General features: G+C 40.7%; 1 protein-coding gene across 1 annotated transcript in view; it reads right to left on the reverse strand.

The window, feature by feature from the left end:
- Positions 1-70,016: 70,016 nt before the first annotated feature.
- SPTSSA (serine palmitoyltransferase small subunit A) overlaps positions 70,017-72,089 on the reverse strand; it is a 4,787-nt gene continuing 2,714 nt past the window's right edge. The window contains exon 2 of the mRNA XM_015632306.3: positions 70,017-71,846. Coding sequence (XP_015487792.1) covers positions 71,743-71,846 — 104 coding nt within the window. The 3' untranslated portion in view covers positions 70,017-71,742. The remainder of the gene's footprint in view (positions 71,847-72,089) is intronic.

A 72,089-nucleotide genomic window follows, 5' to 3' on the forward strand; every position in this document is an offset into this window, starting at 1 on the left:
CAATGTCTGATGGAAATAATAAGTTGACTTGGCTTAAAAAAAATATTAGGCAGTTCTGTTGTACTACTGTGAGCTCTAGTAGTCTGCATCAGTGAATATCCTTACAGAACTGTTAGTTAACAGCCCCTCCTCCTCCAAAAAAAGCCATTATTGGCTATTCTGATCTGTATCTGTGAACAACGTAGAGCCCAAGTGTATTTTCTTTTTTATTACCAAATAGTCTTCTCCAGTAATTTGCTGGGCACTAAGCCAGGTTCTGTTATTTGGTCTTTCCTTCCAACTTTTTTGGCTTTGTCAGGAAAATAAGCCACTTTCTCTTTCCTAGGGTATATTTCCAAAAAAAAGGGTTTTGCAGGTTTGTTATTTATGTTTCTGGAGAAAAAAAAAAATTCTAAGAGATTGCTAATTAAAAATAAAATAAACTCTTTGATAATTTGTCAGTGTCAATAACCTTCAACCTAGACTATGTGGATAACACTGGTTTCTATTGCACAGGATGAAGAATACAACAAATGGGGACAAAAATATCTGTCTTACACAGAATTGTTAAACTTCATAGAAATTGTTGAAATCTGTAAATTATTTGTAGTATATAAAATAAATTGGTATTCTTTAACACCAAACAGGATAAACTGCAATTCTATTCAAATTATTCTTCTGCTTTTTCTTTTTGACAGTAGAAACCAGGAATTTTCTTTCCATTTGAGTGTAATATTATATTTGGTGCATTTATTCTGTTTTCTTCAAACAGAAGTGGTGATGTGTGCTGACAAGAAAACAGACCTTATATTACCATATATTTATACCCTGTAGAAAGAATGATGGTGCATTAATAGGTTTATTAAAGAAGACTGCTGTCCTTTGGGCACATAAAAGGACAAGGCATCAACCAGCTTCACAATTATCAACCCACTACCTATTTGTTTACCCAGTTAAACATACTGAAAATTAATCAAAGAGAAGAGACTGGGGAAAGAGGAGAGTTTAAAACAGCAGCAGTTAGCAAGTACATCATTGGAGAGCTGAGAGATTTGCACATCTTGGACAAGATACTAAGGTTCTGAAGTGTTTTCACTATTTTAATATGGACTAATTGTCTTGCAATATTTCATTGCAAGGTTGTGTTAAAGCTTTGTTTAAGAATTATCTTAGCATAACTCTGACCGAGGGAGAAAAAGGAGCACTGCTATTGCTGTTGGTACAAGAGCAAACCAAGTCAGTCATTCAAAGGAACTGTGCTAATGATACAAAACTTGTGCTTTGTACTGTTTTGTGTATTTTATACCTGCTTTCATCTCCTTACCACCTAATACAAGATTATTACTAAAGAACACTTTAAAGAAAAATTAGATTAAAATTTCCCAATTTCCTAGTCATATGATTACAGATAAAAGTGAGGCTACCAGGAAACACTGCTTTATTATAAATATGAAGGGAAAACCAGTAAGTACTAAAATACCTCAAATACCAGACCTTAAATGAATCACTTCTCAATGGCCTGAAATAGCAGAAAGAGCCTCAGAGGAGGCAGAATAAGGAGAAAAATGCCTCTGTGTAGTCAGCAATATACACTGAACACAGTTTAGCACAGGTAAGATAAAAATGCTATTATCACATTTAATAAGTGTGAGTAAATAGGGTTTCTTGAGAGATATATAAATATTTTCTCATTACAATGAGCATGTGTTCACATGCAGGTATATTTAAATATGATATAATGTACTGGTATAAAGAAAATTGGGAATTGAAATCGTAGTGTGTTTATGTCTCCATAAAAGCCTGCCTAATAACTCCAGGTCAGCGAGCCCTCAGCAATAGATGGCCTAGCTCCAAGCTGTAAGCAAAGCAATATGGTTTTATCCAAAAAAAAAAAACCACAAAAAAATTGCACCATTAATATTGGCTTTATAAATAAAGGAGATGATAGCCTGGATGCTTAGAAGTCATTTCTCTCCACATAAGAGGGTAAGATCTTCCTGGTATTTCTACATGTAAATTCTGAGCCTTAACCTCTCTGGGAGAGATAAATGTGATATCAGACTCTAGAGCATTACATATTCTCTCTGTCTCTGTCCCTTTCTCTCTGTATATATTAATTTTATAGATCTTTTTATTGTCTCAGCTATACTAGTTGCGTGAGAAGCAGAACAATAGGCCAAGTACTTCCATTTCACACATGCCACCTCCATAATTCAACAAAGAATAGTAAAGAAGATCTATAAACTTGTTATAAATCAGTGCCCTAAACTAAATTAACCATTGAAATAGATTACCATAAAAATAATGTCATAAAAATATTCTTCACCTTTCTAGTCCATGCATGTATGTGTGTATGTGTGTGTGTGCCCGCACTTGGGCCGCTATCCCAGCACCAAGAGCCGTGGTCATGCTAGCCATGTGGCAAGATGCCTTGCAGAAGACAGCAGGCAGGCCTGTGAGGATGAACTTTAATATCCCTGTGTCTGGGAAAGTAACTCATAACTAGATCTCCTAACTACATAACTCACCTTTAGCAGTAGTGAGTCAGCCCCGCTCTCTTATTAGCAGTGAAGCTCTAGTCTTTTTGGCTCTGTTTCTGAGGCACTGTTGGAAAAAAAGATAAAACCAATCAAGTCTCAGGCAAAAGGATATGGCAATTTATGATATGCAGCTTTTACAAGTCTAGGTCCTGCTCTGCTGTCCCTACACACCCACTCCCCCAGTATCTGACCTTTATATACATTAAGCTCCATGAGAAAGGAGTGTGTAAATATATGGAGAGTAGAGAGAGACAACTGGATGAAGTTCATATCTGTACTGTTAAGGCAGTGGTTCAAGAGCTGGTAGGAGTTCTTCTGATCAGCTGACAATCACTCTGTAAGAAGACACTAGAACAGCAGAGCCCAAGGTGCTGCTCTCCTTACCCACCTCCAGCAGTGTTTTCTCCTGCACTCACATATTGCTCTCATTTAATTCACAGTCATCACGTGGGAGCACACCTGCATTACCCGGTTGTCATCTAATGTCAGCCATCAAAATGGCTTTTCAAAACCCTGAAGTGCCACAGGCACAACAACAACAATCCCTGAGAAGCAGTGGCACCAAGGCAAGAGTAACTCAGCCCTTATACTGGCCTGCCATTCCTGATAGACTTTCTCAATCTGTATTTTGACAAGATGATTCTCTCAACAAAACTGAGCTGTGAAACCTTCCAGAAAGGAAATTCAGGTGCTTGAAACAGTAGAATTGTGCATCAGCCACTTAGCACAACCAGGTTCTCATCAGCACTGGGAAGTATTGCCTTTGGTAAAAAATGGGAATGGAGCACAAAGAACAACTATGTCAAGCCAATGAAATGGGTTAAAACTCTAGAAAACTGCTCTCTTTCCTGCTAGTGAGATGGAGAAGAGAATGTGGAGAGCAACAACCACCTCATGAATAAGAAAGAGAAAGTCTAGGGAAAACATGTAAAGTCTGAACTGAAGGAGAGGGAGTTTTGATATGTGAGAGAACTGAAAACAGCTGTTTGGGAGGTATCAGTCATTGTCCAAGCCCACTTTAAATGGCTGGTCAAGACTCCAGGAAGAGCCTGTGAGGTATTTCCTAACTGGGGATTTTAGGGGATTAATTGGACAGGAAACATGGATCACACTGAGAAAATGGATTTATCAATTTCTGCTCACTGGGTTCACATGTATAGCGCCTGAGTTTTCCACAACCAAATGCTGGTACACTGTGTGTTCAAGTCTTTATTTTGTTCTGATATAAGACATACTGTTGCACTAAAAAGTCAAGCAGATCACTGTCAACTAAAGTTTCCTTCACTTGAAATGAGCTCTGTCTTTATCTCAATAGAGCAAACAACAGTCTGTCATTATTTGGGCTAGGGCTGAGAGAGTAGGTGCTGAACTAGGATGGAAGTAAATTAAAGCAGCCATACAGAGCTGTAACATGGATTTTCTAATGTAATTGGCACAGAAGTTAATCCAAACTGTGCAGCAATTCCCTTTCTCATACACTGTGGGAAGCAATGGGGTTCAAAGCATCATTGCCCCTGAAGAGGAAGGACTGTACATTTTGTTTTTAAATGCCTCAGTCTTGCAGATAAGATAAACTCATCCTTCAAGATAGAACAGTCTTCATGCCATTCCAAATAATCATTGTTAGAAATGCACTGAACTGCTGGGCCAGTTAATAATGACATCACATTTTATTTATATGGTTCCCATCTGCTAAAGCCTTCTAGGCAGCTCACAATGGGTTTGATTTTTGGCCAGAATTTAGCATAGCTTCTGTTTATATGGATGCAAATAACAGCAGTTGGATGGCTGTGTGCATAAACAGGTCTGACTACTAATCTTTGTGGCCATGATGCATGGTTTTATTCTTTCATGCAAAAACAAAATGTCCATCTGAAAAATTCCTCTGACAAAGAATACAAAGTGTGAAAAATAACTAAGTTTTTTCTGAGTTTGAACTGTTTCAAGGAATCCAGCACTGGCCTTGGCAGCCCCTCGAAGGGGGTATCGCCATGAAAGGGGCATCACCACTATGCCCACTGCTTTGCAAGGACCCTGGACTTCACACTCCCCAGGGCACGGCTCACCCCTGCAAAGAAGAAAGAACTAGATGTTCATTTCCTCCTCCCATCACCTCCTCTCTCACTTGCCACATCATTTTCCCCACTGTCAGCCAGACCAAACTCCCTTTCTCATCCAACTCTGCAGGCACCTCTCTGCCAATGTCCTTCCCCTTTTCCTTGCCTTCTTTCTGAGCTTTGTTTCAGCTGTTTTCATGCTCCTCACAGCCTGTTTTCTGACTCAGGGTACTGACTTCTCCAATGGCCCCTTGCTACAGCACCCAGTGCTGCCTCTGCCATGTGCACTGATCTCCAAGCCCGTGCTTGGCACTGCCTCCCATGTGTCCTTCACCAACACTTTTCAGCTGCTCTCTTAGATGTCTGAGTAGGACAGATTTCACCTTTTTGCCTTTCATGCTGAAAAAGACGGAAATATGAATACCCTGTCGAGTTCAGTGCTTACTGTCTGGAGTGCTTCTATCAACTTGATGGCAGTGAGCGCAGTGCCTGGCAGTGCTCACCGAGCTGGGCCTTTGGATAATGGGGATATTTATAGTATGTGCATTGCTTATGTACCAATAGCTGCCAAAGTAGTAAACAAACAAATGTTCTCTATAAAACAATGAGAAAGTAGGATCATAATCTTTGATCGATGAATGAAGATGACAGGTTTAAAAAGGCTTCCTCGCTCTTTTATGCAGATTGCTTTTCCAACTGCCTGAATCTCAGCCAGCATGAGGAAGCTGAAAGTCTGGAAATGGATTGGGAAGAGCAATTCCACACTGCAATCCACCCACTGTTGGAGAAGGATGTGAATGTGTGTCTAGCACTAACCCTAGAGGGCAAGAGGACAGTCTCTCCAGGTGCCCAGAGGGACAGCCCAGAGCCACACTGCAAGAAATGCACCATGCAAGCTTTTCCTGCAGGAAAAGGATATGGACAGGGCATAGCCAAAAGTTTGTCAGGCCTTTTGAGACAGATCTGCTGCTCAGCAGGGGCTTCCCAGACTGGTGGAGACCTCAGTGGGTGTAAGAACAATTTTCTGCAGAAGCTGTTCTGAAGGGCATTTCACTGAGGCTTGCAACCTGAATCTACTCTGCGAGGACAAGTCTAGGCATGGTTCATCCAACAAGTCCCCCAACAGGATGCATTAGAGAAACTTGTTAAAACAAAGATCCATATATTGCTCTGGATCTAAGCTCTAAATTAGTGTCAAATCTGCCTGCAAACTCTAAATTTGCATTTGTATTTCCCTCCATATACCTACATTAAAATAAAGATATGCTCAGGGCAACTTCATATATGTTTGAATTCAGACAAAACCTAACCAATCTGCGAGTCTGAGCATGGCTCCATACACCTTCCTGGAAGTCCAGAAATTTAAAATCCGTGATCTTGACCAAGATATCGAATAACTGATTAAATTCTATTTAGATGTTTGTTTAGTCACTACCTCAGCAAATTGCAGTATGTGTGGTTTAAAAAGTAGCTTAACAAAAAATGTGGGACACTTGTACCACACTATAATCCAAGACAGTTCATGGTGGTTTTGAACCATTACATGTGAATGGCCTGGCTTCCAGATTGGCATGCAGTAATAACTACAAGTTACATCAGTGGGTGTTCCTATCTTTGAAAACCAGGCCATTGGAGACATTCACCTTGAAATCATATTAAAAATATGAAAATATTAGTGGGGATCCACTAAAATAGTATTATTATGAAAGATCTGTATTACCCAAATAAGAACTATTATTTGTTGATTGAAATACAGAATAAAATTAATGTTGATGACTCAACTAATAACTTCGTATTTAAACAACAAGTTTCAAGCAAAGGCTCCTCAGGCATTATGGAGATGGGAAGCATAAACATGCCATTACAATTTTAGGTAGGCAGAATGCAATTATCCAAATTGGATTCTGGCCAGAACAATGGGCACTTACCCCCTCCTATTCTTGTTTTTAAAAAAGCTCCCTGACAAAAGCGACAACAGCTGTTACGAGAGAGGAATCCATCAGTTGCTCACACCACCCACATCCTTGATTTAAACATCCTAAATTTCTACCACAGACAAACAGCAGAGAGGAAGAAACTGGCTCATCACCTACACATGGAAAGTTGCCTGGTAATATTCTTCTTCCTCTTGGACTTTATGTAGGAAAAATACAAATTTCTTGCTTGCACTTGAACTTCTTTAATTTTTCCTGGAAGATGGGGGTCCAGAGCAGCTCTGAGTGGGGTGAACCTGCTGGGAAGATATTACCCTGTTGGGCCAGACTTACTGACATGCAGGGGAAAAATGGGTGTCTCCTCAACCATCCCATACCCCTGCCACTCTCTTGTATGCATAGCACTGGTAACACACCTGCTGCTGCATCTTCCCCACCTCTCTTTGCACTCTAAGGCACTAGGATCTTTCCTGATAAATGGGCTTTGCATATACAGATGGTAATTTTCTTCGTGCCCACTGAGTTGAGCACGAAGACCACAGCTTACAGGAATTCTCCCTGTGCCAAGATGGGACTGCAGAGCCATGATCCCCTCTAAAACCTATTCCACAACTTTACTATCCCAAAATAAATAACCTCAAAAGACAAGCCTTTTCCCTACAGCTTCTCCTTAAATTACAGGGCATTATGTAGTCTCTCCAGGATTCAAGTATCATCTCAATCACAGAACAACCTCTAATGGCCATTTAGGATTCACAAAAGCCGTTTCAGTGGAGCACTCAAGCCTGACTCCAGATGATCAGAAACTGCAGATCAGGAAAGCACTTACATCCTGGAAAAATGATAGAACTGAGGTGCACGTCCAAATCCCGCCCTGGATAGAGAGGAGGTTATTCACACTTTAAAATGTTTTTTGTTTCTGGGGCTCAAGATTCCCAGAAGAAATGCACTGGACCAGTATTGAACCCTGCCAAAAAAAAACCCCCAACATTATCTCTGTCCCTTTCCTCCTGAAATGCCTCCAGAGCTGTTAGCAGACCAAGGCTATTCTAGAACTAAAAAGGGAAATTTATTCAACAAGCACTATAGCAGGTGGCAGCTGCTAAACAATCTGCCACCAATCAGCAGTTTATGAAAGAGAGTAAAGAATCCAATAATAACTTACAGTTGGGGAGGGAGACACCAAGCCTGCAGTTATTGAGGGAAGCTCATAACAACACAGAGTCAACTCTTCAGCAAAATTATTTCTCCTAAAATCTGCTTAATTGCTGAAGCTGGCACTCCCTAGCTCCTGTAGTCAGGACAGCCACAGCTGACCCACCATAATGTAAGCTGTAGGTTAGAGCTGGGGGGCTTCTCAGGAGGGCCAAATTGGTAAATATTGAGCCTGGTGGAAAACCCAAATAATTTTATCTCTGTTCTTTTGACCATTTCCTTCTCCTGGAGAAAGTCTATCCTTATGCAAGAGCTCTGGATTTTTAAGACATCCAGCCCTTTCCAAGATACAAGTATGCAGATCAGTCAATGGCCAAACGATTTTTATCCAATTCCTTCGTGGTGCCAGTCTGGTGAGGTGGAGCTCAGGCTGTACAAAGTATGAGGAGGATGGTGAAGGTGCTGTGCCAGGGCACCTGAGCCCATCTGCAGGTTCCTATTCCACTTCATCTCCAGTGAAATAAGTTTGCTGTGGTTACTCAGAACTCAAAATCCTGCAGGTATGAAATCACGCAAAATAGATCTGAGCTCAGCTTCTGAGGACTAAGACAACTCCATCCAGCCTCATAGTAAATCTATTTTTTTCCAGTTATATTACAGCACCATCTACAGGCCTCTCTTGATGGAAATCTTGCTTCAGACAGGTTGTTTCTCTATCTGTGTATAAATATTTTGTGGTTAGCAGTATGTCTAGTGCAGTGACAGACTGCACAGTCCAGCTTAGTGTAAATGGGGAAAAATGCCATTAGACTGGGCTGAGAAAATAGTTGGGTGAAAGATGACAGACAGGTTTGCTTCTTCAATTAGTACGTTAATTACTGAGTGACCTTGGATTTCAATAGCTTGACTCAAAAACACAGTGTAGGGGTCCATCAATTCATTTTTACTTTAAACATTCAACTAAAAATGCATTTAGTTATACAGTTCTGTTTAGAACACTGAATCAGAACTGCAAGAGATAAAAAGTAAAAATGCAGAAATCAGATTTCAGCTAAAGATGGAACAATAGATTTTTACTGCTATAATATAGGATGAAAATTCTACTGTCCATGTAGGACCACATATGTGAATGTAGTAAGAAAAGTGGATCCACCAGGATCCATTATTCTTAGCTGTTTGACACAGGCAGAACTCTCTGCAAGACATCTGGCTCGTGGCTTTCTGGAGACTATTATTTGCTAAATTACATGAAAGAATGAAAGGAACTTAATTGCTGCTATGCATTTATAAGATCCTGGGAAAAGCATTGGTTCCATGTGAATGGGATGTGATGAAGCAAACCTACAGGACAGCAACTATTTGTTGTAAAACAGCATCTCTTCTTATCTGCCATAAGAAAGTGATTCTGTCTTCATCTGAAGCATCAAGCTACAAACACACTGTAGACTGATAATTTCTGGCACCAAATGCAGTCACTTGAAATCCACAAGAAAGATCCAAACAAGTAAGAGCTAAATGGGAACCGAAAACTCCAAAGACTGGGGTGGGGGGAGAAGGGGGAAAGGCTGGGAAAACTTTGCTTTCCTCCTGATGTTATTTGGCTCTTGAGAGGGGAAATGGTATTTCAAGATGTTCTCTGCAGCTAGGAGAGAAATGGGCTTTCCTTTTTTGATAGGAAATTTAAGAAAAATCACATGTATAGAAAACCTAAAGCTTTTGGACAGAATATTAACTATCACAAGGTTCATGATAATATCACAAGTGCTGGCAGCACTTTGTGAATCAGCACACAAAGCCTACTGGAAATTTTTCAGTTTTTGAATCTCTGCCATGAAAATAATTTAGTTCTAATATGGATGTCATGTGGGGACCACATGCATAAATGCCTTTTAAATTACATTCTCCCTCTCATTCCAAAATGGAGAAAAGGTAAATGGTCAGGGGGATATGCACATGTCACAGTTACCACCTGTGCAAGGATTTTGTTATCTAAAATGAGGTTGTCTTGAATACTACACATCTTATGGAATTAAAAGTCATGAAGTTGCTGTCTTATTGATGTGTAACAGCACAGAGTGCACACCAACCGCTTTGGATTAATTGCACATATAAAAACAGATTTCTTTTTTAAAAGCCTGCACACAGAGAAGAATCATTAATTTCACTTGAAGTGATTCCCAAACAGGATACGGAGCCTCTAACAGCCCTTTGGGTTGAGCCAATTGTTTTGTGCAGGTGTTTAATCCAAGTGCTCAACCGCACGTAGGGAACAGTCGTTCTGCAAGCACCGGGTGGAGTGGGAGCTGCATGCTGGTGTCACATAACTGCAAGGGGTTGATTCCTCAAAATCAGCAGAAACCTCAGGAAGCTGCTAATTCTTGTAAATAAGAGCTTGGCTTTTATGGAGCAAAATGGAGCAGAAAACACTGAAGTACACGAGAACCAAATCCCTTCTGCAAAAGCCTCTTTTATTATACTAGTGAAGCACTAAAACCTGCCATAAACAAGCTGATTGCTCATTTCAGCCTCTCTCTCTGCAGTCAGGAAAAGCAACAGCAACCACAGACTGAGTTGAACGGCTGGAATAGGAAACATCTCTTGAAGGTCAACGTTCCTTGTATTTTTAGGTTTCATTAGAATTTCCTCATTCACACGGACTTGAAAACAATATATACACATATAGGATAAAAGCTGAGCTGCAATTGTTGTACGTACAACACATCCCACCCTTTTCCCTCTCTTTGTAGCATTGCAGTTTGATAGCAGAAAGCAGGCTGCAGAAAGATTGGATGGCTCTGAGGTGACGGAAGGGGAGAGGTTCCAAGGCATCATGAAGAATTTTTGAACCTACCACATCTGACTGTGAGGAGTCTGATGAAAAGAGAGGCTCCCTTAAAAGCCAGTATGGTATCTAGTGAAACCGATTGCAAGCCCACCTCTGACTTGCAGGAAAGCAGCCCTGCTGCAGGAACCAGGTTGAGTCATTGGCAGTGTCCTGGGAGGATGAAAAGAAAGGAGGGGAGGAGAAAGTCAAGGAGGATGCAGGAAGGCTGCACCCCACAGCCTTGCACAATCAAAATATGTTTCCAAAGGGACAGTGACTGCAAAGCTCTGTGCAAGGCTGTCTGTAGAGACTGAGTCACAGTCTCAAACCTCTTGGGATGTTTTGTCCCAGTCTCTTTCTCAGAGGCCACTTGCCACAGCTCTTCCTTCTCTGACTCAAGTAGGTCCTCAAAGTGATTCCCATTCAACACATCTGAAATTAACTCCAGGCAGTATCAGTTTAGAAGCTTCTAGAGATGTGGAATCAAGGAAAAGAAATAAAAAAGCAGAAAACTATGAAACGGGTGTGAAGGTTACACATGACACTGTGATCAAAACCCAGAAAGCCCAGGAGTTCAGCCCTTAAAAATGGAACGTGGTCCCACAAGAATCTGCACTCCAGCCTGTGCTGGTCCAGAGCTAGCAACAGATTTCACTCAACCCTATGTAAAGATCTGTGCTGCTTTAAGTATTGTCAGGCCGAATACACCAAGTTACTGAAGCAGCTGAAGCGCAGGAGCTAAGCCATGGCAGCTGTGTGACTCACAACGCCCGGCGTGCCCGCGACACCGAGACACGGTGAGCGCTTCCCAGCTCGGGCTGCCCCAGCCCTGCCCACACAAACTGCAAAACAACTTCTTCCACCAAATGGGATCGGTGCTATGGGCAGGCTGGAAGGGAGCACACGAGCTCAGACTGGGTTTCACCAATGAAATGTAGCTGGCACAAAGCAAGTGCATTGACTAATGAATTATTCCAAGATAATTAACAGTCTGAGGGAGACATTTGCAACAGTTTAATGCTTACTGTCAAAGGAAGCCAGCACCAAGCTCAACACTGCTTCACCAACTCACAAAGGGAAACAAAACAAAAATACAAGGGAATAAAACATCAATGAAAAAAATATGGCATCTGAGAGCTATTAATTATAAAGGTGCACATGTTGGAGTAACAAGTATGCCAACAGAGTTTTATTAGTAGACAAGAGATCTGGATTTGGTAGCTTTGTAAAAGAGGCAGCACCCAGTGGACCCAACACTGGGCTGGTGCAAACAGCATTTGACTGAAGACCATGCAGACCTGACTTTGGCACTGTCTGCATCACCCAGCTCCCTGGAAAAACTGCCTGCAAGGTGCACAGGGAGCTGTGGGCTTCTGTGCTTTTCACACACTGGGTGGTTGCATGCCTGGTGTTTGATATACATTTGCATCTTTCAAGCCCTAAAACGTGTTTGTTTTTCAGTCTGAGTACTGGCTGGAAGTGTAACACTCAGCCCAGTAAGGTGCTGGGCAGCTGAAGCCCCAGGCACAGGCAGAGTGGCAGCTGGCACACACTGCCTCTGCAGGGAAGACACCCACAGGAGATTAGTAGTTTACGCACATATAACAGGGATAAATAAATGGCAAATAATCTGATATCAATCTTACAATGTGGGTTTTTTTTAACTATGCTCGAGGCAACTTAACTCAAATGCTTCTGTGCTGTCATTATGCACAGAGCCAACATGAGCTCCCACTTATTAAAGCATATTTAGCACCCGTACTCTGAAGCTCTCAGATCAATGGAGTCCACAGTCTTAATCTCACATTGCTCTTGCTAACAATGTGGTTACTGTAATGTTGGCCCTGATTCTCAAAGGAAAGAGGATATTAGAGCAGAAACCTCTGGTAATGAAATCTTGTGTAATGAAAGAGTGTTTACAGTGAAATGTTCACATGTTGCCAGCAAATCAGAGCCTTACAAGGTGATTTCTGAAAGCCTCTGTCATTATACAAGTGCCACAAAGTGCAGTTGGGTGGCAGGCAGGTTATTTAACATTTATTGTTACCACATAACACACTACAACTCTGCAAGCAAAAAGGATGTGAGGGATAGCAGTAATATTTCACAAAATACACACAACATAATTAAGAACCACAGGCTTTGAACATTTATAAGTGCTTTCAGTATATGTTACTCCTTATTAAAAACAAACTGCATGCAGCTCAAGAGAAAGTCCTGTAGATAGCAAGAACCTGTAGAGAGCAAGAAACCACAAGGGATAAATCTTTCCAGTGGATACTAAAAGAGTGCAGCAGCCATACAATGAGGAAGGAACATGACAAGGAGAAAGCCTGTGTGCTATGGAAGTGCCACCCTGTGGGACAAGGTGTTTCAGCCTACCTCGTAACTGGTGACAGGTGAATCTGAGCAATCTTCTTGTCACCAGTGGTATGAAAAGACTGGAATCCTTACGGTGTTCTAAGTGTGGACAAAGGCTGTGCATCTGCAAATCCTCTGTATGCGATGATATCTCAGTGCAGAAAGGTTCTCCGTGTTGTGAAGGGTTGCAGGATTAGGCCCTCAAGGTAAGAATTCAAGCAAAGGGGAGCAGAGTTACTTGCATGCACAGGTGTTTTCCCTTGTGTCAAGAAACGTAGCTAAGACATTCGCTTTTGGCTTGTCCTCTGCGTTGAAGCTTAGTGACTAAAACCATCTTCACCTCTTGCAGATCTAATGTCCATCCTAACATTCACCAGGAATTTGGCAACCCTCCTTCTGCTACAAAAATAGTAAAACTTTCATATTTGAAACATCCTTTCAGGATGTTCTCAGAAATATCACCTTTGAGACAGATGCACCCATGTAATCATCAACAAGTGGATCATCTACCTTTTACGGTATCCCACATTAGTTACTCTCTCTGCAACCAGAAGGTTCATAAAAAGACACTGGTGTTTGGCTCCTTGTTACCAATTTAATTTCAGAGGTGGTGTAGGGGTTAATAGATCAGGTGCTAAGAAAGCCAGGAAGCCAGATGTCTCCTCTGCATGAACAAGCTTGCTAGAAATATGTCTGTCTGCTTGGCCAGCTCTGCCAAGATCAGCTTCCACTGAGATCACTCTTTCAGGATAGCACAGGTGCAGCCTGTGAATCCAGTATATTCATCAGCAGAGCCTGAAAACTCTATTACAAATTGGAGCTCATTTGATCTAGACACCATGTTGATACATTAGAGGCAGGTCCTAACGTGGGATATTCAGTGTCTGAACAAATAAGGCAGATAAAGACTTGGAGGGAAAGAGACAACACAACTCCCCCATGATCATAAAATAAAGGAAGAACCAGGAAAAGAAGTGCCGTAGTCTACTCCATCTGCTGTGCTGTGCAAGGACCTTTTATTTTCTGTTCATTACTTGTTAATTATTTCTGAATGCTGGAGAAGGCAAAAAGCTAAAGACAAACAAGCCCCCACGGAGTTGGAAAATATCCCTGCTGTAATGCAGACTCAAATTAGTTGAGTTTGCAGCCAAAAGCATTCCCAGGAGAAGGAGTAGCGCTTTCTTCCACAAGAAAAAGGCCAGTTGGTTTCTGAAGCCATGGACGTATAAACAGAGACAAAGCTTGAAACAGAAACTTGGAGAAAACTGCATCATGGAAGCTGCACACACACGAGCAGGCTGTGGCTTTCAGAGGATGGGAATGTGCACTAGCAGGCTGCCATGTGCAAGCACATGATGATGGGACACAAATGTGCCACAGTAAACCTGACTCCATAGGGCTGCCCCAGTCCTGCACTCAGCTGAGCTTCACAGGTTTTAAACATGAGGTGGCCTGGCCACTCTAATCCTGTGTCCCTGTAAGCTAAACAGCAGATATAAAAAACCATCTTGGTGCCACTGAAATCCCACTTTTCTGTACTGAGGAGCAAGTGTCTGGTGGGCTGGGTGACCACTTTGGTGGACAACTTGAAATTATTTGAAAATTGAAGTGTGGGAATGTACATATTATCAAAGGTACTCTGGCTCAACACAGATGCTGTACATGCTTATGCAATTTGCACAGTAAACTCACCTCAGACACCAAGCTCCAGGAAGTATCTTCCATTTTGAGGTTTTATGTCTCCTCAAGTCAAAAGTCAATAAAAATTAAAATATGACAGCTGTATAGAATTTTATAGCAACAGCCTCAAAATTGTGATTTACAGAAACGGTTTTTTCTTTGTTGTAGACAAAATATGAGGGGCAATCCCTTGTGAGTAAAGACATATCCTTCAGTAAAGACATTTAAAAACCTGATAATGATAAAGGGCAAGGTTTAATTTTTCAGTACTTGCAGTACCTGTACCAGTGCAGATATCGTTTATGGCTTTGCTCGACATTTAATCTTTCCCTTTTTTCCCCCCTAAAAAAAAATTCTCAGATAAATTTCTAACATATATCCAGAGATATTTTAATATAAAGTTTCGGGTTTTTTTAAAGCTCTTGTATGAACTAATTTCCAAGTATAAGAGAACTGAGCAACAGTTTTCTTCGTCAGAGTTAACAGTAATGTTGTGTTGAGCAGTAGAGCCCAACTTTCCCACTGTTTGCAGCATTTATTACTATAGTGCTTAAATGAACAATCTGAAGCTGCCTGCTTTCACTTCTTGCCTGAGCTCTGCCCTTTCCATGGTGAATTCTGTTTTGACTGGGCAATGGGGACTGATAGCCACTCTTCACCCGTGGGCCCCTGACTTGGTGAGCGCAGCAGCGGAGGAAGAGTGCAGGCAGACATGAACACCACTGCCAGCGGTGCATCCTCAGGACAGCAGGGATCTGATGGGGCTGGGGCAGGCAGCTGCTGGATCCCCAACCACCACCTCTGCTCCTGGGGGAATTAAAAGTTCCTAGTGTGGAACTTTAACAAGTGGCATTAATTCCACTTCACTTGACAACCAGCAATTGAATTACCCCTCTAAAAGAGTGTCTAATCTTTGAGCCCATTTAAAACCTTGTTCTCTAGTCACATTAAAAAAATAAGAGCTGTACAAAATTAGGAGCTGTACAAAACAAGAAGTCTATTTTATTTCCTGCCTGAAAGGTCCACAGGTTACTCAAAAGAAGCTACAGCACTGCTGTATCATCATGAGCACTTTCATCTCCCATTGGCTTCAAAAAGCTCTGTGAACTCTTAGCAGCTACTAAAAACCAAGTCAAATATAAACAGATAACCTAAATTACATGCACATTTCCTTTCTCATTCATCTTTCTCTACCCTACAGAAATGCTGACTTTCTTAATGATGTTTTAGACATATTGGGAAAGTGTATAGCCCATTACATAGCCATAAATACAACTATGGAATTACACTAGTTTTCTGATTGTCTAAAGAATTAGTAGCGACATGAATGCCCCAGCTTGCAAAATCAATCTGCATATTCAACTTAGATGTTTATCCATCAAAACATTTTAATTTCCAGTTCAAATCATTATCATGAGTTGTGTTCTGATCTTCTTGCCAGAGATGTAACTCAAGTAACAAAGATCAGAGAAAAAGCTAAAAAGGAAATCAGTGAAAGTTCTGTGATGAGAAGGTCAAAATATTGTTCAGATTTGAAAGAGAGGCAGTGGTGGTGTCTATGCCAAAAGAGAGTCTGTATTACTCACTGCTGTTCCCCAGCTGGGTAGCTTCGCCATCATATTCTGCTGGGTTTCAGCTATACTTGTGTGGATGTTGATCCACAGATAAAGGACCATAACAGAGGGAGTCATCTTCATAAACGTGCTCCTACACCACTGATTTGATTGCAGAGCTAAAATAGTTATTATGTTACCACTAATCCTCTCTTTTCTGGTCAGCTTTTACATGTTATGGCTGAGACCGAAGTTATTTCTTTTTAGTGGTACTTCACACAGGTCTCTTGTTCACATAGATCCAGGCAAAGTTCAACTCAGGCATGCTTTAGAAATGCCACCACAGCTTCACAGAGCACAGATGACAGACGTGCAAATTCATGGCCACTGTAAGGCACGGACAGTCAAAGCGGCAGTGGAGAGCTTCCGCTGGTAAAACACGTGGAAATTTCATAATAAATTTCAAATAACATTCAGAAAGGTTTAACATACTCACTGCAGATGACAAGGATCCTGAATAATTGCTCCAGGGAGCATGTGCAGTATACAGCTATTTCAGTGTAGTAAATCAGGTGATTTGGTTTGAATGCATGTCTCGGTGTCATCACTCCTGCATTGATCCTGCTGCCAGACCCCAGAAAAGTGTCTACCAACAGCCTCAAGAAGACAGGGAGGGACTGGTTGGTCCTGGCCACCAGTGGGGTGGCAAGTTTACCTCTCCACAGCAATGCCTGTGTATGAAAGAGAATGTGAAGTAAGCAGGTTTTTTGCAGGCATAAATACGCATTTAATCTGTCTGCCTCTAAACATGCACTGTCCAGAACTGCAATTAATTTACAGATCAGTCTGTCACATCCAGACAATCCAGACTCCATCTAGCTCCCTCTCTAATGTTTTCTTACAGATCTTTGATATGAACATGATCTGTGGATGGAGGTACAAAGAAATAAAATGGATAGGAATAAGATTTGAAGTCCATCAGCAATTTGATTCAGCTTGTAACTATGAACATTAATGGCTAGGGTAATATCCCTGGTTTTAAACAGTTTCTGGTATGGAAAATTGGGAAACCACAGTAACTGGAATCAACCTGATGAATTTAGTGTTTTGGAGGGGGATTTATGTAACTTATGTAAGTTCTGTTGCTTTCCTTGGATCAGCTCTAGTGTGGGGCAACTCTAACATCCGGTAAAAAATTTTGATGTGTCCTTGGTATAATGTTATCCAGCCATACTTTTTTAAATTTATTGGTAAATTCTGTGCAGAAAACAAAAAGTCTTGAATTTGTTTCAGCAGACATTCTGATAAATGTCTCATAAAATTTATAGCTTTCCTCCATTTTGTCCTATCCATTACCTTTTGCCCTGCAGTTCTGTTTGAGGGTTGCTTTCTTGGTTGGTTTAAAGGGTTTTTTGAGAAGGGGAGACAATGAAATTTTTTTTAAGGTATAATTGCACCTGCTGCATTTTCAGTATGCCTTTACAGGTAGACTAATCTAAATCCTCCTTACTTGTCATTTTCCTAGGTTACAGTCATGTTTCTTGCAAAATGAGATGTGTTTTCAGTTCACAGGATCCAGATATGATTTACAGAATTTCCAAAGGTTCTCAATGTTGATCTGGTTTCCTTTAAAAATGACTTTCCACTTGCCAGCAGTGTGGAGAGGACAAAATAGCACAAAGCACTTTTGAACCTACCCTTAGCACCCTAAACAGAAATACTTTATAAATTATTATTCTTCTGTTTTCTTCCATAACTTCTTTACTCACTCTTATTCTACTATTTATCTGTGGTTATCACATGGATCTCATACCTTCAGAAATGGGTCTCTTTTCTCAAATCTAGACACTGTTATTTGACCTAATGCAAAATTTGTTTTCTTTTCCTTTCCTTCACATTTCTTGTCTTTCAATGAGCTTCACTATTAATAACTTTTCTAGCCTTGCCATACAAGGGTTATTCCCTCTGAAGGCACATTGGTAACTTTGATAAAAGCACACTTCCCCATGTATTTTGTGATCTCAGCTCCCAAAATCTCTAGGAACTTGCCAGCAAATGATGTCCAATTTACTAGCCCATTATTTCCTATTACCATACTGCTTCTTTCAGAGACTAAGATAATGTTAGTTTTCTTTGTGTCCATTTACACCACTCTGCCGCCTTATAGAACTATTAAATACTCATTATTCATTCATTCTGTATTCTCCTACAGTGAAAAAACTCATCACATTCCTATCCCTCCTGCTTGCCGAAGACCAGCCAGCAAGCAACTCATCTGAGACCACAAGTGCTAAAATTTATAGATGAGGCCACTTTTTTTGTCATTTCCCAAAATAACACAAGTTTTCTCAGAATTGCATTTAAATTAAATAATAGCTTTTTAGAAACACACACTCTAGATTTTAAGAATTACCACTGCTGAGAAACCCACTGCAACCTATATGAATTTGATTTGAATTTGGCTAACTTAAATTTTGTCTTGTAACAAAACTACAAACAAGCCAACCCTAAACTTTCCTTCAATGCAGATAACCAGATGCTTGCATCTGGAGTTCATTGATGAGCCTATTTATGTTGTTATAACCATTTTGGGTGATAGACCTCAGCAGGGGACAGGTTCTCCATCACATGTGGTCTGGCAGAGGGACAGTGCCACCAGCCTGGTCCCACCCTGCCTTCCGCAGTGTGAGCACTGCTCTGTGCCATGGTGTTGCTTTAGGGCCTCATGTTACCCAGACATATTACCCATGTGTTTGTGTAACTGCTGAGGTTTTGCCAGCAACCTGAGACAACAGAAAGTGAACTAAAAAAATCAATCAACTCAACATCCAAATCTTCTTTCTCAGTTTTTCTTTTAACTTTCTGCTCTAGGTTTCCGCAGTTCAGTAAAATCCTCATTTTTAGCAGCAAGAAGCTACATTTTTCATGAAAGGAAGTTTCAGCATCTGTGGATGCTAATCTATAATGCAATTGGTCATTTTTAGTGATTCTTTCTGACTCTCCCTTGCTCTAGCCAGTGTAAACTTTTACCTTTTACACAAATGGGTGTAGGATCAGAATCCCCCTTACATAGCATTAGTCCAGCAGTCTCAAACCCCACTTGTGTGACAGTTTTATTTAAAACAGTGGCATACAGTTCTAATACTCAGGAATAGATAACTATATCTTGGCATTTCTACCCAATATTTATAAAAACCTTCCAGGTCAGTATAACTAGGTTTAAAAATATCTTAAATGGCAAGACTTACTGGATTCCTATGGTCCTATTTTTGCCAGACCTGAAGCTCTGCATAAAAAGTTTCAGGACCACATATAACAATTCACACACATAATCATGCAAGCTAGACCTGTAGATAAAAGTGTTTATTTAGAAGGGAGGAGGCTAGGGGTCAGAGGCAGGAGTGAGAACGTAATAAACACTGAGTAAAAAGAAGCCTTTGATACAACATTAATTTTCAAAAGGCAGACTGAAGTGGTTCTGCTCCTTGTGGCATAGGAAAAGTGCAGGAACCTCTCTGGCCAGACACATGTTTAGAGGTAATGCCACTAAAAGGGGGAGGAAAAAACCCAGAGCTAATTTGCAGTTTTGGCTTTAAAACACCCTTTTCAAGAGTGTATGGGAAGTGCAAAGCAGACCTCAGCCCCTCACCTGCCCTCTCCTGCTCTGTAAGGCATAAGGAAATGAATCACATTTGCAGGAAAGCAATGTGGCTGATGTGGCCTTTAACAAAACACATTTCTGGGTGCCTTGCTCCCCCAGCTCAGCTCTCAGCCTCTCCCAACAGGGTCAGAAGCCACCTGTGATGCTGTAGCTGCTGGTGATATCACCCATGTGGCAGAGGCTGCACATTAGGACAAGGAATCCACAGCCACTCCCATTTCACAACTCTTGGCCACAGACTCTTTTCCTGGGTCGGGCCCTTGAATAAATTGGCTGTTACTGTCTTGATGAGCAAACACAAAATATTCCTGAGCCTGTAGACCCACCCTGAGAATTTTTTCCCTTTTACTGTAATCAGATTTTTCCACAGGCAGACAAGCCTGGGAAGGTCTTCTTGGAAATCCCTCCCCAGAACATTTCTTTGGAGCCAACCTGATGACAAAAGAGCGAGTAGCTCATTAGCTATGAGGAAAACTCCAGTGGCCTTGCACATGCCCCTTGCCAGGAGATGGGAAGGCAGGGGACCAGGACTTCCAGGAGCTGTGTGCCTTTGCATGGGCCAGCAGTGCCTGGTGGGCTGGCCTGGGCTCAGGAGGAGGCTGGTGTGGGCTTCCTTGACTGGCAGGATCTGGCCAAACAACAGTGGTTTGACAGAGCTTAAGCCATGAATCATTTCCAAACACATGAACAGGCCTGTCAGTCCTAAGTCTCTCCTGAAACTCTGTGTTTCCCAAACAAAGGCAAAAAACGGTGAAATGAAGCAAATCTCTCCTGGGCTAAACTACAGACTATGTCCAACCCTTCCCCACTTGTATTAACCCTAGCAAGTCTAGGTGATACTCTTTGTATCCAAAAGAGCATAAAGCAATATTAATTTAACCATTATTTTTGATTTATAATTTATGACAAATCCTTTACTGAACTTAAATACTTTATGCAAAGAGAGATGCTTGCACATGGGCTTTTGGTGCACACACCTTTTGGGGATTTAATTAGAGGCTGGTTTGCTAAGTTGCACACCTAGTAGGAAGCCTGGCTCTTACTCATCTTTCTCCTAAAGTAAACCAAAGTAACGGGCCTCGTGCAATCAGCAGCAATGGGTCTGATCCTTAAAAACAACATTTGAGGAAGCAGGTGTCTTCCAGCAAGCCTCGCGCTCCGCAGATGGGCTGGGCAATTAAGTGCTGTGGGAAGAGCTGCATGGCGCTGCAGAAGCCATACCAACAGCTTGCTAATGGCACTGTTCTCATGAGAAAAGCAGGGTCATTATTAAGTGGATGGAAACTGTTGGTTGTAAAAGGCATTTATACAAACGTAAACCCTTCTTTACTGCTACATTAAATTTATCACAATGCAAAGAACTGTCAGTAAGAGGGTGTTCAGTCTTCCCCATCTACCACAAGCCCATATAAAGCAGATAACTTCATCACTGGTGTCTTAATCCAAAACTGTATGTTCAAAAGTTGATCAAAATACTAATCCTCCCTTAATCCTTTGCATTCCTGGTAGAATCCCTTTCATTCCTGTTCAAGGTAAAGTTAGTTACTGATTTCATAACACACTGGGAGCAATGCTTATATAGGGTACTTAACACCTTTCCTTATAAAAGAGAGGGACAGAAAGAGAGAGAGAAATCGTTCTTCATGAATGAATTTGCATGCAGCTATTACAGCAGATCTATGACATTTGGTTTGAAGAAAAATGCCTTTACTTTCTTTCATAAAATTTCACTTGTGCTTTTCTTGGCTAGCAGCTGAGAAGAGAAACCTCTCTTCTCTGGCTTCCATTTTCTGGGGAATAGCAGCTCCACAAGCCAATCCATAAACAACAAGCAATTTTTTGCTGGAAATCCGAGCAATTTCTGCAGCACTTGGAAAAGCAGAATGGAGAAAAAGAGGCTGACTGTTACCCAGCTACAAGGTCTGTACAGCTTAACACCCCACCAACACCCAGGGACAGCAGAAGCACTCCCAGAAATATGAAAAATTAAAAAAAGAAAAATAAAAAATAAAAAAGTCTGCCATAATCTTTCCTCACTCTGCTGAACATCACCAAGACCCAACAAGTAACTTTTACAGTCCTATCCATCACTGGGATAACAGGATCTCCTGCTATCATTAGTTTCCAGTTCAAGTGGTAGTAGTCTCTGCTGAAATGCTTAAGGAAATGGATGAAAATCCTATAGGTGACAGGGAAAAGGCAATTCATAGCATCAAACAGTACTCAGTTCAACTGTTTTTATTTAAGGAAGTCCTTGTTTAAAACCAATGTTTTGCTTTTTAAAGAGATGTTCTGGTTTTAAAACAATGTTTTCCAATTCAAGCACTATGAAATATCATTTCTTCCAGAAATACACCCCCACATGGCACACTTAAGGGACATGGTCTTGGACTAGCATTTCTCCACAGAAACCTGTCTCAGTCAATGTACAGATTGAAAAATTAAAATCAGAGCAGCAACTAAAGCCTTCTTCAATGAAGCTGACTGGGTTTTGAGTGTAAAATTAGTCGTGATGCATAATTAAGAAAAAAAATCAAAACACCCAGCTGTTTTTTACAAAGGAAGTCAATTTCATTTAGTTATTTGTAAAAATATTTTCCCCAAAAAGAAATTAACAGGTGGATACAGACTGACCTTGAAGTGTTACACCATTATCTTTTGTGATATCCAGCAGAAAAAAAAAACCCACAAATTATTTTATAGGCACCTGGCTAATTATGCCTTACAAATTAAATCCTCATTTATCTATATGCACCTAACAGTACCTATTCATCGCTTTCACTTAAAAACACATTGCCCTTCTTTCTAGCCTTGTTAATTTCCAGATGCTAATTAAATTTAAACTCATAAGTGTATCTGTTTAGCATGCATGACTAGATCATCCCTCAATATCCATTATCCATTGTACATTCCAACATGTTTACCTACTGCTTTTGTTTTGGTTTGTTTTGTTTGGATCCATTTCCATCAGTTTAAAGGAGAGAGCTTATGAATTTAAGTTTCCTATTTTGATGCTGGGTGGCTGGATTCTCAGGCTTAGTGCTTTTGTAAACACCTTTGTCTCAACCTACTGTGAGGCAGACGTATTTTCAGGTTATAGCATCAGAATATGATTAATATAAGAGCAGAATGGAAAAAAAATGGAAAAAAATGAGAAAAAATGGAAAAAAATGGAAAAGTGTTTCCATCCCTCTGCAAAGCTGCATATGGAGCATTTCAGCAAAGACAGAAATTCTTTTTTTTCCCCAATCCTGCCCTGCCCATTGCAAAGTCTGGCTAAAATACGTTTTTTGTATTCCCTGCTCCACTCAGTGCAAGCAGCACAGCCCAAACTCATGAGGAAGGGCCTGGGACTGTCACAATGGAAAACAGCACCTGAGTTCCAGCCTGATTCCTCTCACAGTTTGCAGGATCTGGCCAGGAGGATGACCTGGCAGCACAGCCGAGCACTTCCCTGGTGACCTGACAAGCAGGTACGTGACTGCCTTCAACTTCTGTACCTGACCAAGCACAGAGCCTCGGAGAGAAATCCAAATGGAGAAAACCTGAAAGGTCTCTAGAGCCCTTTCTAGAGTCTCACTGCATCTGTCCAGACTCGCAGCACTGGGCAGCAGCACCCTGGCTGTCCCTGCAACTGGTTCACAGACTTCCCCAGCCACCATCTGGCTCTCAGGGGAGGGACAACAAAAGACAGCTATTTCTTCTTTGTTTCTGAGCCTTCTGTACCAGCTCCATGGTCTCAAAGCCTGGCCTACTCCATACTCTCCATTTTTGTCTGTTTTGCACTTTTTTGGCATCAACTAATGCCATCAGCTTTGGTCTGCAACTTAGTGACTGGAATTTATTGTCACGAAGGACACTCATTCTATAAAAAATCCTATGATTTCATCAAAAGTCTCTATTTCAAAATAGGATTAAAAATCTGCTTTTTAGCAGTGGAGAGCACTTTGGGAAAAAAGAAAAATCTGCAAGTTTTGTTCCTCTTCTGTCTCCCTTACTTATATTTCCTTACTGAATTACATCAGCCAGGGAGGCGTTCAACCCACTTTGTCATTTCACAGTGCAGACTGCATATCAACATAGCCTTCCCTGCCCTTCACTGAAATTAAACCTCAGATCTGTCTTAGACTCCTAAGTATCTCATTCCAGGTTGTTCCTTCTCCCCTGCCATGCTCTGTCCCCCGCCATGACCACAAAAAGCATGACTTCCAGCACGGCTCTTTCAGTCAGAAAGTTCTGTGTAGAAGGAAAATGTACCTGTCCAGGAAGTCTAGGGTCTGAGGAGCAGTGAGGCTCAATGTCCACAAACTTCCACTAGCAGTGGCCATTGCAGCACTTTTTAGGACACAGATGAATATTGATTCAATACAAAAGCTATCCAGTTATGATTGAAATCAAGTACATGCTGAATTGCACCAGTTAAATGCAAAACAGATCCTACCCTCCATTTTTTCTGTGAAAAACATGACTGTGCAAAGCCTACTTTTTCCTGTTAAGAAAATGTAAGTGAAACATTCCCAGTGTAGAACTGGTACATGTGAAACTTGTACATGCAACACTTACTTAGGGAGAACTCAAAAACTTGGTTTTAGCATGCCTCTAATGCATGTCCCCAAGACTACCAAAATACATCACTGCTCACCAATTTAGTGAAAAAGATTCTTCAAAAAAAATTCGGAAATATTCCAAGAAGGATGGTTTGACTGATGCATTTGGCTTTGAAGATTGCAGAAACGGCCTAGTAGGAAGAAAAGAGGAAATACAGCTCTTGTCACATGGGCTGGTTTTACTGCTGGTAAAGCGAGGAGACTCCTGCTGTAAGGAATACCTGAGACTCAGTTTGCTGCAAAAGCAGAGGCAAACAATGGAGGCTACTGGTTCACTTACACACCACCAATTCAGTGATTTGCTTCGGCACAGGATCTGCAGTGATATTTCATTCACTCTAACACAGACAATCATTATCTGCATGTGGGTGCTGAGAGGACAAGGCACGAGCGTGGAAATCAAGGTCAAGGAAGCAAGAACTCCCTAGTTTATCCCAGGGAACAGTTATTCCATTCTGCAATAACGCAGGTTAACAAATAATGTAATAAAGATTGGCGTGCTGCCAGGATGACTGAATTGATTCCTACACAGCACAGCACAAATCTTTTGATCTCCCCATAAAGAATGGGAAATTATAGCCACAGTGTGTACCTTGCAGAGAAAGCAAATAAAAATGAAATGAACATTTCTAGCAGTTTTGACCTTGCTTTGGGGAATACTGCTTTAAATTTGATTGCCCTGCCCACTTATTATTTCACAAGAAGACACAAGCAAGTCACAAAGACAGTTTTTAGTATTCCCTTTGATGAGGTAAAAAACTGGATTGTCTTCTCCCACCCACTTTTTTTTTCCCCCCTTCATTCTTACACTCAACAGAAAAGATTTTATCCAGGCTTTGATTTGATTTTCAGGATTTCTGGTGGGAAATTCTTACAGCAGATATTTTGCTTCCATTGGGGTTTATGGTGCTATTCTGTCTAATTATTTCTGGCATTTTGCCCATCAAATTGTGAGTTTCTTCAAAGGAACGAAATGACAGGAGGCCTCCTTTAGAGCAATCATGGATCGGGTTTGAATTTTGTTGTCTTGGAAACAAGCTAGTTCTTGTCATTGAATATATTCATAAAATAATGGTTGAAACATCACTGATAATAATGGGCTCTTTCCTTGTCAAAATTCATGTTCTGGGGACTTCGCTGCAAGAGACTCTGTCAAAGAGTTTTTGCAGATGTTGAAGATAATTTCAACACCTCTTTTTAAAATCTCCAGCTCAGGATTCCCATCTCTCCACACCTGCGGCCAGCTCTGATCATGGGAGGGGTCAGTGGGGGTTTGGAAATCCCCAGCATCCCTTCACAGCCCAAGGAGCACCAACTAACTGCATCCCTACACCTAGACAGGCACCCTCGGGTCCCCTTTGTCAGCCAACAACAGATCCAAATCGGGGGGTGAGCACCCAGCATGGAGAACTTAGTCTGCATTGTGTTTAGGTAGGAAAATGTATTTTCCCCTTGCTTGCTGATGTAAGTCCCCACGTTCAGGGTATTTACACTCTCTGTCAGGGGTCTTACCAGCTTTCCAGCAGGTTCTTCACTTTTCAAACAGATGGATATTGACTGATGAGTAAAACCCAGAGACCCAGAGAGGTGGCGTTTTTCAGGAAGACTATTTAAACCAGGAACCCCCTGTCTCTGAGCTTCTGTATCAGTTAATCTGCCTTTGGTTTCAGTTTTTTTCATATTTCCCTTGGTTTTAAAACCAAGGGGAAAAGAGCCCCTGCATCAAGATGCTGATGGTTTCTGAACAGCGTGAATTAAACTGAGAACTGTGCAGGACTTGACAAACTCCTGTGTCTGAGACTTCTTTTGTGTGTGTCAGTGTGGATGTGCATGCATGTGTGCACAAGTGTGGCACACAAATACAGAGGAAGAGGAGGTGAAGCTTTAAAAGCCACCAGTGGGGACAGGTCATAAAAAGCTTCCATTCTGCCAACTTGTCCGTGAAGCATTTGGCTGGATATAGTAAACCTGTGGGACGCTTGAGAAAATTAAAACTCTAAATTATTATGAGTGAGACTAGCTATAATAGATCTGCTGTGAGAATCTTACTAGCAGTTTTATGATTTTTTTCTGTCCTTCTCAAATCACTACATAATGACACTCAATACTCAAATGTCTAACAAGGCCATTTAATGTAGCCTGCAGAAGAGGATTCTCCTGTGAAATTTTACTACAGCCTCTTTAGCACAAAGCTTTCTCAGATTATTAGTAATTTGCATTAGGTCTATTTAATTTTGAGGAGTGCCAGTTCAGTGACCACATGCATATTAGAGCTTAGCAAGTGCATGTGTCTAAAAAGTTACCAAAAGGTCATAGGAATTCTACAAGGCATTTGGGATTTTCAAATTTTCTCTTCATTACAGCAAGGGAAACCAGCACGAACCTTTTCACGAGGCCAGAGCCTCTCATCTGAGGCATGATGAGCTGCAATGCTATGCAATGCTCATGTCCCTGCAGCAGAATCCTTTTCCACTATACATAAGAGTCTTTTAGCAAAATTTTCCCATTTCACTGTGGAAGAATAGTCTGATGATAGGGAAAATTCCTTCCAAGAATTCTGAAGGAAAAGCACAGCTTTCCTTGCAAGAACTGGTAAAAGCCCCCTCTTTCCAGGCAAGAATCACATGAGCTAGTGTGACACATATGCTGTCATGGAGCTAGGGGGCACAAGAAACTCCATGGCTCTTGAAGACAGGGCTAACAGAACAATCAAATAAAAAAGGATAGCAGCAAATAAAAGCAATAGAAAGAAAAGTCAGTTTCTTTTCACAAAGACATTCCTACTTTCTCCTTTCAAAATACCCAACTTCATGCTTTAAGTGTCTCTCAAAGCCTACGAGAAGTGTAACACCAAAATGAACAGGTATGACAAACCTTTTTTGAGAACCCAGTTGCTTGGTAGCTGGTAGGTAGTTTCAGCACAAAGGCCACATCCTGCACCCCGCTGTAAGGTTAAAATTGTAATATAGTGGATGTAGCAATTGGTCTCGGAGCCGTGTAGTCTCCTGACACAAACACCAGACGAAAACTGCTTCTTCCCCTTGGTGAGATGGAAAAAAGCCAGAGTGTCTACTGTCCTGTGCACCAAGGGCACATGAGCTGTACATAGCCTCACCACTTTGTGAGGATATTTTTATGCTTTGACTACTTTACACACATGCAATATTTCAGGCTCCTATCACAGCCACCCGAACACCAGAAAAAATATGATTATACTTGCTCAAGAAAACAGGAACTTGCCAACAAAATTAGCTCGTCCTTGTGAGTCAGACACTCCAATCAAGATTATAGAGTCTCCTACAGTAGGTCTGAGAGAAACACAGCTTTACAAGGACAGAGCATTTCAGGCTGTCCCACACCAGCATTCAAAATTGACTGGTGTTGTACCATTGCATTAGTCTGAATGTACACTGAAACCCAGGAAGGTGAGGAGCAGACAGGAAGGAGAAAACTCTGAAATCTGTTCTTCGTAAGTCAATGATTATGAATCAGTTATCTAATGAAGCAGTAATAGGAATGATGACTAAGTAAAGTAGCTAATAAAGCTAATTTATGTGAAGTTGAAATTTTTAGTATGGTGCATTAAAATAAGCATGATGTCTCAGCACAGTAGGGACAATATTAGTGCTATATATACCAAGCATTTGCAATGCTTCAGGATGGTAATACAACTAGATATGCTGAGCTTCTGCATTTCTGATTGAAAGCTTGGTTCTTCAGCACAGACCACCCCACTGACCTTTCCATGCCACCCCCATGCTTGCTGCAAAACACACCCCGTTCAGAAGTCCTGGGTGCCAGCACATCTTCTCAGCCCCACAGGGAAGAGAATAAACAGATGAAGGGCCTGATAAAGCAGACGTTTTTTCCTATTACCAGTGTCTCCATTTATTTAGCTTTTTTAAAAAATAAAAAAAAATTAAACCAAACACGAGCATCTTACTAACCTTGACTGGAATGAACCTGATATTCTGCAACACATATAGTGGGCAATAAACTATGGCACATATAGCATCCCAATACTGCATTTCCATTTTAACTGCTCAGCTATGAGAGTATTTCACTCATACGCTAACTCAAGTGATTACAGATTACTTTAATGCAACTTGCTCTTTTTTTGCTTTCATGGGCTTCAGAAAATTAATAGGCATAAGCAAGCTTGCCAGGAAGTTTGAAGGCAGAAACAAATGAAGGTCTTGGGAGCCCAAAACACGAGCTACTTAGCTACTCAAACTATACCCTTCCGAGAGAGGAAATGTGTAGTGTGATACATTTGTTTGCTGTCACTGGCAGGAAGGCCTGCCAGGATAGCCTCACTGTTCTGGCACACGGTCAAGTTCTCTCCCCACACACAAAGTCAAACTGAAGACAGGGGCACAGGGACACTCCAGGGCTCTTGCTACCTTTGGCTGAGAACACTTTTTCTAGAGAAAAGATAGCTGTGTTTAATCAAAAACTGATATTTGGGGTAAGACTTCACAGTTCAAGTTCCCAAGCAAAGAATTTGAATGCACCCATCAAGGCATCGGTTCATCCCAGCACAGAGGTGAGGGGCAATGGGTGCACAGAGATTGCATTCTTGGGACCCCAAAGAGCAGCTGTCAGCTGCCACCACCGAGACACAGAGGAGCGTGTCCAAGAGCCCTGGCCAGACAAAACAGCCCATGCCACCACTAGAGCACGCTTTGCACCATCTGCCCCAGAGGGACCAGTGCTCACCGCACAGGATTGCCATGATGTGGGACACACCAAAGTGCTCATGCACAGCTGCCTGCAACCCAGTGTCCTCACCACCCTGAAATCACAGTAGGAACTTTAAAAGTTGATTTTTTTTTTCTTTTGTACTGGTATCAAAAGACAGACAATACTTTATTAAGATGTAATTTGGGGGCAAGAACGATCTACCAAAGGCAGTAGCCAAAGGGCCAATATTTCTGAACACAGGCATTTTATTGCTTATCATTTCTCCTAACCATTCTCTCTCCCTCTCTGAGCCTCCGCCCATGAAATTGAAAGATTTCTAGTAGAAATGCCTTTGTTGTATCAGCTTTGGAAATATGGATTACACTATTCTGTGAAAAACATTTATTACTCTGAACTGTGACTTGGACATTGTTGCATTTCTAGGGTTATAGATTTTCTTTCAGCTAAACTAAGGCTGTAAGTCACAGTGACAGTTGTAATGTGTGTAATACCACAGTACCAGATTCTATTACATACATATTTTTGCTAGAGGTTTATGATGTTAAAAATATTTCTTTTTTTTCTCCAATACCTTTCCCTACCTGTTGTGTAAATATATTGGAAACTATAACACTGAAGTCAATTTCTAGATGAAATGTGCATGGGAACAAGTCGTTTTTCCTTTTTTAAAAAAAAAAACAAAAAAAAACAAGGATGGGGGGAAGGGTACACTGCATAAAACCTAATTATATTCAAGTACAATATTGAATTGTAATAAAAGATGAATGAGAGAAAGTATGTGTCATTGTGAGGAATGAGGAAGGTTACAGAAAACTGAGACTAGGGAAGGATTTATCATGTGTGATGCTTCAGGCATTGTGTTGAAAGATCTGCAGACTTATTTGCAAGAGTGTTTTACGGGAAAAATAGAGCAGTCTACATAGGAAAGGATTACTATAGATTTTCATCCTTTATACAAGACAAAGATACAAAGATAAAACACTGTTTCTGTTAAAAAAAGAGAATCTGTGGAAGAAGTCCCAGTTGCAATACAGAGGGGGAAACCTTTCAAACTGAGCTCTGAGGCCATCAACTGCATAAATTCAGGGAACAGACAGTTGTTAAAATACAGCTGATCCATAATTTTTAATGTAAGCACAAAAGTGTGCTGGGTTTAAAAAAAAAAACCCACAACTGCAACAACTAGAAAGCTTTCCAGTTTTGCTTGCAAAATCTCGGTGCACATATACACGCAAACAAACCTTTTGGCTGGTTGTTAGAATTCAGCTCTAGTACAGTCATAACACAGCTGTGGAAGCTGGAGAAATAATGGCATTCGGGTTGTATTAGTATGCAAACGGGCATGCCAACACTTCCACTTCACTTCCAGAATTCATCCAGTATGTACATGTCATGTTTCAAACCAAATAGGGCTGGAAAGCAGGAGGGTCAAGTACACCTGACATTCCTTTTCAGCCATTCCTCCTTAACCTAGCACCCAGCTGGAGCAGTGCAAGGCTGCTCCACTGCCTCTCCAAGCAGAGGTGGGATTAAGATGCTGTAACACCATTCCTCACAAGCATGAACCTCCTGTTGGCATTATGTTTAATTGCTACAGAAAGACTCTGGTTGAACTGGCCTGTGCACCAGACCCACAGAGTGCATTGGGAGATTAAGCTCCCTACCAAGAAGCATGTTTTGCACTTCCATCGTGCTTCCAACCACAGAGTTCAAAGGCCTCTAAAACAGGAATATCTAAATTAAGCTTCAGGAGGTGTTTATCCAGCTCACAAGGGTATTCTGCTCTCTGTTTTACAAATGGAAAAACTGGGTCACTGAGAGGTTAAGTAACTTGCCCAAGGTCATTGTGCTGAATCAATTTCAAAACTAGGATTAGACGGAAATTCATTCTGAGCATCTCATCACAGAAACACAGACAGCGTTGACTTTTTTTTTCCAAAAGAAGCTACTTATATGCTAAGCTATTTAGGGTTGAAAGGCAAAAGTAAAGAGCTTATTTGAGAAGTGAAGGGATTTGTTTTTAAGGAGTTTAAATTCAAGGAAGAAAGAAACAGGATGCCACTGTACAACATCCCCTTCAGACTTGGAGCCTCCCTTTGGGTATCCACCAACCAGCTAATGCAGTCCTTAACCTCAAGGGCTGCACAGCCTGTCCACATGTCAAAGTCCAAACCATAGCACCTAAAAAGAGCCATTGTAGCAGAGAGGACAGGTTTCAACCCCCAGATGGGCTCTGCATCCCCACACATTCCAGTGAAGGGAAGAATGGGATCATGACCTCTAGCCTGCACCTCCATCTCCCACACAGCAGCTTCCCTGATGGCACTGGGCAGCTTGGAGCAATGCCAGCAGCCTCCCAGCCCATGACAGCTAAGAGCCAGGATGGAGGATCTGCCCTCACCCTCTCTGCCCACCCCATCAAAGATGTATGAATGGCATGGGGGCATTGACATTTCAGTCCCCTTCTGTAAACTCCACTGCATTCTGATTTCTCTGTGTGGAATTAAAAATAACATTAGGAAACAAGGCTTACCAACCACAGAAACTCAATTATTGGGGCTGTCAAAACTCTGGCAGACTTCAGTGCCACCAGGATTTCAGATGCAATCCCCATGACAACTTTAGCTTGACCCTTCCGTACATATGAGCTATGATAATGGCTACACAGCTTTAAAAAAGCTTCCTTTTTTTAACCACAGGCAAGTGCATCTGGGCTGATTCCCACAATGAATCACATTAAAGGGGATATAGCACACCCTTCTGAGCTGCTAACACAGCCTTTTATCTCGTCTGCAGTCTCAGAGAATCCAAAGCTTCAGCTGGGCTTGAATGAGTTGCATGAGCTATTAGGAGAAGAGAAGACAAGGGTCACTAGAACAACAAATGCCCACTATGTTCTGCTGCTAGTAAATTCATGTCTATTAATTGCAATAAAGTATCAGGTTATATGAGCAAAGTGACACACAAGAAGTTCTCAGAAAAATAGATAATGACAGGAAAAACAATCAGGCTACGGGTTTTGTTTGCCACTCCCCCAGAGACTATGTAAATTGAAGCATTTTTTCTTATGCAAAGAGTGGCACCATGTAAAGAACGGAATTTGCAAAACTGCTGAGAGTCATATGGAGTATGAATACGCATTACAATTACAGAACCAATTTTTAACTGCCAGCAGCAGGAGCAACTCCAACAGCAACACCAGCAAATGCAGTGATGCCTGGCTGGGACCAGCATCCCATCATATCCATTCATGTATGACCACAGAAGGACATTCTTAATCTAAACTGCATCTCATCCAAAGATACATTCAGAGATCTACCCTATTCTGCTGGAGGGCTTTGAGAAACACTAGTGCTAACAAACACCTAACTGACAATGTCTTCTGGAAAATGTATTATGTATTCTGGAAAACAGGGGAACTTTCTGAAAACTTTAGTGCCTAAAATGAAATTTCACATGTATTTAATTCGTTCTTAGGCAAGCTTTCCTTTGTGTTTTTCAAAACTCTTTTGGAATTACAGAAAAGCAAAGTAACTTACCATTTTTCTGTGCAAGTAGTGTTTTAGATACTGACCTATGTGCAGTTCAAAAAAGGGGCTGTGAGATTACAAGCTGACCTCCACAGATTAACTAACAGGTTTAATAGCTCAGCTGAAATATTACATTAACATTGATTTTTATACTTAACAGCCTGCTGAAGTCTAGAGCACTGGCACAAATTCATTCCATTTTCCATTTGTCATAGGAAACCTCCCAGTTTCACCCCCTCCCATTATGTGGCCATCACCACCACTCTCCTTGTTCCAAAAGAGAAATCCATGCACATCATGCTTCAGCTGTGCTGCTACCAGCATTGTCCAGGCTGGTGCATGGAGGTGTTCCCCCAGTGACAGCAGCACAAACGCTGTCTGAGAGCACAATTTAGAGATGCGTTACATCCTTTGTGCAGCTTTTGACCATGGCACACAAGAACAGACCAAATGACATGCTCAAGGTCACACTAGGAAGCAGAGACTGACCCTAATTCAGATCTTCAGGGGTTCCCCTCAAAGCCTACACCACCTGCATGCTGCCCTTCAAGGTGCCCATAGAGGCCAAGCTCCTCCTTCACCCATTCATCTGGGGAACAAACACCAGAGAGAATGTTTCCTAAACCTAAAAGAGCTTTCTTCTGGATCCTAAGAGCCAGCCCCAGGAGTCAATCCAGATCAATAAGCCTAACAAGCTTCTGGAAGCATTTTATTTCAACAAAAACCTTTTGGGAAGGGAGGAGACAAGACACACACAAAAACAACACAGAAATCATACATGCTCAAGAGAAAAGAGCAGAAATAAATTGCACAGCACTAGATAAAAGAGACCAACTGTTCAGAGATCAGATTGTGCCATGGTGCTTCCCAGCAGTCACAGGTAGCTGGACTGGTTTAATTCACTTTCCATAACACAGTGTTATTTGTGAGAGCTTTCAGCAGAAAGTGATCTGCAGACACCTTATTATAAACTTCTGCAGAGGTGAAGTCAGTCTTGAAAAGCACTTCTTGTTCTGTCTTCTTCCTGCCTGCCTTGTTCCTCACATATCATTTTCTTTTATCAAAATGGATGGCAGTATCAAAATTGAAAGGAAGTAGAAGCTGTGAAAATAACAGACCCAGGAAAAGAATTTTTAATTTTGCCTCAATTTCTTTGATGATGAAACCAGTGCTGAATATTAAACAAGTCCTGAGAGTTGAACATCAAGAGTAACTGAAAGTTTTGCTTCTGTCAGAAATGTGAGCAGAATTCCTCTATGGCCCACTTCAGCTTCTTATTCAGATACAGATAAAACTCTCCTCAATTTCCCTGGACAGATCCTGCTGTGTCCACCCTATCCTTGGACTTGCCTGTGGCATCTGAGTTTGTCTGTGTTTTAACCAGAAAGGGTAGGGAAGCTTTCCTCCATTTAAAACCTGGGCATATTTTTATTCCAATACTTAAAAATAATTTTGAGAAATTTATTCACTAAATGAAAAAACTTTTTAAAAATACTGTGATAATGATTATTCTATCATTCTGTTTGGTTTATAAGAACTTAAATTACACTTTAAGGCCTAAGGGCAAAGGAAAACAAATAACATTTTTCTTTTTGACAAAACCCAAAACCACAGTGGAAGATGCTTTCCAAACTAGATTACAGTAATGGTCTCTTCTAGCCCTAAAAACCTCTGAGCCTCCCTTGATGTGATTAATAATAAAATTGTATCTAGGGCAAACAAAAGAGAAAGCTCCACATTGCCAGCCCTGCGCAGGGACGGTAGCAATTTATAAAACCTGAAACAGAAACACTACCAGAGGCAAAGGGACTGCTTCCCAGGAGGAGCACTGCAGAATCGTGCTGGAGGGGCTAGCTGCTTCTCCCAGCATGGAGCAGGGGTGGCAAGGGGAGACAGGGACAGCACTGGGTCCTGGGACGGGTACAGAGGGACTCACTGATGGTGGGTGAGGAGAGGACTTGGTTGGACAAGACTTTCCATACGCTTCCCAAAACAAGGGGCTTGAAATTACAGAACTTTGGCCAATATTTTGGGTTGCATTACATGTTAAGGGTCATAATAAAAACATCACTTATTAATTTTTAATCTTACTTCCTGAAGCAATGCAGTTGATATGACTGCAATGCCTGAATTTCCAGGTTCTACTTCTATCCAGTAATGTCAAACCTGTTGTCCAGTTTTATCCAAATCTGACAAGAGCATAACACTTCTGCTAAAAAAAATATCATACGATGCCAGAAAATCTATACTGGAGATATTTTATACATTCTATAACCACAGGACAAGTTTTGATCAATCTTTGCACTCTGTTGGGCAAGAGAGATCCTCACCATGAACTGCAAATGAAGTTCAATAAGTTCCACTGCTCACTGACCTCGAAGCACAAGGGCTGCTATGGGGAGTTCCCCTCTACTCCCCCCATGCAGGTGGGAAGCACCCAGGAGGCGCCGAGCCCTTCTCTTCTCACCATCCAACCTGGTCAGGTCCAGAAGACCCTTCTTACCAACATTCTCTCTGCTGCCATCAGAAAGGTTCTTTAGTCTCATGCAGAGCTTTTGTGGTGCCACTGTGAGGAAATACAAAGACTGTACAAGGACTTCTATGGACGATTAAAATCTGACCACTTTTGCTTGTGTCCACCAGCAGGAGTGATGGTGAGCTGCATGCCCAGCACCTGCCAGAAACACCTGCAGCACTCAGGAGCAAAGGCAAGCAAAACAAATGACCCAAGGACCATGCTGCCAAGTGGGCAACAGCTCAGGAGAAAGTGCCTGCAGTCCACATGCAGAGGCAGAAACTGAACAAGTGAGAAGGCTCCCAGCAAGCCTGCACAAGGGAATTAGAGGAGGAGGATCTCAATAAGTCTCCTACCTAATTCCATTTAGCTCCTCTACCTGCAAGAGCAGGGAGAGAACTGGAAGAGTAAAACCTAGAAAACTCGTGGATTGAGATAAAGACAGTTTAAAAGGAAGAGCAAAAGCTGTGCAGACAAGCAAAGGAAAACAAGGAATTTATTCACTACTTTCCACAGGTGTGACCAGGCAGATGTCCAGCCTTCTCCAGGACAGCAGGGCCCCATCATGCATAACAGTGACTTGAGAAGCCAAATCACATCACTACAAATGTCTCTCCCTTCCATACTGAGCATGTTTTGTGTTTTGGAATATCCCTTTGGTCAGTTTGTGTCATCTGCCCCAGCTGTGTCTCCTCCCAGCCTGACATGTACACCCAGCTCCTCACCAGCAGAAAAGGCCTTGGCACTGTATAAGCTCAGCTCAGCAATGACAAAAACATCTCTGTATTACCCTTTGTTCAGCACAAATCCAGAACAGAGCCACTGTGAAGAGAGTTAGCACTACTCCAGCTGAAACTAGCACAGATGGCTGCCCTGCCTTCGACACAGCCACTTTGTCCCTGAGCACTACTCAATCATCCCACTGCAAACCTGGAGCAGGAGAAGACACTTCACTGTCTTGCATCGTGTGTTAGGGACTAAAACAGAAAATCCAAATGCTGTCAGAGCTGGTCCCCTACTTTTCCTTACCAGCTCTCACACCTTTGCCCTTGCACCCACTATACCACTCTTTGGGACTCAACTGCTTCCAGAATTTGCTTACTAGATATATATATTTATATTTATATATCTGTATTTATATATATTTATATTTTTATTTATATTATATATATTTTATATTTTATTTATATTTTATTGATTTGTATAAATATTTGTATTTATATTTTATATATAATATTTATTTATATATTTGTATTTATATATATGTATAACTTATATATAAATTCATTTGTCAAATGCCTTCTGGCTGTGACTGCAGAAAACAAAAGCGCGGATGACCAAGCCTCCCGATGACCCAGCATGGGAGCACCGGCCAGGAGCCCGGCAGGACAGTCCCTAAAGCAGCACTTCAGCACCAGCACAGCTTCTCCAGCAGAGTAACCTCACAAAGAGATTAACAGGCAACTCCAGTGCCCCCAATGGCCACACAGGAGCAGCTGATGAAGGGGGTTTTTGCCCAACGCATAATCGGAGCACAAAGGAGACTGATCCTTGCGCTAGAACACAGCCTGGCAGTGCCCAAACCGCGAGCCCAATTTTGCCTTTGTTGTCAGGGTTATTTAAAGGGCTGAGAGAGCAGCTTGAGTTGTGCTGGATTGCCCCCTGCAGCCCACGGGCTGCATCGTCCCCAGCACGGGGCTGGCCCCACATCGTGCCACGGTGCATAAAATCAATCCCCGAGAAAAGGCTCTGCCATCGTTTTAATAACATTTTCCTTTCTGACTGTAACCAGAGAAAGCTGTTTTGCCTGTTTGTTTCCAGATGGTTCCATCTGATTACAAGGGGAGCTTGGCAAAAGAAATTACCTTTTAAGAAACACTACAGCCTCACGTAGTCTTTTCTTTTGCTTGTGGAAAGCAAACATCTTTTCCTAGGTATTTCCTCTCTTTCCACAATATGAAAAGTTGAGGAAAGAGAGAGAGAAAGAGGAAAGGGACAGAGAATAAGTGATAAAATATTTTCAAATTCTCCCAGGTAAATGAAAGCAGCAAAGGAGATGTCAGAAGAAAGTGCTTTTTTCCCCTCTCTACACACTTCAAAGATATTTATCCTTGTATAAAAGATACAGTACAGATGGCCAGAGATAACTTTGAAGAGTGCACAGAGCACAGAAGTGGAAAAAACCAGGGTAGGCCCTATTTTGTTTAGCAGCAAAAGCAGTACCAGATAATCAGTAATTTTACTCATGTACTTATGTCTCTGCCTCACCACACTGCCGTGAAACTTTTGAAGTATCATGGTTTACTTGCCAGTAAATGCTGGACTTCAAAGGAATAGGAAATGGATGCTGAATGGCAAAGTGACCTTTTATTACTCCAGCTACAGTTTGCAACCTGGAACGTGACAGAACATTTTTCATTCTACTTTAACAAAAAATATCCCACAAAAGATCACACCTTCAAAGCAGCTTCAGTCCAAACGTTACAGAGCAGTTTTGACAAGATACTGAAGTATGTTTTCTAATTCTAGTCACGCAGCATGGACCAGGGTGACAGGAGGTTAGAGCTCATTGCAGAAGTCTCTCTCCGGCTTCATTAGCTGTCATTATAGGCTCTTTCCTGGCCTCAGATATTGCCCTCTCACTATCTCCAGATGTTTTCACTGGCAGAAGCAATCTTCAATTTCTGTAGGTAAGCGGCTGCTACTGTGCAAGGTGGGTAACTGAGGTCTCCTCAGTGAGCACTCTCTAATTTCAATATTCACAACCCAGTGGTACATATCAAAATTTGGTGGCCATTTTGCAAATCTACCTACTTGAATGATATTGCCTCTTAGGAATCATCTCACCATGAGAAAAGCCACCATACAACATCTTGTGTTCATGTGTTGTGAATTCACCTTCAGCTAGTGTAAAGCAAAAAGATTCTGGCAGAGATTCAAGATGAACTATTTATTTGAGGCTTCACAGTCCCACCAAATGAAAGCAAATGAGTAGCTTTTGACTGCAAGACAGGGTTCATAAGATATACTACAATATAGTATACAATACTACAATATTTATATTACCTTGGGCACTGATTAGCTTGGAAAGTAATATGGGTCTATCTGTGCATCAATGTAACCCAGGAAGGACAGCAACGATTTGTGCTACTACACCTAAACAATGTTGTTTAAAATGCACCAACAGAAGATCCCATCACTACTTAGACTTGAGTTCCTGGCTCTAAGTCTTGGCAGAATTACTAGTCTGGGCAAAACAAAATGAGCAGATGTGATGCTTGTCACATCACCATCACTCACATGACATTAAAATACAGCACTCTTGTCCTGTTTTGGCATGCTTGGGTGTCCCTAGGCAGCAAGAGCTAAAGACAGGCAGGGAATTTAGCTCCCCCTGTCATACCCAGCACAGTAAACCTGGCATCTCTCCTTGTAGGCCCCTGCTCAGAGAGGCTGGCACTCCCCAAGACCTCCCCCAGGCTCAGATGAGATCTTTGATCCACCCTCACCTCCTACCACCCACCCCCCTGCAGCCTTTTTTTTATCTTTGAGGTAAAGGCTGCAGGGCCTGACCAAATCCTCTTATGCCAGGGATGCAGAGAGGATGAAAATGTATTCAGTAGCAAAGTAAGTGTGGAAGGACTTTGGAGAACAGGGAGAGTGAACTGAAGCAACCATATGATGACAAGCAAGGTCAAGCTGATGTAACACAGCGGCAAATAGTAGTCAGGACACAAGAAATAAAAAGAAGAGAAAGACAAAAGCCTGAGAAGGAGAAGAGAAAAAATATTATACCTAAAAGGGAAAAATGTTCAGCCATTTGAAAATTAAGAAGAATATAACTAGAAAGAAATATATGCTAAGAATAAGTGAGAGAAATAGGAAAAATGGATAAAAAAATCACAGTCAGAAATTCATACAAATTCCATAGCAAAGTGGGAGACTAAATTAAATGCTCAACAAAGCAAAATATTAACAGTACTGGCACCATATCCTATAACCATTTCAGGTGTATTATGATGTGACTGAATGAAGGTCTATTTCTTTCTGCTTTTCCAGAAATTGAGAACATGTGATAGTGCATCCAGACCAGGCAGAAAAGAAAACCCAGTGGTTAGGAGGATAAGGCAGGACAGGTGACATACCATGTTCTTTTCCTCATCTGTAACAAATGGATTTAGCACAGAAAAAGTAAAAAGAAAGGAAGTATAATTGGATTAAAGGAAAGGCAAGGGGATCTAGAAAAAGAAAAGTATGGCTAAAAGAACAAGGCAAGAACTATTCAGGATAAACATTATGGATTTTAAATCCTATCAACATTTAAATATGGCACTTTAGAAAAAAATACTGACTTTAATAATCCCATCTGTGAATTTAATTTCCCTAAGCTTGAGAGGTTCTAAAGTACCTCAGTCAAAAGTTTCTCTGATGACATCCTTGCTTGACCCTGAAACATCTCTGCTTCCTCCCAACTGGATTTAAGGGTCCCCACCATCCTTGACAGGGAGATGGGTATATACCTAACAACAAAAAACTTGCATGGGGAATTTTAAAAAATTCCAGATGAGCTACTCAAAGAGAAGAGCTGGAGAAACCTACCTCCCTGATGCAAAGAAATTAGAGAAGGCCATACTGCCTACACCACCCCAGCTGAAACCAAAGAGTAGAAACTCCACCTAGTCTGTGGGTTTTTTTGAGAAATAATTTTTAAAGTGTTTCTCTCCACCTGGTGAGGAATAAAGCCAGCATTTTGGCTGAATGTCAGAAAATTTGTAAACACAAGCATGGAGCCTCCATAACCAGCTTAAATCAAGGTTTTCTTCCAAGCATGCTGATACAGAGAGTGTGTGGGAGACAAATTTAGACATCAAACAAGGGCCCGCACAGTAGAAATCCATCTGGCTACACTCAAAAATGGGCATTCACTGACTCAGACGTGCTTTTACATTATATACTAAGCCATTTGGATGACAGTAAAACTGAGCCAGTCAGAAACATCATCTTGTTTATATCTGCCAGTTCTGCCAGGATAAAGTTGGTACATCATTTATGAGCATTCAGCATTCCACAAGGCTCACAATATGGGAAATTTATCTACAGCTTCCTGTACATAAATAAATATTGCATTATCTCCTACGCTGGTACTACTGATATTGTGTGGGAACAGATTTTGTCTTCCATCAGCAGACTGGTGGTATTTAATAACATTTGTGGTCATCCCATCCAACTGGAAAGACACATCACACCCATTACACTGAATGGCTCATCATCAGCTGAATATATAAATCTGAGAGAGCTGCAAACAGCAAGAGAGTGACAGAGTCTTTTATTGAACATGGATACATTTTTCTCTGACAAATGGGAGTCTCCAGGGACTTAGAATTTGTCAGTTGTGCACCAATATTGTGCTCAGTATTGCACATGACTCAATGAGAAGATGGGCCTGATGAATTTGCAATCCAAGGTACTGAATTTTGGAAATGCTCTGGTTGAAATATTCACAGGCATGAAATTAATATGAGATGTCTGGTGGATTGGGTGATGTCTAATGTCCACGGAGAAACAAAGTGGAACATTACATTAAATTCAGAACTACCACCACAGTTTTGCAGTCTGAAGGTTTCTCAAATAGCAACCAATACCAGCAGCAGGTAGCAAGTTGCCATCAGAAACACAACAGCAGTGAATGTCTCCAAGGCTTTCTTTCAGTTTATATGGTGACTTTTTTTCTCTCAGTAACCAAGTAACCTCTACAGGATGAAATATATTGACCAAAAGACTGAAAACCAGTTCATGGCCCTCTGCCTAGGACTACATGGCCATTAGACATTACCTAAAGGTTGTGGCAAGATCCTTTTTCCCATATGTAGGTTCAAACTGGATTTAGCCCTGGAGCTTCCCTCTAAGTGGTACCTCAGCTGTGGTATTTCCCCACTACTTCCATGTGGCATTTTAAGACATCTCAAATACTCCCATGATTGCAAATTCTGGTTTAGATGGCAGCTGCCTTCTTTTGCTTCGACTTACACCATTTCTCTTTGAAGCAACAACACTCCTCAGAAGGGGACAGTACCTGCTGTGTTCCCACCTTCTCTCTCTCTCTCTCATCAGGGACTGAATTTGGTCCTAACCCAAATATGTGATCCTTGGGAAGCCAGAGGGACAGTTACTCTTCCATGAGATCCCACTGAGGAACTGACATTTGGCCAAAGTCTCATCAAATTCCTCTCTTTATATTTTCCTGACTCAAGGTCCACTTTCAGCCATCCAAAGACTTGTCTTTTGCCTCCTGATGCTTTGCTGTAAAGCTGCTGCCTATCAGAGGAAACTCAGAAGCAGAAAATGAGGTAGAGGCTCTGCCATAGAGCATGAGAGATTCATTCCTAGGGCCAGAAGACCAGTGCCAAGGGAATAGTCAAAACACAGCCAGCAGCTGTCTGGGCACGGGGAGCAGAAAGAGAGAAGGAGATCAGAAGATGTAAAGATGATGCAGAGGTTTAGGAAACACCTAGACGAAAATCCCTGACCAGGCATCCTTTATGTTCAGTGGAAGTATGATTTCACTCCAGCTGCCACTCTGGCACATGAAAAAGATACTGTGCTCCCTTCCTCTCCAGTGAGATCTCACCTATTCTAACTGCTCTGAAGTGCTGCTCCATTAACCCTGCTCTGGATGCTGTACCTTATTTTAATCTCTGTTCTTTGCATGAAGAATAGAGTACAGTTGAGTAGAAATAAAATCTGTGTAAAGTCTAAGGCATTACAATAAAAGCAGAGCACATCTCAGGTGTAAGAACCTGTTCTTAGCTGATGCAAACTAATAGGAGGCAGGTCTAATTCCAGCGGTTTCCCCAAAATCCTCCAGCTGTCTTTTTCAGTTATGAGAAAGATATCAGAAAGGCTGCTGAAATTCGATAATACAGTGAATCTGCTTTTAAAAGAGACTGAGTTCTGGGATCATCCCCATTTCCTCTGGAAATCCCATGTGTTATTTCTGAACCTGCAGACACCATTATGTTTTTTTAATTAAATTAACTTCCAATAAAGCTGCTTATACTGGAAACAATAAAACTCTTTCTACCATGTCACTCTTCTGTCTTTAACACACATGCAAAACACACAGAAGCCTCAAGAAAGCTCCAGGCACTCTAAGAAAAGAAATAACCAAATACCACCAAATATTTAATTTTCTATGCCGGAAATGAGAAACAGGTGTAATTAAAATAACACTTTTTAAATTAAGTGACCTCTCTTGACCAACCATCTGTGAATAATTCAGATTTTTTTCCCATTATTACTGCAAAATTAAAACTAGGGCATATAAATGACGAGATCCTCTTTAACTATCTTTAAGCACCAGCAATATATATTTTCCACCAGTTAAAATCCTTAATGATACCAAAAATCTGTCAAGCATAACTCCCCCAATTCATTTGCCTGAAACCATCAATATTTTATCATGCATTTGCAGTTGGCTTTAATTTAACAGTCCAGGTTACTAATCAAACAAAACACCCAAGTCATTAAAAGTTAGCGTGCCATTTAGAAAGTGCATTTCACGTTTATTAAAATATCTTTCATGGAGCCATTAGAAGGCTAAAGTTTTAATTACAATCAGATATTTAGTTCTACTTCAGTTATGCTTTTGGCACTCTCTTGCAACTGCCTTGATTAATCTTCCAGACAGAGCTCATCCATTACCTCCTGAAATTATTTTCCTCTTAACTTCTTCATAATTCATCTTTTTTGTTCCCCCCTCCAAACATGTAAAATGCATTAAAAAGGTGTGCACAATACCTGCCTGAAAGATAAGTCATTAGAAAGATTCCATTTCAAATGCAATTTATTCTCAAAAGTACCAAATAGCCATAATTCAAACAGATGTATTGAAATTGAAATGTAGGTTTTCTTGTCTTTGTTGTCATTTTAACTATTTTCCTACAAATGAGAGACTAATCTGTGCTGCTCTTTTTCCCGTCTCAGGTTTTGAAATATACAGTTCAGCTGAATTTTGCCTGGGTAATTCTGAGGGCATCTCAAGCTCACACAGAGTCTCTGTCATAGAAAATTTCCCATTTTTTTCCTCCTCTTTAATATAATGGTTATATTGCAATACGTTTTACCAAACTTCTGTGCTGAGACCATTTCAATGGCTCTTTTCTATCCATTTTAACTAACATCATATGAAACCTCAGTCAGCAGTAATGAGAATATACTCTCATGTTGATTGATATTTTAGAGCTAAACAGACACCTACACAATGTCTTGCAAAGCTTCACCCTAAATGGATGTAAAGTTTCAAGGACTGAGGAAACAAATTTGGAGGAATTAATCTGACCCAGAGATCCCTTTCATTTCCAGCTGAGCTTTGACATTTCCCCTGGATCTGGCATAGAGACAGATTCAAATCCTTTAAACTGCACATTTCTTATTCTACATGCTTTTTTGCTGGAGGTATAGACAGATTTGGATTAAACACACAAAAGCAAAGCCTTGAAGCTGTCCAAATGGACAACTGAAGATCAAGCTTGTCACACACTGGTTTAGATTCTTAGGTACGTTGTATATTACAGCCCCTTCTCCAGGGCTCAGCCTCATTCTCAGGTTGAACAGGATCAGAGAATGGTCTTCTCAGACTGTTATGCATCATCATCCTTTAATTTATCCATAGCTGCAGTAAGTCTATTGAGAAACAGACTGGAGAGCTCTTGGCAGATCTCAGACAGCCCTTTCCTCCCCCACAGCTGCCCATTGCCTACTTCCAGGAGTCTCGTGGGGAGAACAGGCTGGCCTGGCTCCCATCCCAGACCAGGAGCCAGGTAACATAGGGGAGAGGTTTAGCCATGTTCCCAGCAGAAGGCTCACAACAGCACCACAAAAACCCTTAACCTGTGTCTCCTCCTTCATCAGATGGATCCAGGGCCACAGCCACCTGCATAAGGAAACCTCTATGTTCCTGTTGGTCTGAACCAAATACAATTCAACACCTCTCCTACAGCAGCATCTCACTACAACAATGAAGCCTGTTGGTGGGAGGCAGGGAATAGAAAGGATTCAAATAAAGGCCTCTACTCTCATTCACGTGGTCATCAGAATTGGCTCCAGGCAGACTCAGGAGGAGAGCTGCAGATGTGTTTCAAAACAAATCTCAAGCACTTAGGCAGCGAAATGGGAGATGCTTGAAGAGTCTCTCTCCATGGCCCTTGTACAGCACTGTTTGTACTGAAAAGACTGCCTTTATTGTCTTCTGTGCTGGAGATTATTGATTTCTTTCTTTTGAACCTATCCAATCCATTTTTTAATTGGAAAATACAGCAAATTGCTTTAAGCAGATCTGTTAAAAGCAGGTTTGAAGGGATTTTCCATTATATTCTTAAACAACATTTGAAAATCTAAGTTAAGAAATGGGAGCATATAAAGAGGAGGGAGGGAGATGGGGAATTATAGGAACAGATTAGAGATAAATGAGATACTGTGGTTACCAGTAACCTCGGGTCTCTGTTGCCTGTCACATACTCCAAGGAAACACAGCAGGAGCAGAGCTGTTTCCAAAAGAATAGGAAACAAGTAGATTGGGCTGAAGGATGTCCAGGTTTGGAGCAGAACAAAAGCTCATGTTTAGAATGAGGAAAGGCTCTTTTGACTGTCCGCATACTGTTTGAGGAGCGATGGGCGCGCTGGGGAGCAGCAGGCTGGCGCTGCCGGAGCGCTCCGAGCCAAGGCCGGTGCTGCAGCACCATCTAGTGCCGCCTATGGAGAGCAGGGAGCAGCCACAGCCGAGCTCCACACTGCCCCAGAGACCCTGCGCTCCCAAAGTCAGACCCTGCTGAACAGTGAGCCCGAGATTATCGACATTCGCGACAGCCAGGTGGGCCAAGGGAAATTCTGGCTCGGGATATAGAGCACCGGGCTGCGGCAAGAGAAACGGAAGGAAATGTAGGAAAACTCTTTACAGTTCTTTACAAAAGCGAATGGCAAAAGTTTTGGTTCTGATACTGATGACACTGCATTTAATTTGTCTCAAGAAAAGGATTTATATCACTAAGATGCGGAGACACTCGGTTTTTGCACGGAAAACTTTTTGTTCCTTCAACTTTTTGAAAATAATCCTCTTCGGTATTTGACACTTTGTAATCATATAAATTGTTTAGATCCACTCCCCAGCAGAACACTGAGCAATAATAAACCAAAACTATGTTTAAGATCCTCTCACAAAGGACATAAAAGACAATTTCTGCAAGTGGAGCCATTTAGGAGAAGCAAGCCAGGGACATGCCCTTACCAATAGAGACCCTGAAATCCTGTCCTCGCTGGAGTACAGTGAGTGTTACTGCTGATTTCAATGGGACTGTGATTTCTTTCAATCCTCCTACCTCTCATCATGGCAAGTGCCAGATGCTGATGTAACTTTACTGAAGCCTCCAGTCATATGTACTGCACTTCACTAAATTCACAGGTGTGCCAAATAATGCAATCTACTGGAGCTATAGGCAGCATGATAGAGCTGAATATAGGAAGAAAATTGACTGCCTTTCATACAGGGCTTCAGTATTGACAGCTGATTGCTGTACTTCACTTAAATGAAACAAAATCTTCAGAGAAGCATATTGACTAGTCTATGCATAAAAATCATTCCATAGCTGTAAAGCTGGAAAACACAGACTTTTCCTGAGAGCAATATTCTGCTGTCCCTTAAGAGGGCTAGGGCTCAAGAAGATGATACTTCAATTACTGAAATTTTATTTTCCTCTAAAAATTAACTAAATTTTCTTGTAAGTAGTAGAATAAGGGCTGCTAAACCAACTAGAGGTGGATTTATTCCTTTGCTTATAGAGCACCTTTTCAATATGGCACTTATCTCTGAAGACTTTGCACGCTGTAGTAGTAAAGAAACACATTATTGATGGTAACATTTTTAATAACAATAAATGTTAACTTTAATAAAAACTCAAACCTAAACATAATAACCAGAGACCAACAAAAATGCCAGTTGCTCTTTTGGCACAGGTGAGATATACTAAAAGGAGTGGAAAGCATCAGTTTTTTTTTCTTTACCTCTTATCTTTGGTGGTAAGACTAAAGGAATGTAATACAAAAACAAGGGAAAAATGTAATGTGGAACTAATGCAACATTCACCACTTATTATGTGATTATTATCTGATTATTGTTCCCAATGATATTTCCGTTTCTCTAATCTTTAATCTTCTTGTATGTAGATTGAAAGACCTTCAGGGCAAGACTCTACATGTCTCTGTAACATCTGACATAGTTGATCTGATCCTCCTCAGATCCTCATCAACATCTGATCCTCCCTCTAGCCTCCAGAAATTTATTAAATTAAAATATACAAGTGATAAGAGCCTCCAAGCTTGACTCACAGAATAATTTGGGAAATACAGTACTTAGTTTCTTATCACTCCTAGGTACTTTGCCAGCTTGCAGAACTGGGAGTCCTTAATCAGGTGCCAAGACATAACCAAGAATATGCCAGTGAGGAAAGATCTTGAAGGTCTTTTCCAGCCTGGATGAGTCTATGAAGCATTAATGGGACCTTGCAGGTCCCCTTATCTCCCTGGCAAATCTGCAGCTATTGTTGATGACAGGCTCAACAGAAGCATGTGCATGCACATAGCCCCAGAGCACACACAGTCACAGATCTGCCCTGTGTTTTACATTGGCTCAAATGGTTTTGTCACTAAATGTCAAATTGTGTCTAAAAGGAGGCACTTAGCCCAGGTGCTGCTCAAGCATAGCAGTGCTTTTCCACAGCTTCTTCCTTGTTCAGGGCAAAGACATGCAAGTAGGAGTCATGAGGTGGGAGATAAAAAGAGAATTGCATGTGTTAAAGCAGAGACCTGCTGTAAGGAGCATTGTCCCTGTCTTGTCTGGATGCACAACTTTCAGTTCTCCCCTGCATTAAGGGGCTAACCCCTTATGATGGAACCATGGCCATAAGTCACACCTACAAAAGAGAGATTTTGGTACAACTTCTCTCATGTCCCTTCTGAATTCACACTCACATGTCTCTCATAATAGGTGTGCAGCATCCAGGCCCAGGATGGTGTCAAAACACCAGACTAAAGCTATTCTATTTTTTTCAAGGAATACTTACATATTCCTTGGGCCACAAGAACAAAAGAAAGTCCAGCTACATTCTTAAAGCTTAAACTCCAGAGAGAAGAACAAATTCTTCTTCTAGGGAATACTTTGATGTTTGATTGTGGGGATTCATTAATATTAATTGTTGTGTTTAAAGCAAATTATCTTAGAAGTCTTTCTGAATATTACATTCCCCCCCATAAGTAAAAAACTACTGTAATAAAAAATTTTGTAGCCATCAAAAGGATAGATGAGCTGAGGAAATATAGATGCAAGATCTCCACAAAATAATTTGTCTTTTCCAACAGTTCTAGGAAAGTTTCAGAAACTTTGATTAGGGAATGATTAAATAGTCATTTAGCGCAAGATGCATTGTAGAGTTTAAACCATGATCAAACCAGACACAAAAGCACAAAATTCTTTTTAAGTTTCTAGAACATGCATTTCTTTGAGGGCAGGGCATTGCCACTCCCACGTTCTGAGTATAGCAGCATACCACTTTCATGCAGGAAATGAAATTTGCCTTCTTCACCCATTAGTATGTGATTATATGTGTTTACATGATAGAACAAATTAACAACAAAAATGTATTTTTTTTCTTTTTTTTAAGAGACAGTAAAACCAGTAAACAAAGCAGGGAGGTGACTTCTGCCATTTGCTCAGCCACAAAAACTGTGCAAGACAGAAAGGTGTGAGCCGGAGGATTCCTCCCTGCTGGGATCCCACCAGTGCTACAGAGGAAAATGAAACCCTGCAAGCCCACAGCAAGTAAGCTGCAGAAGACAAAGTGGAATTTAGATGAAGAAGCACCAGACAAATATATCTATACAAAGCTCCAGTGCTCCTGATGGGAATCCTCCATGACAACGACACAAACTCGTTCCAGGAGGGCTGGGTGACTATGCTGATTCAAACAGAGATAGTTCAATGTTTCCCTAGATTTGCAACAAAACGTTTGGATGTTTTGAGTGCTTTGAATATTGACATGTTATAGCAAGAATCATTGCTTCTAAAACCCATGTAACTCACAGAAAAGAGGGTGTGACAGAGAGCAAGGCAGCACGTCACTGTGACCAGCCCTACTTCAGCTGCAGCATGAGGAACAGAAACACTCCTTCAGGCCTTTCCCACATCTGATTTTTTTGCTTCCAGGAATGATCTCTCAGAGCCAATTTGTGCCAAGCAGCTACTCAAATATCTCAGGAGTATTTGCAGCATTCAGAGTAAACACAACAAAAATGTGTGTTTGAAGAAGCAGAATAACAGCTACCAGCAGGTGGTCCAGCAAATAAAATAATTTAATCTCAGCAACCATCTACTTAAGACTGACAGCTCTCCTTCCTTGGTGCTTCTGAGCAGTGGGGAACAGTGGCTGAAGTACTCTGTTAAACTAAGATATTACAAGATGTTGACTAAATGTGAAAGATTATATTATTTTAGAGGTCACAGTCTACTACAGAAACAACCAAAGAAAATATATGAGCAAGGATAATGAAATTGTAAAAAATTACACACATACACACAAGGGAAAAAAAACCACCACTAAAACACTTTCTCTGAAGAGCAGTCATCAAGAGGGTGTGCAGAAGAGTTGATGGCAAAAAGGAATTCATAGTGAAAGATGGTCAGAAATACTAAGGCTGGTAGGGAGCCAAAGCATAAGTAAACAGCACAGAAACCTAAAATTAGACTGGAAGGCATTTGGCGTAAAAAAAAAATAAATATAAACTCAGGTACATGGACATGTCAGCAATACCATTTTAACTGGCTTATAAATCATTACTCATGGTTTGCTAATGTCAAGAAACAAAGCTAGTAATAGTACTAGACTGGATAATCAAAGTTAACAGTCAGTTAAGGTGATATTAATTGTATTTGACTGATGAGAAGGGGCAGGAGAGTGAATAGCTGGCAGAGGGAAAATGTAAAATTTGATGCCTGCTAAATGAGGCATGATGAATAATGGTTTTTCTTGTCAAAACCACTGCTAGATTCCCCTCAAGCTGTGAGCGGGTATTCAGGAACACACGTCTGGTTTTAACCAGGGGTCTGATCCTTCTCCTAATAAAAATAACAAAAAATATAATAACTGATGCAAAAAGGAGCTGAAAAAGACCAAGATAATGTCCTACAGTCACAAGCTGAAATTCCATCTTATTTCACAAAATGTACATCCAAAGCAAGTTAAAAACAATCCAGGGAGCGTACCTATTATCTTGCATGAACAGACAGCAGTTGTTGACAGGAGTTAATAGCGTTTCTCAAGAAACTAGGCATAATCTGGTTTTTGTTGAAACATTTTTTCCCTGTATTTATTAACAATAAGTTGAATTTCTGACAATATACTCTCTAAACAAAGCATTAAATGTGGATCTCACCTAAATAAAATAATACAGCAGGAACATAAGTCATTCAGATCTTAGGATAAGGTTATTCAGAGTTAATATTAGTGGTTTCTATTTATCTTACTTGCTAAATCTTTCCAGAAATTGTTCAGTTGTTAGCCTGCTCTATTTATATAAGCAGTTGTCCTGTTACAATGAGCATGAGGTTAAATTGTGCTTTTTTGGGGAGGAAAGCAGAAATAATTGCATCTGTTGACTGCAGTCTGATGTATTCTAAAACTGCTCTCAGATCTTGTTTTAGAGAATCAGGACCTTTCCAATAATCATTATTTAAAAAATGAAATTATGGTAAGGCAACTAATAAGTCATTACTTTCTTTAGTTTTCTTGCTAAGCACAAGACAACTCTGTCCAATTATTGGGTCAAGAGCCCCAGGGGTTATGCACATAGAAACTTACACCACATAACAAACCAAGCAAGATGCTGAAAGTCATATACAGAACAGAGATGTGCAATAAAAGCAGCAATGCTTGACATTCATTCTCTCTATAAACAACCTTTCAGATATTTTTTCTCTATTGTTGCTGAAGCAAACTGATGCTAGATGTTTAACAGCAGGCTGCAGAAATAATTTAGGCACAGAACAAGCAAAGCACATCCTGAAGATGAACTGCTGAGCAAGGAGAGCCACAGACTCATCAAGGTCCCACTGCTTCCAATGAAGAAAACACTGAGCAGCTACTACATAGCTGGATTTCTAGTCTCCAAATCCAAACTTTTAAATCAAAGGTCAAAAAATTAAAAAGAGCCTTAGTCAGACATTCCATTACAGAGCTTCTCACATCTTGCCCAAAGCATCTGTTACTGACCACCTTGAATGACTGGGAAACAAACAGATCCAGTGATTTCCCAGATTTCCAGGCACACAAAGGAAATCAATGTTTTGAGAGATACAGAATTAGGACTCCCAGCCCACTAAATCATGGGGTTGGAAATGAGACTACATCACCAGAGTTCAGGCCAAAACTCAAACTTTCCCAAATTTAGAGGGAGTTCTAATTAAATTAGGCCAAGTTCTAATTTAGTTTAGATTAATTAATAAGATCAAGGGTCTGCAAAGTCTGTTTATGAATCATGCTAATGGAATCTATGTTACAAGTGTACAGTGCCACTGAGATAAGTGAGGAGCCCTGAAGACCTTACAGAGCCCTTCCAACTCTTGCAGGCAGCACAAGGCACAAGTAGAGGTCAGGCTGAAAAGCAGACGGGACTTACCTGCAGAGCAGGACTTAAATCCAGCATCCATCTGCACTGTAAATTCAAAGGTGCCACTAGCCATGTGTTAGTACTAATTAACTGTTCCCAGGAACCTTACACTTGACAGTTTACTTTCATTATCTTTGCAGCTCTGATGGTTACCCAGTTTTTTTCTAGTCCAAGAGCTCTGCTACACTGCTGGAATACACAGGGTACTACCTCTGCCAAGTTCTTCTCACTGCAGAGGTGGCTCCAGGCTGTCCCTGCAATCATCTATAACTCTTCTCTCAGACACAAACATGTCTTCATGACTCACACACACCTACAGCCACAAGCACCATCTAAACACTGCACCTTCTCCATCCCTCTGACACAGCCTCACAGAGCCTGTCGAGATGCTCCAGCATTTACCCCACCAATGGGAAATGCATCAACAGCCCTTTGCAGATGACATGGAAGCATCTACCTCCTGACCACCTGTACTGGGAGAGGTGGCAGATGAAGCTCTAGCCTGGGTGTGTGCCAGAGGAGGAGTCTGGCTTTGTGGGCAGTGTCTGAGCAACAGAACAGGCAGAAGTGTGCATGGGCCCCGTGCAGCCTGCACACTGCTGCTCAGACCACACTGTCATGCATCATTCAGAGAAGACACAGCATGCTATTACAGCCTTCTATCTATCAAAGCCCATGGTGAGGAAAGTACATACTTACTACCCAAGCAGTAAATAATTCAAGGTTTTGATATCCCCTGTTTTGCAGAAGTTTTTGTGACAGTCTTTTATACATATATGTAATTATTTTATTTTTAATTGTAATGTTTGTGAAAGTAAAAATACTAGCACTGGAATGGCATAAAAAATTCCACATAAACTTGTAAGCAGATTCCCACAGAAATTTCTTCAGCCCAGCCTGAAATACCCCTGCCAATCCTATGCAAAACTTGCCAGTTTCACAAAGCTGCCTGCTGTTGATGCTACCTTTCAACGATGTCCGGTTGAGGTGAATTACAGAAGGGTCCAGTATGTCTCAAACAGGCACTGGGAAGAAAGCACAGTAGAATTTGTTGTTCAAGAGAGGGAAAAACACTATTATGTTATGTGCCTTGCTGGAAACCAGCCCTTCATTTATTTCTAACAACAGGGTCTCCCATTCTGCACTCATTTCTGCAAGGAGCACACACTGGTTGGTTTAATAACATAAATGTAAGCAACACACAAAAAAAAGGAACTTTCACTCCTTTTTGATTTCCCCCTCCATGTGACTATGTTTATTTTAGTAATATGCCTCTTACACAAAGGTGCTGATGTTGACTAGGACCTTTTGTGGGTCATCTAGTCCATCCCCTGCTTTGCTACAGATTTCTAATCTCTGTTCTACAAGCATGCAAAAGCAGAACATATGCAGGAGGAATTAATCCATGAACTTTTCAAAGGACTCAAAAGCCTTCTAGCCTATTAACCTATCCAGACATCACACCAGAGAGAAAAAAAGGCGTCTTCATGTGGCACCATGAGAAACAGGCTCCAGTAAACTCCCATAAACACACAGTGGGGATCACCCGGAGGTAGGTGCAAATGAAGGCTTTGTAAATTCACACATTTATTAGCACTGTCTATTGTCAATGGTGAAACTATTGAGAAGGTCGTACTGCCACTAGGTGTCATCTGCCAGAAGCTGCAGAAAAATTCAAGTCACTTCATCTGTAAATGGAAATAACACCATTTGCAGCTCCAGCTCCTTTCCCTGAGACGACTTTGATAGAACCTGTAAAAAGAGCCCCCACGTAAGAGCTGTTGTTTACATGTGCTCACACAAACGTGGGCTGAGGGTCTCCTTGTGGAGGTTCTTGGTGGGGTGAAGCAGGGACAACGTTTATCTGTGAAATTTTTGAGAGAATCGATGGAATTCTTTTATTTCAAACCAAGAGAAACATCTGTAGCATTGAACTAATATGTAAACACAGTACAACAGCCTGCAGTAAAAAAAAGAAAAGCACGTGGGCAACATCCCTAAAAGCTGTGTCTGAAAATCGGGCTCATGCAGATGAGCTGAAGCCCGGCTGTGAGGCTTCCCACTCGCTCACAGCAGAGGGCTGTGTTGGACTGAGCAGAACCAGGACTGACAGCCAGGAGACTTAGCTACAGAGGAAAAAAGAGGTTTTGAACAGAAGCAAATCCTCAGGCCCCTCAAGGTAGGACAGTGAAGAATCAGAAAGGACCAGTATGATTTCCTCTCATCTTCCCCCCTCACAGCACTGGAGGTCTGGCCATCACCTTCGCTTCATCCCAGTAATTCACTGTGAACTCTGGGCTATGCAACCCCCTCCTCCCCTGAAATAAGCTTAATTTTCCTGTGGTCTCACTCAATTTCAATTCCAAACATTAATTTATTTTGTTACACACATTTATTCCAGGAGAGAGTGGTTCCTTTGCTGCCACTGTATAAATCGATTGTCCGCTCTTTGCCGTAGGCACAGACACATTTCTGCTTGCTCCACTACAAAAGCGATACATCAGCACTGACAGTGTTTCTGGGACAAATGTTATGGATGATTAGAAACCCAGGAAGTGTAGAGCAAGTGCAAGGAAATGGAGCTGTTATCTAAGAAAGGAGATGGGTGCTACAACATATCCCTCAAAACACCACAGATCCTGTGTACCTGATAGAACATGAAATATTTCATTTCCATGCTATAAGGTGGGATATTCTGAGATATATAGTATGCACTGTTGCTATAACAACATGTCAGGAGTGCTACATCACAGCATTAAAACTGCAGATACTTGTGATGGAGCTTGATTCATAAGCAAAGAGACAGAAACCTAGAAAGCTGTAATGAGCAGAAGCCTGAGGTCAGATCAAATACCTTTAGGGGAGGAGGGGAAATAGAACTGCAGGATTTGAACAAGGCAAAAACAGCATCAGTTGGTAGCAATGACCACTCAGCCCAAACAGCTGCCTAGCACCAACGCTGCTTCATCATAACAGATTCATTTTGCTGTAATGACAAATGTGTCAACATGAGGAAGAGCTCTGTTTCACCTCTTGTATGACATAGGTACGTAAGTCTGACCTTCATGGCAAGAGGTGTTCATTTAAGGGCGAGCTCTTCTGTTCCTGGCATATCTTTGGAAAGATGAGTTCTTATTTTGCTCACTGTGACATGTCTATACTCTGAAGAAATTACAAGTATTGTAGTCTAGATAAATCTATTAGTGAGCAGCTGCCTCTCATGTATTTTTGAGAAGTAATAGTCCTGGAGCCTCCTGGAGTTTTATCAAGGGAGCTCTCTCCTGGCAATAACATGAGGCAGAACATCAGCAGAGAGACATTCAGTCTTTATGGCACTTAGTGTTGAGCAGGCTCTGTACCCCACTGCTATTTTCATTGTTGAGTCACCCAAGCACTGAGGCACTTCTCACAGGAACGATTTGTATAGAAACCTATTTTGAGAAGGATAAAGTTCACTCTCAGAGGTACAGTGATTGCACATCAAGCAACTCAGCCTGTTCTCAAATGAGTCACAAAAATCTCCTCACAAGGGTAAATGTCAAGGTACACCGGCCATGAGTCACAGCTGTCATTCTCCCTTCGTTTTGAAGGGTATGAACTGTCAGTGAGACTGAGACAGAAACATGATGCTGCTAAACTTGAAACACTAGAATTAAGCATTTCTACCATCATTTAGACAGGTTTGTCCTGTAGCACTATTTCAGGTGACTGAGTTAGCACCTGGACCAGAAGTGACAATTTATATAAATAGGAAAGAGCAAAAACTGTCAGAAATTCACTATCCCACAGTAGCAGTATATTTCAAATCTCAAGTCTTATATGAGAAAAATCTCATTTAGAGGTTGTGGATTACTGTCTCCCTTTTTATTTTCCTATGCATCCAGTACAACCTAGGAATGGAGATTAGTCTGAATATAAACAATCTAATCAAAGCAAAAATTAGGCAGTGTGAGAAATTGACAAGGAGGTGATACATATTTTTCAACCCTCTTGAAAAAATGGTGGGTCTCATTCAAGAGGTACAAATAAACAGGACAAATTTAAGGAAGTGCTGCTTGGGTTTTTTTCAGACAAAACTAATCTATTCATACCAGCCTGATACACACAGTGATATACTAATACAAACAAACTAATCCCACTGTCACAAAATTTGAGATCTTGAATAATTTGCAGCTAAATTCATTGACAGTTTACAATGAAGCTTAATTGGCTCTAGATTATTGCATTGTATTTTGTACACCTGGCTTTGTTTTAACTTCAATTAGCATTGCTGACATTGTAATCCCATTATTGCTATTATGCTGACAAGGAACAAGGGTTTGCACATGTTGTCTATCTGCCTCCAGAACACGAGTTCCATGACAGGCTGCAAGGTTCATCATTACTGAGTAGACTGTCCCTCAATATTACATTCAGAAAGCACTAAGCATCTAAAATCATGGGCCAGTGCAGATTCAACCTCCTGTTTTCAGTGCTGACAGCTGTGAGCATCACAGTCAGACCACCCTCATGCAACATCAGCACCCATCCCTGGGGACTGCAGGGTGCACCTACAAGAGATAAGCACTGCCCAGGCACGGCACCACACACATCTGCTTACCTTCTCCATGTCCATCACAAAATCCAAGAGGAGTGACAGCGGAGTCACTAACGTTATTAATCAATAACTACTATTAATTTAATAAATGCACATTCCCCTATGCAGGGGAATAGACAGAGCAGGGATGTTACAAAATCACTAGAATTGGTGATGCCTCAGGTCAGACAGGCATTAGTCTAGTTCAACAAAGCAGATGCTGCTGATCTGCACAACTGGTCCTGCACTTGGATGGGACACAAGCAAAGCCATGTCCAGCATCATTTTTTCTGTGGAACTCAGATTTTACTATCCTAACATTGCCTTGGTCTTTCTCTTTTGTCTGTTCATCAAAACAAACCACTTACTGGCTTAAAAACCCACAAACATGCAGAGAAGCGAGGGTTGCCTCCCCGTTACATCAGACTAACTTTGACCCTTAGCAAGCTGATCATTACACTGTCTGAACAAAAGGAATTAAAGGGGACTGCACCAACCACTCTGCTCAAGGTCACCTCAGCACCGAAGGCACAGGCTAGAACAGTGTCACACTAGTCCCATCTGCAATAAATAATTTGAGTGTATTGCCAAAGAGTAGCTGAAACACTTCAGATCAAGCAGTCAGGTAAAATACCTTCCAGATTAGACATAAAACCAGAGTGCAATTAGAGGTGTGGTTAGGAACATACCCAGGCCAGTCCCACACTGTTGGTGCCCAGCAAACACATCTGACATGGTAAAATCACCTACTTCTGCCACATTTCACCATGGAGGCAAGATTCATATGCACTTGTGAAAACTACAAAAGCAGGTATTTGTTTCTTCCCCACACCAGACACTTCTGATAAAATTAGCCAGTGCTCTGGTTGTACAAGCCTTCCCTCACAATTCCCAATTATTAATTCAAATTCCCCTCACAATTATTAATTATAATTAATAAAATCAATTAATAATTGGACCTCTGTTACTATCCAGAAGCTGTGGCTGGGAGAAGGCAGTAAGTAATAATCAGGAGTAATTTTATGGCAGACCAAGCCAAAACAACATATGGACACTGTCTCACATGGGGATCTCCTAAATAATCTATAACTAGCACTCCACAGTTCTTTCCTAACCAAAATATCTACAGCTACTGTATGAAAATGACTTCAGCAAAGAAACACAACACAAGAGTAAATTGAAAGAGAAAGCTAAAAGTCCTGGGCTTTATTTGTTAGAGGGTATGCTAAAAATGAGACCAAATAAAACCAGAACTGTAGGGTAATAAATACGGAGAGGATATCCATAAGGTAAGTATTACTAACCTTGCCTCAATAGCCTTAAATGGAGGAAAAGTATAACCAACCAAAGATTTAGAAAATGGGATGAATTAGGAAACAGACTATCAGTACAATCAGAAAGAGCACAAATTTAAAGTAGCATGGAAACTGAAAGTGAAAACAGCGAGCAAAGAGGGGAAAGAGGGCCAACAACAGAACAAAAGCAGGAGAACAAGAGAAAAGAGCAGACTTATCATTTTTGTTCTTCCTAAAAATAGGAATTCTCTCTCCAAAACATCACCAAATTAAAAACAACAACAAAACCCAAACAAACAAAAAACATGCCAGATTTCAAGACTGAAAATACTTCCCCCCTCTTCCTTCTTTTTCTTCCTGTTTGTTTGGGGTTTTTTTAACCGAAGAACAGGCTTAACCTCACTTGGTTTATTAAAGATTTTGACTCTGCAGAGCCTGCACTTGGGTGTGCCTTGTTTGGCACTGAGTTGCAATACAAACAAACTCCAGCTGTGATGCACAAAAAGCTTAGGAGCAGCAGAGAGCTTAATGACTCTAATTAATGTCTGTTTGGACCTAAAATGAGGCATTGGAGACTCCAGATAAACTTCAGCATGTAACACATTTCAAAGGGGAATTAGGAACTAGATAAATATGAGTTTGTCACTACTGTGCTCTGGATATATTTGCAAAATGGAGATGGTGATGAGATCAGAGTATTTTCTTCTGTGCTGTGCCTAGGCATAGTCATTCTTTCGTCTCCCTTTTACTGCATGGCAGGTCAAGAAAAGGAGAAAGATGTGAAAGAATATGTTTAACCTAGCTTCAGACCTTTTAAGCACTGCAGCTATGTCCAGACTTGACGTGAAACATAAACCATCTAAAAGTACAGGTTCACTCCCTGTAACAGGTTTTCAATACAGATCTGCTTTTCAAACAAAAAATGACTGAAAGTCAGCTGTAAGTGAGGATAGAAAAGACCAGTTTTATCAAAGCTTTCATTAAACCCACAAGCCATAAAATAATCATAACCTTTCTGGTCTCTGTGCATCACAAGGGAAAGGCCGCATCACACAGAAGGTGCTTCTGCCACTGCTCAAAAGCTGAGTGCATTTGTGGGCACAGGCCATCCTCACTAAGGTCCACCATCCTCAGAGCACAGACCTTTACTTGGCTCCATATTCTCCTGCTGAGGTTTCAGTGGCTGTGATAAAAGCACAATTAAAGGCAGTGTACAAATACCATCTGCCTGAACTTACAGTCCAGAAGCCAGGGTATTTACTCCTCAGTCACATCAATACTCCTCCTTACCAAGCAATGCTTCACATGTCCATGCTTTTGTTTCATCACCTAAGCTCTCCTTACTGCCTACTTGCCCAGGGTTGACCACAAATACACAGATGAGTAATAAAAAGAACCTTAAGTCACTGTCCTGATATGTAACATATCTCCCTTTACAGGTGTCTGGAACACATCACAATAGGTCTGGCTCTGAGGCCCATCAGCTCTCACCTTGCAGTGCTGGCACAGTCACCAACCCCACACTCCCCATTCCCCAAAGATCATCTGAAGCCAATTCTAGAAAACAAAACAGGACTTGAGGCTAGGGACAGCAAGGTGGTGGTGGCTAAATAAGAAGATCCTGTAGAAAAAGGGTTATTTCATCTTCTTGTGCATAAGAAGAGACCCAAGACAGCCAGCATGTGGCAGCAAATGTGTGTGCAGTAGGATACAGCATAGCATGCTCACAGAATGCATGATTACCATAGTGAAAAACAAATAAGACACCAAGTATAGGATAAGTCAATATAAAACAGAAAGTCAGTCCCTTCTGTTCCCAAAGCAAACCAGACCACTGTGAACAATCTACAAACCCCTCAGCAGAAACTGGCCAGCAAGGGGTTAACTAACTCAGAACACCCACTTCCCTCAGCTGCCTGTTGGTCACAGCCCTCAGAAGGGGCTTCTAGGAAAAAGGAGTCAGTATTGCTTTCTGGAAGGCTCAATCTCCCTTCAGAAACACTTTGTGAATGGGAACTATTGACCTCAGACACAGATAATCGTTGCAATTTTCAATGGTATATATAGTGGCCCATTATTAAAACAGTATTTAATGACCAAAATTTGACATAATTTCCAGTATTACTGTCATAGTTATGAGCTTCCATTCAGGAAGACAGGAGCATTCAATACCAGGTAATCCCATCTTTCAGATTATCACCAGCTTTTCAATACCGTATCATATAAAATGGCCCACACTTCAAATCAAGGTTGAATTATTCTATTACCTGACCAGAAGCAGGGGGAAAAGGTATGGAATTAATCTGGATTACCCAATCTTTGGCCCTTCATTATGTCAAAAGAGATTGTGTTTAGCACCACTATAAATCTGCAGGAATTAAAAATCTTGTATTTTTTCTTCTCAGTTATTCTTGATTACCTTCCACTTCCTCAGCTGCTGCCAAGCTCTGTGTTAAAACTAGTGGAAATCAATGTGCACAAGATGAGGACCAGGAGTCCTTGTCCCCAGTTTTCCAGGGCACGTCCTGGTCACACTCCTCACATTTGGGTTGCACTGCAGGGTGCACATGGGGTAGCACCATCACCAGAGGTGCATCATGGAGGTGGCAGTGCAGTAAATGCCCAAGGGTGAGGCATTAAGTAATGATAAGGTGGAGTTTCATATGACTTTGAGAGGTCTCAAACAGTATCATAAAGCTTAGGGAAATAAGCCCTACTTGAACACCATCCCAGGGAAGGCAAGAATCCTTTAACACACAACTCCCTAAGCACAGCCTGAAGTGCAATCTAAATTAAGAGAAGCTTTTTAGGCAGTTTACCAGAGATATATTCTTTATGAAGTACAGCAAATGAGACTGTCACCAGAAAGTGTATTTTAATTTTATTCTTCACTGAAGTTCAGTGTACCTAACTGTAAGAAATAAGGTAAAAAAATTCTCATGGAACTTCTCTGTGCTGCCACAGACTGAACTATCTGCTGTGCTGTAGCCAGCTCAGGCTGTCTGAAGTTCTCAGCCCTGTGCAGAGCTGAACTGTTAAGCCAAGGACCATGTATCAGAAGCTCCCAGTTGATTTGCCCTAAGGATAGAGCTCACCAGTTTTAAAGCCCTCAAACTGGCATCCTACACCAGTGCTACCTTCACTTTACAGAAGCATTTACAATGAGTGCAAGGAAAACATAAGTGCTAATGCTGTGAGAATAGACTTTCACTTATTTCTCACAAATATTCAGCTTCACTACAGCTAAAGGTTTGAATATTAAGTAACCACTTACAAATGGAGAATAAGTGCTAAATACACTGCACTCAGCATTCAATACAGCAAGGTAGCACGATACTTCCAAACAGTCCAGATTCACCACGATTAAATCCTGGCACTTGGCCCATCAGCAATACCAATCCTACCCTGACTTGAACAGGGCTGGGATTCCTCGGCATTTCGGCCAAGCTACTTGCTACCCTAACAGCAGTTACCTAAGCCTGCTCTATTTGAAGACACCTAGGAAATTAGGCAGAAAAAGAGAAACAAGAGCATTGGCTGAAGACAACCAGAGGCCTCATCCTCTCCTTGCCGCTTGCTGCTGTGCCATCCCCATTAAGGCACGGGGCTGGCAGAGGTCCCACACAGAGCACAGCGGAGCCTTTGGCCACTGCACCTTCAGCTCCTCACACTGACAGCACAGACATGGGAGCACCCAAAGCAACAGGCTCAACCCCTACTGGCTTCAGCACAGTTTCCAAGCAAGCTACAACATGTTTTCTCCAAATAGAATATAAATAAAGCCTAGAGAAAAAGAAGAGTCAGTACATTTTTGCCTGCTCCTATGTTCTCTATATCCTACAGTACCATTTTCTCTGTTTCTACTCAGTTTCCTTTAAGTCACCAAAAGGGGGACTTTCAGCAGTGAGCATCAGAAAACCACCCAGGGTTTCTGTGGAATTTGTTAGCTTTTCAAGTTTTGATGACAATCCAATGATTCTCCCAGCCTCAGTACACAAAGCTCTGCTCTCCATTCCAGAGAATGGAGAACCAGCCATAAGACCAGAGGTGGGGAGCACATCAGGACATAGCCCCATGGATGCTGACAACAAAAATCCTTTCTGACATGGGAGGTACAGGAACATGAGGAAGCCTTGCTAGACTTGGTGCTAACATGTAAGGAGGGATCACCTGACAAATCAAAGATGACAGCAACCAAGGAATGATAGACTGACTGATCCTTTGGAAGGCTGAGTAAAAAGGATTAAGAAAATTACCTTCAAAACAAGGTAAATTTAAAGAAAGATGCCTATTACAAATTCATTCTATATTTTGGAAAATAAAAAAATAACTCAAGGAGGAATTAGGGTGGCAGTTCATCAAAGAAATTACATAAAAGCTCTTTATTCACCTCAGATTTAAACAGGGAAGTATTTGGAAGACAATCTAGGTCTTACTATTAAAGATGAATGTAAAAGAATAGTAGGAGAGCCTAGAGACAAAATCAGGAATGGTAAGACAAAGTGATATGCAAGTAAGGAACATTAACATGCACACTTTGGCAGCTAGAAGAATAGGAAACTGAGCTTAGGAATTCAAAAGAGAAAAATATTTTTAAAAGGCACAAGTCCACTTAATATCATCACAGATGTGTCTTCACTAGAAACATCAGCAGTATGCAGATGGTTAATAGAATTCATATCAAAACCAAAAAAAGGTAAAAGACAACATATGACACTATTGCTTAAGTATTTCCAAGAAAAATACTTTAAAATAAAGCAATAAAATAAAAGAAAATTCACAGATTGCTTGAAATTTTAACCCAAAATCCCCAGTAAGAACAATAAGTTATGATAACTTGGCCATCCTTTATCATATTGGTCAAGTATGATGTTTTCTGTTCTAGGATAATAATAATTAAAAAAAAACAAACAACCCACACACAAACAAACAAACAAATAAAAAAACCACACACCAAAAAAAACCCCAGAGGAAGTCGGTAGCCATCCTGAAGAACCCACAGGCAGTTTCTAGAAGGCAGAAGATCTATAGCACATCTCCAACAAGGGGAGGAAATAAAGAGGAGCTGGAAACTAAAAACCTGTCATGTTCAATTATCATAAAATTACTAGAATAAATCATACCATCTGTAAACCCACCAAAAGTACTAAAGCATATGAATGGTAGGGAACAAATCATACCAAACCAATCTAATTTCCTTCTGCAATAGACCAACAGGCCCTATGGACAGGGAAGAGGAAATCAATGTCAAGGCTCAGTTTCAGTAAAGGCCTTTGACATTACCCAATATGACAAACTTGTAAGTAAGGAAGTTGCAGAAGCAAAGATTAGATCAAACCACCATAGGATGCCTGAAAAAGCCATCAGACACTATTCCTAAGGAGTGGTTCCCTTTCAAAAAAAAAAAAAAAAAAGAAAATGCATTAAGGTGGATATTTCATGGATAATTGCAGCACTTCAATTTCATTCAGGGCTTTCACTAATAATTTTGACAATGGAATAAACAACCTTATTAAGACTGCACATGAGAAAGTAGGAAGAACTGCAAGTATACTGGATGGCAAACTGAATTCAACATAAACAAACTGGAAAGCAGTTGGGACACGGGAAAAGGACACAAACCAAGCAGGAATTTATGTCAAGCACTGTATTTTCATAATAACCCCCAATTTGATGACTTTGGGACAGGAAATGGCTGCCAAGGTAACAGCTCTGAGGAGAGGGGAAGGCAGCAGATACCAAGCAAAAGGCAAGTCAGTATAATGCCATCATGAAAGAGAAACATTGGTCAGGGATGTATGATTAGGATTATTTCATGTGGGTTTCAGGATACAATTTGTCTATTTCAGTTGGCACTGATAAGGCCTCGGATGAGGTAACATCCAGTTTCAGAAAATACTTGAGGCAATTTAGCTTATGGAAGATTATTAATTCCCTGCCTTCAAGTATATAAAAACTTGTTGCAAAAGAACAATCACACATCTTTCCACATGGTAGAAATAAGGAAAATCATTATAACTGGAAGGGTAGTATCTCCTCCCCCCCCCCCCCGAGATTACCTGGTTTGTTACTTTATTTGTACAAGCATATTACACATACAAAAAGCACCTTGAAAAGACTCATAGGGACAAGAAAAATCGGACCACTTTTTAGCTTCCAAAACTACAGAAGACCCTCCAAAATTAATCTCCAATTGGAACAGAGCTCTGCAAAAGCACACAGCTGGGAGCAGCTGGGGAATCAGCCACTTATAGACAGACAGGTGCCATTTTCTTTTCACTAGTGCAAACTCTGCAGCTCACTTGACAGCATCCTTGTTAAAGAGTAATCCTTGCAGGGTTGTCATTTGCTAATGGCTTTGGGAGAAGGTTGTTTGTAGAAACCTTAGATTTACAGCTCCTTTAGAAGCATAGCAGTTGTTTGATGTTTTTAATCCACTTGACATCCTGGCTTGTTATACCAGTACATCAAGATGATATGACAAACAGGCTAATTAAATGGAGAGCAGGGACTATTTTCACAGGCTTCACCCCACACTGTAGAGATGAGCTCTAATTCCTTGAGTGCTGTCATTCAAAACAAGTCACTGAATTTAAAGTTGTTGCCAGGGGAATTGCAGGGATCAGGTGAAGGTGCCCTGAGGTATATTGAGTTGTCAATGGAAAATCTGTCTCATTCCCAGAGGGAAATTTTCAATCAAGGTGTAAAGAAAAACTGGAAGCTAATGAACTTGAGGCCAAATACACAATGTGGTTGAGGGATACCTAGCCTGGACACATGGTATGAAGGATGCTACAATCTTCCTGATACTCTCCTAAATTTATTTGGATGTGAAAGCAATGACTGGAAGCTGGGTTTCCCCCAGGTGGCTGACCATACTACTGCATTTTAGCTACCTAAGTTAAAGCTGACGTTAACTTCAGCTAGAAAGGGTAACCACATCCTGTACCCATTAGATTGGACATAGAGACAAGAGGAATTCAAGTTGCAGGGATGTTTGCCAAGATCTCAGAGACCTTACAGTCCACAGAAGCTAAAAACCGGCTCTAGCAAGAAGAAAAGCTCTCTCTCTTTTAAGCTGCTGCAAAAGGCCAAAAAAAGGGGATACTCTCTGACAAAAGGCATCTAGGTGGCATTTTTAAAGTGTTCTGACCCCTACAATAAAAAAGTTCTTTACAAGGTGCTTTTTTTTCTTGTGAAAGAAGATCCAGGGCTGGGAGACAGCAGAGCATTCCTTTTGAACAATTCTGAACCACCTACCATTCAGGAATTCACAAAAGAACAGTAACAACAATTCTATAATAACTAAAAGGAAAGAAAAAATTACTCCATATATACTTACTGTGAAAACAAGCTTGTTTCCCCTGGTTTACGGTTTCAGGCCTTTCACGAGAAGAACAAGCTCCCAGAAATAAGCTTTTCAAGTTCCACATGGAACAGCCTCAAACTGAATGAGTGGGAATTAGATTCTTCTTTTTGTTCTCTTCCAGAAACAATACTTTACAGAAAATGAGAGGAAATATTTTGATTTCTTAACAGCAGTCATTCAAGACTATGACATGTTAAGTCTCAAATATAAAAGTCCTCAACTGTGAGTAAGAAGAAAACTCAGGACACATATTCCAAGGAAAAATAACAACAAAGTATAGGGCAAGTCCATGAGACACCTCTGAAAACAGAGCTTATGAGAAGGTAAATAACTGCTCAGTTTGTAAGCTGTTCAGTTTTATAGGAAAGATACTTGCAAAATATTGCAGCAGATGCCTCTCTTGAGGTTTTTTTTTTCTCATTTCAAGCTCAGAAAATAGTGGGGCTTGTTCTGTCGTTTTCAGTCTTTATGTTTTACTGGCTAAAATAGCATTGAGGGAAATACAGTGTTGCTGTAAAGATCATATTGGAATCATGTCACCACTTTCATCTCAGCACCTTCCCAATATTTTCACTCTGTCTTCCTAGGAGTTTCTAACACTGAATTCTGTATCATTCTCCTAATGCCTACTGCTTCAGTTGCTATTATGATCCATGTAAATACTTTTCTCACACTCCTTCACCTGACTTCTTCTCTGGTCTTTAAAGAACAATAGAAAAGCTGTTTCAAAAGGGCTTTCTCAGATCATCTAGCCTCCCATTGAAAGCAGGACTAATGACAACACTAGTTCTAATCAGGTTAGTCATGGCTTTGTCCAGAGAAGTCTTAAAAACCTTCAAGGAGAAAGGTTTCACAGCTGCTCTAGGAAACTTGTTCCTAACTCATAACTATCTTTATAGTCTCTTCTGGATAGTTTCTTACCATCCTTCTGGAAACAAAGAGCCCAAAATCAGAAACAGTATTGCAGTAGCTGCTTCAGCAGCATGATGAGGACAAAAATTTTCCTCAATTTGGTGGCCACATTCTCCTACCACAGACTAGCATGCAGGCTGCCATAATTGTATTGTGAATTCACTGCTGGCTCATGTTCAGCACACACCACTGATTTCAAGGATCTCTCTCAGCAAAGCTGAGAATTTTTCACTTCTCCTTGTCAAACAATTTGAGATTTCTGTCAGCCAAATTCTGAACCCAGGCTCTATCCTGCAAGCATATTAATTATTTTCCCCAAAGAGGAACATTGACTAATAATTAGGGCCAGCTATGAAGATACTGAACATCAGCCCCAGTATCACCTTACAGGGTACTCCACTTTTAGCCAATTTACAAATTAACATTGAGCAATTGATCTGGGTACAGTGATCCATCCAGTTCAAACCACCAAACAGTCCATTCATCTTACTCATAGTTCCTCTGGTCCACATGCAAACACTGTGGGAGAGTGTGTCAGAATCCATCCTAAAGTCAACGTATGAACGTATGAGAACATCCACCATGCCTGTGCTGACATAACAAGTCGTTTAATCTTATAGGGCCATCTGGTTGTCTAAGCAATGCTTTTACACATCTCCTTTACAGCCTACTTATTTCCACTTTTTTTTTTTTTGTCTTCTAGTTCATGAATAAGCACCTTGCTTATATAAGTAAGCCTTAAAAAAAAAAATATGAAAAATTCACCGTCACAGGCCAGATGTCTGAGCAGACACTCACCACAGTATCACAACTGATACTTTCCAGGTCTTGTTTTCCTTTAATGGAATTCAGTGCTTCACTCTCGGCAATGCCAGTCTCCAACTGTCAAAACACACCTGGTAACTCATCAGGTGAAATAAAATGGACATGAACAGATTTCTGTTTCTCTTATCCCTGTTTCCTCAACATATCTACTGTCTTGTCTAGGCCTGAAACTATTTAAGAAAGCATACAGTGGTTGAAACCAGTCTAATGCACAATGCAAATGGTTTATCAGTAGTTTTATGGAGAGTTCAAATGATGCTGAAATGTCAGACAAAAGAGGGTTTTCCATCAAGACTGCTTATCACTGGTATATCACGTGATATATATATGTTGGCTTTGAAATGAATCAGCCATCATCTATCAAATTAGAAATTACCTGAGTGTAATTGTACCTGCTCCCCAGACTGCAGCCACCAGGCAAAGGAGGAACAAAAAACTTGAAGTACACTTGTCACTCTTCTGAACCATCCTTAAGATTTTTCAAAAGGCACAAGACAGAACATTGGTGCTCACATGTGCACATGACATAGAGCAGGGGCAGTATGGAAACCCAAGATGTCATGCAGATACCTACAGGCTGTCTGCCTCACACCATGCAGCACAAAGCAGAGACCAGAGCTGCTGTGCTTTACTTCATCTTCTTCATGATTCCTCACAAACACTTGACATTTTTTTCAATGTAAGCATAGCTTAATATAACTCTCTTTCCATGGAAATGCAGAGAAGTGGCACAAGTCCTTCTGCAAGGTACTTGTGATCTCACCATTAGACACCATTACATTGTGCAGGCAGGCCCTGAAGCTGTGTCCTGACCCAGAAAGCCTCATATCCACAGAAGTTGTCACTTATTCTCTGGGTACAGATAGCCCCTTGATCCCTCTCCAGTGAAGCCCACCCTTCCATTTCATTAGAAAGCCGAGAGTTCAATGCCCTCTTTGTGGTCTAAGACAAACAGACTGCACATTTTATCCTGTCAAGCTGAGCTGAGCACTACTTTTTTTGTCCAACCTACTGAAATACTTTACAACATAGAAAGGATTTTGAAGATTTTTTTTTTAAAAAAAACAAATCTAACAGCAAAACACACCCCACTTCATATAATCACCCACTAATTCTATCCTGAGTTTGGGAACTATCTGCAAATTCTAATTAAAGTTCAGGAAGTATTTTCTAAGTATATAAACTTCTCAGATCCTGGAACAGGAGGCTTTTCTCAAAAATGCTTACTTTGAGCTAGTAACATAACATGAGCAAAATAACAAGCTGTCAGTACTCTAGCACCTAGATAGTAGCTTGATATTCAACTTCAGAGTGCATCCATGCCTCTGGTTCACTCCTCAGATGAGCTAATAGGATAATGCTACTATTCCAGCAAGAATATTATTCAAAGACATCTTCCAGAATTTCGTAACCTTACCAGTGTGTATTAAATAGCAACACAGAACAATGTGTTCCGAGGCAATCGTTTCTTCCTTTTTGAAGTATGTACAGCAAGAACATCTTGAAGAAAGAGAGGACAACAGCCAATCATTACAGAGGCAAGAAAGGAACCTAAACCTTGGCCAGAAGATTTTTGGTTTAAATTCCAATGTGATTATAACTACTTGATTTTTCTGCCTCAGTAGACACAAACAAATTTCACAGAAATGACAATACCAGTCATTGCTATGACAGTTTTTTTCCCAAAGTTCTTTTGGGGATTATATAGTGCATCTTCTTGTCATTGTAAAATCTGGGTCTGAGAAATGCTATCCATCTCAAATTGCAGAGAACACAAAATGCAAGACATGCTGAGACAATTCCACCTGCAGATATGAGCATAAATAAAAAACAGATACATTAGAGATGATTAGCAAAGGTGTTGATCACGTGTTAGTTACAATGATGTAATAGATTTTTTACTTCAGAAATTGGATCACTGTTTGACTGAGGTACATCAAGGTCTGTTCAATCTTATCCAGCTAAACCCTCAGAAAGAACTCTTCATACCTTCATAACTTCTTAATATTCCATCATGCAGTACTTGTTAAGATGGATTGAGGATCTTGTGGTGATACACTGAAGGTTAGGAAAAGCAGAGGGATTTCTGTCTAAATCCTACACTGGAATCTAGATCAGACCCAGATATTCATCTCTCTCCATTGCAAGGAGAGGGCAGATCCAGCTCTGGACTACGATGCCAGATTTTCTTAAGTCATCACTATACAAACAAAAGCCAGAAAAGACAAAAGCTATTGTGTTCACTGATGACTACTGTTTAAGGCTGACCTAGCAGATCAAACAGAGAAACAATGCATAAAGGTTTTCCTTTCCTTTTGTCTAGGGAAAAAAAAATAAAACAAAACAAAAAAAAAGAGGACCAAAGCACCACACTGGTATCAGGATAACTTGTCAGCAAAGGGAAAAACTATCTTCCTACAACAGCTGTTGCAGAAAACATGAGCAAATAAGCAGGTGCGAGGAACTTCTGGCACTGAAAACCTTTATTGGGGTGCCAGTTCTAGAGTCCACAGCTCTGGTATTTCACAGGATGACTGCTATGTCCACACCTTTGTGCACAGCCTGTGGTACCCAATTTTTTCAAGTTGTGTCTCTTCACCTCAATATAACCTTCATTTGTTGTTAGTCAACAAGCAAGTATCCCTTCCTCAGCATTTCTAATGCACACTTCATTTCTTCACCTGAATGGAACAAGGCAATGCTTCATAACACACCAGCTGCACCAGTCTGCAGTAACAGAATGCCCATCTATCTCCCAAGATTCCCCTTTACAGTGCTATGCTTCTTTCACACCTATTTCTTTTTCATATTGATGAATATATAAATATATTTCTTGCAAAAATTCATAAAGAAAGACTCACTTTAGGATTCTCTGGTGTTTTCCTTCATGGGAAAGAAACCAGAAAAGAAACCCCACAGCCTCTGTCTCCAAGCTAATTGCTATGTAATAATGTCTGACAAGAAATAAACAGCATTTATATATGTACACATACTTTAAAAACAACATTTGTGCATATATATGTATATAAAAATATATAACTGATTCAAACCATACATACACTACACAGGTCCAGGATCTGTTTCTGGCTCCAGCCTGACATCCTGCAATACAATGCCTGTTTTGGTTAGAGCAGCTCCTTCTGCAAAGGCTTGTAATAAATAATTCTACAGCACCCATCCCTGGAGGCAGCCAAGGAGCCTCTGCAGAGCTGGCTCTGGGAGCCCCAGGGCCTCCAGCACAGCAAGTCACCCTGGCCCAGCCTTCCTGTCTCACAAACTGGAATTATCAGTTCTGCTATATGACACACCTAATGCATTTTTAAATGTTTATTTCTAATGATACAATCTAAACCCCAAGAGCTATTACTATTAAAACATTAACATACAGCCACTTGCAGGTCATTTTTTTTTTCTCATTTCTCACAATTTTTTTTCCAATTTTACCTACAAATGCCTCAATTGTTATCAACATATTTGAACAGAAGCATAGCTGACAAGCTACCTCCAAATGATACTTGAACTGCCTTCAACATCCAGCTTGCAGAGAAAAAACTTATGGTTCTAGCATAGAGGATATGCATATCATAGCATAGCTGATACAATAAGGCAGACTGCAATGGGGAAACAACTTGGTAGCCTTCTGATTCATTTATTATTATTCAAATGTAATGATTAATTAAATCCCTACTAATACCCTATTTTAAAAAAGCAAGCTCTGCTTTGTAGTTATCACCACTTGAACCATCTCTTCACTAGCTCAATCTAAACAAAAGGACACACTGCAAAAATTTTCTTCTAGAAATTTAAACTTCAGTAAACACATATTTTATTAATGAAATTACTCCATTTTTAACAAAGTATTCAGAAGCTAAAAAGAACTGTCCAAGACTAATAGATTCTTGATTTATACTAAAAGAAATACTGGAAAAGACTGCACTCAAATGAGCAAATCGAATTCAAGTATGGTATCAATCAAGCCAACATAACACAAATAACTGCAAATTAATGGTTACTTTTTTTTCTCAACAAAAAGCAGATAGCTAATCAAAGTCAGTATATCAAAGGCCTTTTATAAAACATTCCAAAATTAAAAACCATGCTTAACCTTCCTAATGCCACCACACAGAAGGGATTTTCTCACCCTCATAGAAATAACATATCTACTGCTGAAAAAGAGGTTATCAATCATAGTGGTAGTTTGCAAAGAAACATCACAATCAAGTATCCATTTAATCCACAGAGAGACTGGATTTATGCTGTTACTTCAAAAAGAGTACGTTAACTTATCATTATCTCAATGTATACACTTAAAATGTTCACATACATCTCTGGATACATTTAAATAAAACCACAATGAAACACCACCAAAAAATAAAAAACACAATCCCAGAAACCTACCCATGTTTTGTCAGTCAGCTATTAAGAAGTGAAAGCACTGAATTAGACTCCTACTAACTTCAGTAAAGCTAAGGTTCATCTAAGAAGTTTAAGGCTCACTGTTTTTAGCTCCCAAAACGACAACAGGGTTTTTAATCAAATACATATGAAGTTTTTAAATACAAGGAAAAACACTCTCTTCTCATGAGTATATGTTTGAGAAAATGAAATAAATCTGAAGGAAAATATCTCTATAGATACTGTACATCTACAATTTATGATGTCAACAGACGCTGCATAAAAGACGTAAAAGTACCGAATATTACTGGGCCATTAAAATCACAGTTCTTTGGTCAAGTATCACTTTTGGAAAGTTATGAGAAAAGCAAGCAGCACTAGGAAACACATTAACTTCTCCAAGAAAGTTTTGCATCAAAGCTCTGCTTTTAAACTTTTATTTTTTTAAACAACAACAAAAAAATTGTCCACTTAGGAAAGTTAAGTTGTCACCATCTTACATTTCAGAATACAAAACTGAAAAAAATCCCTATTAAAAAAAAGACAGGACTTCAGCCAAGTATTCAGCTACTTATTGCTGTAGTTGTAACTCAAGTCCCTTGAAATCCCTATGTTTTGGTAGTTTGTAGCGAAAACATGTTTGGAACACTAGCAGCAATAGAAAACCCCTTGAAAACCTAGACATAGTTACACTGTTGAGTGAAAATCAGCAAAAACCATAGCCATTGGAACATAATAAAGCATCCTGTAAAAGTGAATTGGTAGCTAGAAAAACAGGGTTGATTTAAAGTGCTATCCCAAAGCCATATGTGGGCAAATGCCAGTAAAGAAAAGTCCATTTCCTCCCCCACCCCACCCAGATAGCGCCCAGAACCACAGCACTACTTCAAACATAATGAGGCTTCACTCTGCTTCAATACCTCATCTCCCCCTCCCTCCTGCAACAGGTAGAATGCTTGAAATAATTGCTAATTTTAAATTCAGGTGATATGCACAAATATACTGTTGAACAAAGTTTGGACAGCAAACAGTACACCTGAGTTCAGTCATACAAACTAACCTTTGTAAATAGCATTAAACGAATATATCCATGTCTCTAATATGAATCTAGATGTATTTTCTTACAAAACGCATTAATAGAAATATCCAGGCAAATACATACCATACAATAGCAAAAGCTTTAAGCCCCATTTAATAAGATGACTTTCTGATTAAAAATAGAAGGCAATTAAGATTTACTCAAAATTACAATTAAGAAAAGCTTTCACAGTGCAATATTGAAACTGTCACAAAGTTAAGAAAATACTGATATCAAAGTACAATCACAATGTTAAAGTAGACAAAACTACTATACAAGGGCATATCTTGTAAAATTAAAGGGCATGAACACAACACAGGGGACATCTCACGTCCCTGCTCTACCTATCCCATTTCCTAATCTTCAGAGTCATAATTGTGTCTTTCAGACATCAGTAGAAATCTTGGTAAAACTAAGAGGTTCATTCTTCTTTGTAGACCAGATTTCAAAGCCCAGTTACTTCTTGAAAATACGATCTTCATCACTGCACAATTTCGAAGTAGTGCAATATTGCCATGATGTGCTGAGGCATGAACACATAGCCTGTGTACAGCGCCATTCCAACAATGGAAACTAGCATGGAATCTGAATTACAGTTGAGGAAAAATACATCTGAAATAGAAACCGCACAAGACATCACAAACAATAGCATTCAAACTTTAGTGGTTACTATCTTTTAACATTATGTTTCTGAAAAGGACACGATCAACTGTATTCAGTAATTATAAACCACAAAATAATCTACTGAACACTGAAAAACAGAAAGCCAGTAAAACAATCAGCTGAACTGCAAAGGATGCCTTGCCAGTTATCCACTGCCTTGTCAAG

Source organism: Parus major, chromosome 5 (genome assembly GCF_001522545.3).
Source record: "Parus major isolate Abel chromosome 5, Parus_major1.1, whole genome shotgun sequence".
Classification (NCBI taxonomy): Eukaryota; Metazoa; Chordata; class Aves; order Passeriformes; family Paridae; genus Parus; species Parus major.